General features: G+C 41.6%; 2 protein-coding genes, 1 long non-coding RNA gene and 2 pseudogenes across 8 annotated transcripts; 2 read left to right on the plus strand and 3 right to left on the minus strand.

Annotated features, from left to right (window-relative positions):
• Positions 1-980, plus strand: part of LOC134320376 (dynein axonemal heavy chain 8-like) — a 57,939-nt pseudogene extending 56,959 nt beyond the window's left edge.
• On the minus strand, positions 409-4,040 carry LOC134320377 (SAYSvFN domain-containing protein 1-like). Its single transcript, XM_063001737.1, has 2 exons — positions 4,023-4,040; positions 409-2,408 (listed from the first exon to the last, which is right to left on the minus strand). The coding sequence occupies exons 1-2, from the start codon at positions 4,038-4,040 to the stop codon at positions 2,073-2,075; spliced, it is 354 nt and encodes a 117-aa protein (XP_062857807.1). The 3' UTR covers positions 409-2,072.
• A 7,798-nt stretch (positions 4,041-11,838) lies between these two features.
• Positions 11,839-12,825, minus strand: LOC134320318 (uncharacterized). Its single transcript, XR_010013682.1, has 3 exons — positions 12,724-12,825; positions 12,032-12,187; positions 11,839-11,925 (listed from the first exon to the last, which is right to left on the minus strand). It is a non-coding gene; the product is annotated as an uncharacterized LOC134320318 (long non-coding RNA).
• Positions 12,826-23,934: 11,109 nt separating this feature from the next.
• LOC134320295 (uncharacterized) lies at positions 23,935-30,931 on the minus strand. 6 transcript variants are annotated; one of them, XR_010013668.1, is made up of 6 exons: positions 30,779-30,931; positions 29,701-30,331; positions 28,955-29,620; positions 28,665-28,874; positions 24,758-25,013; positions 23,935-24,359 (listed from the first exon to the last, which is right to left on the minus strand). XR_010013668.1 is itself a non-coding variant. In XM_063001636.1 (4 exons), the coding sequence occupies exons 2-4, from the start codon at positions 30,329-30,331 to the stop codon at positions 28,747-28,749; spliced, it is 1,425 nt and encodes a 474-aa protein (XP_062857706.1). In that variant the 5' UTR covers positions 30,779-30,931; the 3' UTR covers positions 26,925-28,746. The 6 variants fall into 6 exon arrangements, 1 of the variants encoding a protein (XP_062857706.1); XR_010013667.1 differs by having other exon boundaries at positions 23,935-24,524; XR_010013666.1 differs by having other exon boundaries at positions 23,935-24,634.
• A 15,841-nt stretch (positions 30,932-46,772) lies between these two features.
• Positions 46,773-54,700, plus strand: LOC134320379 (G-protein coupled receptor family C group 6 member A-like; annotated as a pseudogene).
• Positions 54,701-72,089: the final 17,389 nt, after the last annotated feature.

Consider the following 72,089-nt stretch of genomic DNA (forward strand, 5'->3'; position numbering starts at 1 on the left):
TCCGTACCATGGTTAGTATTTATTATTGTGTGTGACCGCTGCAGGTTTCCTCACAGCGATGATGCAGGAGGTGACGAGGGCACACCGAGGCTGGGCGCTGGACACCGTCACTCTACACAACGAGGTGTTAAAGCAAACCAAGGAGGAGATCACCACCGCACCCACGGTAAGAGCGCCACACAGAGGGCAGAACACTCAACACCAAATGATGTACATACTGTACATTGCTGTATTTTCATTTTAATTATTTACTATTTATCTGTGCTATTTCTCTATTTTCTGTATATATACAAAATTCTGTCTAGTACATTACCTGTATAATCTTGTCTGTATATTGTAGAGAGATAACAACAGCTGGAAACGAATTCCTCGTGTGTGTAAACATACTTTATATAAAGCAGATTCTGATTTAGGTGGTAAATTCTTTATTCCACAGGGTCACGCAGGGCTGAACGTGAGTCCACAGCACAGCCTGCTCCTAATTTCAACACTGTCCATGCTTATATTTATTCATGTATTTATGTTTGTGGTGTAGGAGGGCGTGTACGTGTACGGCCTCTATCTGGACGGAGCCGGCTGGGACCGCAAGAACTGCTGTCTCGTCGAGGCCACGCCCAAAGTGCTGTTCACCCCTCTCCCCGTGGTGCACATATTCGCCATCAACTCCACCGCCCCGAAAGACCCCAGACTGTACGTCTGCCCCGTCTACAAGAAACCCCGGCGCACCGACCTCACCTACATCACCGGAATCGTGCTGCGTACGGTGCAGCCCCCCGACCACTGGATCCTGCGCGGTGTCGCCCTGCTGTGTGATATCAAATAATCGCACCAACACACACACACACTGACCCACACACGCGTTCCGTTTCTTTGTTCTTTATTCAATTCAGTTCATGGAAAAATATTTTAATTGTTATTAAAAGGTTCAGGTTCTTGTTCAGCATTAAAAATAAAAAAAATATGAGTTTATCTTCACTAAACTGTGTTTGATCTTTGGTACAAGTTCTGTCACCACAACTGCAGTTTTTCTGCATTTATAAACAAGATTAATTATATTATTATCAATTTATAGTCTGAGACCCACGACTTTTACTTTATTAAATTCACTTAAATGACTTTCTGAACTGTAAGTAGCTGATCTGTATTCAGCTGGTATGGTCAAAAGTATTCGGACGCCCGACCATTAGCTTGTCGGACGTCCCATTTAAAAAAAAAACCAGACTGATCCTCTGTGTGATCTCTCAGCTAGAACAGCAGCCGCTCCTCTGAGAAGCTTCTCACAAGGCTTTAAAGTGTGTCTGTGGGAATTTGTGCTCATTCTGTAGTACAACAGAGCATTAGTAAGGCTGGGTACTGATGATGATGATGTTCTGGTTTATCCTACAAACTGTTCAAACTGAACGTGAAATAGGAATTTAGAACCTGTAAAAAACATAAACTTGCCATTTACAAAATCCTGTCCAAAAGTATGTGGACGTCCTTCCTAATTAAGCTCATGTGTTTTAGTAATTATGCTAAAGAATTTGCATGCTTACACACTTTCTACATCTACATACTTTATGGCCCTTGTTTGGCACGACTACAGTTTTAAATTGTTTTTACCGCCTGGTCAGGGTCATGGTGATCAAAAACCTTCTCATCCAGCATCAGTGCCCGACGTCACATGCTCTTTTGACTGAACAGGCACAAATTCCCTCAGACACGCCATAAATTCTTGTTTTAAAAAAAGGTTCTTATTGGACAGTGGTAGCCTAGTGGGTAGAGCTTTGGGCTATCAGTCAGAAAATTGCCCTTGAGCAAGGCCCTTAACCCCGTCTGCTCCGGTGCCATACAATGACTGACCCTGCGCTCTGACCCCAGCTTTCAAACTAGCTGGGATATACAAAGAAAGAATTTCATAGTTTCATGTGTAGATAAATATATAAAATAAAAAACATTCTTCTTTTTTCATCAGTAATTTATATAAATGTACCGACGTCCTCGTTCAGCCCCCGAGGCTCCAGCTGAAGTCTGACCGTTGCACTCGGACCTGGATGTTCCGAATTCCAGCGGTTCCGTCAGGGTCTCGTGCGTTACGTCCGTGCCCCGGTGTTTAGGAGTCTGTAGCCCATCTCGCCCTCCAGCTGTTCGGCGGTGAGCGTCCCCAGGATGGGCTGGCAGTCGGGGTTGAAGACGGAGTAGGCGCTCATCTCTCCGGGTCTCCTGAGCGTGGGGCTGCGCAGACCCTCGTACAGCCAGTAGAACAGAGAGATGAGGAAGAAGGGAAGCCCGAAGTCCAGCTCACAGAAGAGACCCAGCAGAACCAGCCACAGCAGCACCTTCAGCAGGGTCAGGTTAGTGACGGCCAAACGGTCCACGCCCAGCCAGCGGCCCACCGCGCTGTCCAGCAACCAGTCCGAGCTGTCCTGCTACAGGGCAGAGCAAAATACAATCAAACTACAGCACTCTCAACAGCACTCTCAACAACACTCTCAACAGCACTCTCAACAGCACTCTCAACAACACTCTCAACAGCACTCTCAACAACACTCTCAACAACACTCTCAACATCACTCTCAACAACACTCTCAACAGCACTCTCAACAACACTCAACAGCACTCTCAACAACACTCTCAACAACACTCTCAACATCACTCTCAACAGCACTCTCAACAACACACTCAACAGCACTCTCAACAACACTCTCAACAGCACTCTCAACATCACTCTCAACAACACTCTCAACAGCACTCTCAACAACACTCAACAGCACTCTCAACAACACTCTCAACAACACTCAACAGCACTCTCAACAACACTCTCAACAGCACTCTCAACAACAGCACTCAACAACACTCTCAACAGCAGGGAGGGACCCTACCAAGGAAACATGGTAAAACTTCCCATATTGAGTTTATGTTATGTTCCGAAAATCCTAACATCATGATCAGATTACTAAACTGCATCTAAACAGATGATATAACTTGTAATAACCTAATTATTCAGTTTATTAACACAATAATGCTTTTTACTGCAAGTTTCCGTATTTCACTTTATCGCGAGTCGGATCAAAAGTTTATATAAAGAACCGACTCAGTGAGCCGAGTCAAATGATCGACTCTAACATCCGACAGAAAACAGCTTTCTCAAAGATCCTGTTCTTCTAAATACATGAATACAGATCATCAGTACATGCAGATTCTGTACACTTACTGACGACGACTAGAAGGTGGAAATGAGGAAACTGGAATGTTTAACAATGAAATGCTCATTACAAGCTTACATGAGTCGAATCGCAATGATTTGACTCACTCCACATGCGCAGTAACGTTGGCGCGAACAGGACACGTGGCTTAAACCGCGAATCTCTATTGGTTAACGCCGCTTTGCGCCAAAACGTCTGTTCAAAAATACAAGTACTGCATGACAGAAGCGCCAGTTCTGTTATTATTGTGGAGGAAATAAGGCTTATATATCGCTCCGTTTAATTACATCTTTATCTAACCTGCACAGGTAAGAGTCCACATTTACTCTACATAAATGCCCTGGACCCCTTTCCTACTGCTTTAGTAAAAGTGCACACCGTTACTATAAGTCCTCTGATTACAACTGTAGTAAATTTCTCCCTCCAAGCTGGCTATGTTCCACCTTCATTAAAAACTGCCATAATTAGACCACTTCTAAAAAAACCAGCACTTGATCCTGAAGTTTTGGCAAATTATAGGCCTATCTCCAATCTTCCTTTTCTCTCTAAGGTATTGGAAAAAGTAGTTGACACTTATCTCCAGGATCACCTTAAACACAACAACCTTTTTGAAAAATTTCAGTCTGGTTTCCGCTCTGCTCATAGCACAGAAACGGCCTTGGTTAAAGTTACCAATGACCTTCTGATGATGGCTGACGCTGGCTCACCTTCTCTGCTTGTCCTCCTGGATTTATCGGCAGCATTTGACACCATTGACCATGGTATGCTCTTACGCCGGTTATACCACACCATTGGACTCACTGATGCTGCCCTGGCTTGGTTTCAGTCCTATCTTACCGACAGAACAGAGTACATCTCTATTGGAAATGCAAGGTCCCAGTCATATGCTGTGACATGCGGAGTCCCCCAGGGGTCAGTCCTGGGCCCCGTCCTTTTCACCCTATACATGCTTCCCCTTGGCCAAATTATAAAACGCTATGGAGTTTCATTTCACTGCTACGCTGATGATATACAACTTTACATGAAAATTGACACAAATTCCCTCCATTCTGCTGCTCCCTCATCATCATCTTCATCAGCATCTCTTTCAATACTCTCTGCCTGCCTGGAGGAGATAAGTTTGTGGATGAAACACAACTTTCTTCAGCTAAATAGTGCAAAAACTGAAGTGATGTTGGTTGGCACCTCACTCCAGACCCAGTCATCCCCTATAACCAGTATTACACTGGCTGGTCATACTATTTCTCCCTCTTCAACGGTTATCAATCTTGCCATAAAATTCGACCCTCAACTCACTTTTGAAGCCAATATTAAACATCTATGCAAGACCTCCTTTCATCATCTCAGAAACATTGCCAAACTTCGTCCTACCATCACCGTCTCAGATGCTGAAAAGCTGGTTCACGCATTTGTTTCCTCCAGGCTGGATTACTGCAATGCACTTCTCATCGGGATTTCTACCAAGAGTCTCCAGAGATTGCAGTATATCCAGAATAGTGCTGCACGGATCCTGCTGAGAGTACGGAAACACGAGCACATTACACCTATCCTTCTTTCACTCCACTGGCTCCCTGTCTCTGCAAGGATAGAATATAAAATTTCTCTCCTTACATATCAGTGCATCTATGGAAATGCACCGCCCTACATAAAAGAACTTCTTACCCCTAAAATTTCATCCCTCCTTTCTGCAAAATCAAATCTTCTCCACATTCCCAGAACTAAACTAAGTACCATGGGTGATCGGGCTTTCTGTTCTGCTGCTCCTCGTCTATGGAATGCCCTTCCTGACCATCTGAGGGCACCACAGACGATTGAGAGTTTTAAAAAGGGTCTAAAAACTTAACTTTTTAACAGATGTTATGACTGTTAAATTAACGCTGATTTTATGATGTATGTCTCATAATGCTATGTTTATATTTGTTTTATATTTCATGTTTTATATTACTGTTTTTCTGTAGCACTTTGAGATTTGTTTTCAAATGTAAAGTGCGTTATAAATAAAATGTATTATTATTATTATTATTACATTCTGGCTTTAAAAGGAATAAATGGTGTAAAGTTTGTGCTCCTCTATTTGATTATGAGTTGATTTTCTAAGTGAAAGTAAGTGAACATGTCTTCTACAGGAAACTCTCATCTGCACATTTATTTTAAAGCTGTTTATATCTAATTATTACAAATAGTGACATGTATTATTTTACTTTATGTCACTAATGTATTATATGTGCATGCACACTGTAAAAAAAAAACTGGGTGCCAAACAAATGCCAGCCACTGTGGGACAGCTCGGTGTGACTGGGCATTACTGCTGGCAGGGACACAGGGAAGAATGTGGGTATTATTTCAGACTGGTAGTGAACTCATGCTCTCTCTGGCCCTAGAGCACGAGATTTAGCTTCCCTTAAGAGCTTTAACTTCACACTTTAATAATATCGTTTACAAATGTTAGTCATGGCCGTGCATTAGGCTCTCATCCCACATGTTAACAGAGCGTGGGCATGAATTATGCATATTGATAAGGTCACCAGCAGCTCTCTGTAGGGTTGTTTGTTCTAACACACTGTTTGTTTGCTGTACAGGCGCCATGGCAGAACTCAGTGCAAAGCATTTTCTGAAGAAACACCAGGCGGAACTTATCAAAAGGACAAGAAATCCATTAGGTCTGGCTGATGTTCTGCGTGGGAAGGGCATTATTAAAGCTGAAATGTATTCTAACATCAAAAGACAGACAACCAGCCAGAAACAAATGAGAGAATTATACGAGCACCTGAACAGCGAGAAAGCCTATCAGTGTGTTTATGATTGGCTAAAAGAGAACGAGTCTGATTTAATGAAAGAACTGGGTAAGCCTGACTTTTGAGTTTTGTTTTTAAATCATAATAATAGAACTCTATTAATTGCTTCTGTGATTTTGTTCCAGCTGACGACTGTGTTTTAGATAAATACCTCTTCCCCTTACCAAGTCCTAATGGTCATTAGTTGATGGTAACCAGTAACCAATGGGCATATATAGTGATCCTTCAGAATAACACATCACTGAGTGTGAGGTCAATAAGTTTTCATGCTTTACTGAATCAAAAACCAGCCCAACATAACAAATATGGCAGTAAAACAGTAACATCAAAAGAATTTGGTCACTTTTAGCTTTAAAACTAATAATTATTAGACAAAAAAGAACATACTTGTTATGAATTGTTGCTACACCTGCCGGTTTGGAGATGGGGGGGGGGATTCATCTGATCCCAGGGGTGCAAAGTTAAGCATTTTACTGGTGTAGGTTGATAACAAGTTCTGTAGAGAACTTATTCACTAAAGGAGCCGAATATTAACTGCTGGCTGTAAGAAATGACAGAATTGATCATGATCATTGGTTTGTTGGTTGATTTATTAACATTTCTAACAGAAATGAGGTTGACAATGCCGAACCAGAGAGTAAGTCACAGTAAAACTCTGACCTATAGGGCTGAGGTCCCCAATCTTTTTTGCACCATGGACCGGTTTTATTTAAGACATAATGTCACGGACTGGCAGGGTGGGAGGATTTAAAATAAAATAACTATGTAACTGTGTAATAACTAACTCACAATAATGGAAAATCAGCTTTTTTCAATGCAACAAGATGTAGCTCCCACCTAGTGGTGATAGGAGGCAATAGCGCCTGAAGTGTGTTGAAAATTGGCGCAGTGTTTTCATTGCTATTGTAGCGTCTCTAATTATTTTTTCTTTCTGTGCGGCCCAGTAATAAATGACCCACAGACTGGTAGCGGTCTGCGGCCCAGTGGCTGGGGACCACTGCTGTAGGGCACTATTAGGCCACAAGTTTGTGGACACTCGACCATGAGATTATTGGACTGCCTATAGGCACTGATGTTGAACAAGAGGGCCTCAGTGTTCCAGTGCATCTCAAAGGTGTTCAGTGGGGTTAGGGACAGAGCTGTGTACAGGCCACTGGAGTCTGTACACAGCAAACACAGAAATTCTGGAACAGTCTTTTCTAGGGGTGGGTTTATAAAATTGATTTTTCGATTCGAATCAATCTTTATTTGAACGATCCGATATCGATTCATATAAACTCGAGATCGATCTTTTAAATACGCCCCTTTTTTACGGTGCACACGGAAATCTGTTACCCCCTTTAATCTCGCGTGACCAGCCAGTGTTTTTTTGCGCAACGAGATCTGACCTGCACATCAGTTCAGCATGGCAGAAGCTCAAGTTATGCCTGGTTCACACTACATGATTCTAGCCCTGATTTTCGCTCGGTGACGGGTCGGTGCTGGATTCGGGAGGAACTCGGTGTTCGCTCTGCGATCAAAACTCGGCTCTCAATCAATGTGAGAAACAGCGAGGGGAAACACAGGGGCGAGGTTGTAAACAGGTGGTTCAGGAGCGCAATATAGTTTCTATCAGAATACATCAGCACACGCGAGTTTTACAGTATTTCTGACCTGATCGTTCTCTACAAAACAAAATATTTATTAACCTCCAACTCACTATAGAACAAGCCATGCTGCTCGTGTTGCCAAATCCACTCAGATTCATTTATTTCATCGGCGCACAAACTTTCATCTCTCGCTACTTGTTGATGTGCATGTTTGGACGTGGTATCATTAAACCTTTCATCACTTCTCACGTGTGTTTTCGTGACAGAACGTAGTTTTGGAGAGCAGAGAAGCTCACCTGTGATTCCCCCTGGTGATAGATGGTGTAGTGTAAAACCCCCCATCGCCGATCAGTCGTGTAGTGTGAACATTACAGCGACCAGGTGTTAATCAGAGTGTCGTGTCGTGTAAACTTGGCATAAGCTGTTCAACAGCCAGGTGTATGTTTACATTACATTTACAATGTTGTAGCGTGTCAGACATATAAAATAATAATAAAAAATGAATGTTACTGTTTTCTGTTTTGGAGTAATTATTTATGTAAACAAAATACACAAATATTTTTATTAATGAAAATATTATGTTCTTTGTACAATTATCACATTCGTTCTCTGAACATCTGTACATATTTAAACAAAACCTGTTAATGTAACTCAAATATGCCTAAATGTGTTGAATCGAAATCGAATCGAATCGAATCGGGACCTTGTGAATCGAATCGAATCGATCCAGGAAATTAGTGGCGATACCCAGCCCTACTCTTTTCCAGACATCATTTATTTCATATAACTGATTTGGCTGAAACACTTAAAGTAAATCATTAAAATACCTTTATACATTTAGTCATTTTTAGGTATATTAAGGTCTTGCTTGATGATTTGAAGGTATTTGTGATTTTTCTGTGTGTGTGTTATTTTTTCTTACATGTTTACACAGGGAAGAGGTTTAGGAGTCAAACAGAGGACGGCGTGGATGAACCAGATAACCGTCTCAATAATTCTCCAAGTAAGTAAAAACTAAATTCTTACTAACCCACTAAAATCTATTAATGCTTTAATGTCGTCATCCCATCCAGGGTATTCCTGCCTTGCACCCAGTCTTTTCTGGTGAAACCAGACCATCCGCGACCCTGACCAGGACGACAATAAAAAAATTCAAAACTACGGCAATCATTTATTAATCTGTAATTGAGCAACACAGACGGGTCACGTTTAATACATGACAGTAAAAAGAAGAATGTGTGATGTGTTACTTCCCTTAAATCTTTATTTAACTGATAAAAGTACAAAGAAAAGATTCTTAATGTTTCACTGATCAACCTCATTCTAGTTTGTAAATAGAAACACGTTTAGAATTTGATGCTGTAACTCCAAAAAAGTCAGGACGGGGGTGTGTTCCCTACCAAGTCCCATCAGCATTTTTATTAATGAGACTTTTTAATGCGTCTGGAACTGAGGACACTGATTGTTGCAGTGTTTCTTGTGGATCTGGACTGCAGGCAGGCTGGTCAAGCACACACACACTCTGTGTCTAGGAAGCCGCACTGTTGTAGTGCAGGCAGAATGAGGCCTGGTATCACCGTGCTAAAATAACTACAGACTTCCCAAGAAAAGATGCCTTGATGGTAACTTGTATCTTTGTTAAGTCCCAAAACCCTTCTCCACTTCAACATTCTGTAACTTTTATTGGAATGTGTTATAGGCATCAAATTCAGGGTTTGGGTTTCAATAATTCGGTCAAAGAAAAGAAACCATTGCAGAAAATTATTTAAAGTGTAGTACTGTCATGATATGTGTGCTGTGACAAATTATCTGCCCCTTGTCTTATATTACACTTTTTTAAGAGGTGCAAAAAAACTAAAAGTTGCAAATATGCAAAAATAAAATAAACCAGTAAGGACACAAATTCCTTTTTACGATAATGTGTTCCCTACCAGTGTTTGCAAAGCTTTGACCTTCAACTGCAGTAGCCAGTGTACAAATGAAAATCTGATACACTGTGTAAACAACTACATTATCTACATTTCAACAGATCTCAAGACCTTATCCACCATGGCCAAACTGGAAGACTGGGTCTCTGATCCTGAAAACAGCCAGAAACTGATTGATGACCTGGAGAAGAAGCTCAAACAGGGTGAAATTGAGGCTTTGAAAGATTCTCTGAAGGATAAGAAGCTGAAAAAGAGTCTGTGTCTCACTGCTAAAGAGATTAACGAGATCAGACGTAATCTAAATAATAATAATAATAAATAAGCGGTTTTAAAGCGTCTGTGGTTTTTAATACGTCGCAAAACTAAACTGCGCCGCAGATCCGAAACTCCAGAGTGAAAATTCATCCCAAGTAAATTATTCACGCCGCCGAAATCTAAAACAGGAGAAAAATTATTCTGGGACGCCGAATTTTTCATCTTCAGCATCACCTCACAGAAAGAGAGAAGAAATCTCCTTGTTTTTACGCTCACTGTCCATTTTATCAGCTCCACTTACCATATAGAAGCACTTTGTAGTTCTACAATTACTGACTGTAGTCCTTTCACCCTGTTCTTCAGTGGTCAGGACCCCCACAGAGCAGGTATTATTTAGTTGGTGGATCATTCTCAGCACTGCAGTGATACTGACATGGTGCTGGTGTGTTAGTGTGTGTTGTGCTGGTATGAGTGGATCAGACACAGCAGCGCTGCTGGAGTTTTTAAACACCTCACTGTCACTGATGGACTGAGAATAGTCCATCAACCAAATATATCCAGCCAACAGCGCCCCGTGTGCAGCGTCCTGTGACCGCTGATGAAGGTCTAGAAGATGACCGACTCAAACAGCAGCAATAGATGAGCGATCGTCTCTGACTTTACATCTACATGGTGGACCAACTAGTGTCTAATAGAGTGGACAGTGAGTGGACACGGTATTTAAAAACTCCAGCAGCGCTGCTGTGTCTGATCCGCTCCTACCAGCACAACACACACTAACACACCAGCACCATGTCAGTGTCACTGCAGTGCTGAGATCCTGCTGAGATCATCCACCACCTAAATAATACCTGCTCTGTGGGGGTCCTGGATCATCAACAGCATGAAAGCAGGTTTAAAAAGTATGCAGAGGAACAGATGGACTACAGTCAGTAATTGTAGAACTACAAAGTGCTTCTATATGGTAAGTGGAGCCAGGAAGAAACCAGGAGGTGGTTTTAATGTTATGGCTGATCGGTGTATATTAGGAATTGTGATCCTGATCTGTCCAGGCATCTGAAGAACGAATCTGAATCGTTTCCACCCAACAAACACACAGAGCTGTAATAAACATATTCAGGATGTTATTTATGATCCAGTGAGTCTGAGTTACACCAGTACAGCTATGAACCCCAGTGAAACGTAAAATAAATACAACATTTTAATATTCATTTATATTTATAAAATAACACAAGGAATAAACGACCTGAAGGAACAAAATAACACAGAAGCCCTGCACAAATACTCCTCTTATTACCAAAGAGTGTGTGATGCAGGGTTCAAACCCAGGCTACCTGTACCCGGGAGCTGAGTGGCACCCACACTACCTACTGTGCCAGTAAAAAAATATATAGAAGTACCAGTAAGGTAGAATTGTGGTAAAATCTATGTGAAATATCACATTTAATGTATACAAACGAATCAAAGATAAAGTAGAATATTATTAAACTGTTGTTCTAGGTAAAAACAAGATATAATAAAGATTATTTAACAAATAAATAAATAATTGTTTTAAATTTCATGTGGAATATAAACAAAAATTTTCAGAACAAAAAAGAACAGGTTCTTACTATATAACAGGCTGCCCCGCCCATCTGAGACATACCGGCTCTCAGAAAAACAGGATCAATCAAAATCTAAAGATGAGATTTAATAAGTGACTCAACACCCCAATCCATCTAAATTACATAAATAAATAACATAAAGTAATAATAAAATCAGCCTACACATTTTTGTGAATGATCGCACTGGGCCCCAAAATGGATTTCAACTGCAATATTCTCATCAGAATTATTATTCTATTTACTGTATTTTATTACCCATATTCATTTACATGCTAACAAGTCACTGGCAATAAATTGCCAAAGAGCAGGCATATTTTGCTTTTTCACCATAGTAAAAATCCATACTGTCACAGCCCCATCATTACAATATTGATATCTGACTTGGCTGATATAGAATTTCAATAAATAGACATTGTAAAGTTTACAAAATATTAAAGATAATATCTGGGCATCTGAACCTCAAAAATAGTACTCACCACATACTCTCTAAAGAGGTTTTCTGGATCCTCGTTGAGGTACACACAAATTGCCTTGATGATACATTCTCGTCCTAAATCAACATCATCATTCTATTCAAAGGGAATAAGCAGAGCAAGTTGTTTGCTTAAAGTCTTTTTCCTTTTAATCAAATGCTACATCAACAAAGCAGTACTTTTTTCAAGGAAGCATTCTTACTTGAGCCATGGGTGCTATGATGCTCTCTAGGTGTTTGCCTATTTGTCCTCCTCTTTTTTTAAACAGAACCATCAGTTTCTCAGAGTGCACATCTAACTGAGAGAGAAATCTGGACTGAAGGGGCATGGTGGTAATCCGCTTAAATTCAGCATTTATCTAAAAACAAGAATGATTAGACATAAATGTGCTGTGAAGCAGGAATTTGGAAAGAAATACAATGAAAACGTTTGTCACCCGTTTATTTACTATAAGCAAGAGGAAGCTTAAGTTTAATTTGTACAGCAGTTCCAAAGTTCACAAATAATTAGTATTATGACCTCTGGAGCTTGGCCTGGGGGTAGTGTACGACGGGGAGTTCCTGGTGGCTATAGGCAGCCCACATAACCTGGTCAAGCTCAGCCCAAAAAGGCAACATGGGAGGATCTTGTGGACCCACTACCCAAAAAATCCAAAGTAAGGGTGTGGTGCAGTGTTTGTTGGCCACATGTTTGTTGGGCACATAAGCGGACTACATAATGACGATAATTTGTCTAAAACTAAGGGGGGCCGTCAAGCAGCCAGCAGATAATTTTACAAAAATATGCCAAATGTTTAGCTTTGTGGCAAAGCTCAACAGTTAGGCTTCATACAAACAGCTTTTGTTTTAGCTTGTTCATAACATCTCTGTGTGTAGAATGTTATAAATTACATACCTCGCTTACGTCAAAGAGTGCTGGCCATCTTGCCTGAAAGTCTTGTATCATTGGTGTATCACGAACCACTTCATGTCTCCTGTATGCAAATGTCTTTTCCATTTTCATTCTCAGTACTTCCCTGTTGTTCTTCTTCTTAACATCTGAAAGAAGCTCAACTATCACACTCTCAAGGCTCTTAACAGATTCTCCAGCAGGATAGGAGGGACAGTAGTTCACTTCAGACCTCCTAGGTTTTTTATGCCAAAAGCAGCACTTGATTTGCCCTCTGGTTTGTGCTTAAGAGAGTTTATTGTCACCTCTGGACACCCAAGCTTTCTCAAGTGAGTGCGGTAGATTGCCAGTTTATTCTTCAAGCTAGCTTTCCATCCAGCAAATCCAGTGAGGGAGCCTTTCTCAGTCAGGCAAGGATGCTTTGAGATGAGGGCCTCTCCAACAGTGTTAAACTCTTTATCAGTGACATAAACGTAACTATTTCTTGCACCAGGCCGTCAGGAATGTTTGACTTCAGTTTTGGATCTGGAATAAGCAATGTACCATTTTCCTTGTAAGCTGCATTGCCCTGATGAAGTGTTAACTCTGCATCATAACAAAACTTAGGAACATGAAAGATTTTAGGCCAAAATGACCGAGAGCTTGATGACGATGACTGGTGAAGAGAGTATATCTGTGTCAACACTAGACAGAGATGAGGATTCATCAACCGAGCGATGGGCAGTAGCTGAGGTAAAAGAGATATTAGCACAGTGGGGAGCTGAAGCGTCACTTATGGGAATTACTCTGATTGTCCCTCTATCCTGTACTTCATCAATTGAAGTAAGGTTCATAAACTCATTTCCAAATAGTGCATCCATAAATTGAAGCCTAAAATTAAAGTGAACTTCACACTGTCTTTGTACCTCATCAACAAGTTCTTTAATAGATTCAGGAAGTCCATTTTGGAAAGTTATCCTCTGACTGCTGTTGTCACCCAGGATAACTCTGATTAGGTTAAAGCATAATTACTTATTATTTTAGGTTAATCAGATTTTTTATTTTATTTATTTATTTTTATTGTATTGAAACAACCATGTATTGAATAGGATGTCAGGTTTCTCATTTTTAAACTGATTCTAGCCCAGGCTTTTATTTTGTAGTCAAATCATAAAACATCATCAACTACTCCACTTATCCTTTTAGGGTCATGGTGGCAATAGGGCAAGCAAAAAACCCAGATGTTTCTGCCAGGGGCCCCTTCCCCCACACTGTGCCCAACAAACACTGCACCACACCCTTAATCTGGATCTTGCGGGTAGTGGGTCCACAACATCCTCCCACGTTGCCTTTTTGGGTTGAGCTCGGCCAGGGTTAAATGGGCTGCCTAGCCACCAGAAACTCGTTGTTGGACACTACCCCCATGCCAAGCTCCAGGGGTAGGTCCTGGTAACCCTTTCCTGGGCAGGGCACACAGTGTGCTCTCCTTTGGGTTCATAAGGGCGAAATATGGATCGTGTTTGTTTGGATCTTCACTCCAGACCTGTTCACCTTGGGAGACCCTACTGGGAGCTCTTGGCAACCTAGCCCTGGAGTTCATTAGATCACACAAGCCAACAAAATTGCATATATGTACAAAACAGAACACTTTTAATGACAACTTTGGGGAGGGTTAACCAACCTTTAATAATGATATGCCTTTTTAAGGTCACCATACGGCTTGATCCAACCATGTAACAGGCCAGTGGATATGTGTCAGTGAGTTCACTGAGTGCCACAAGTTTTATTTCTCTGGACGGGGACAAGCTTAGTTCAAAGGCTCTGTAGTGTTCACTGTACCACCCACACAGAACTTTTACAATAAAAAACAGACTCTCATGTATTACACACATCTGAATAATTTCAGCAAACTCTGGTAATCCACCTGCTGATCCATGGACAACTATCATGCCATTGCTGTAGGCTATGCCACTACTTGATGCATTCTTGGCAAGATGAACTTCAGACATGCTAGGGCATTTTAGCCTAATAGCCTCAGCCACTTCCTCCTTCAGTACATCAACTGGAACTGTGGATACATTAGATACATTTAGGCTAGATGTACCATAGGATGGTGAGTTTATGTGAAAAGCAATCATCATTTGATGTTTTGAAGCCAAAGTAAGAGGTATATTCTTAAAGCAACTGGTGTGTTGCACAATGTTCTTAAAGAAGCCATGCTTGGCTTCAAATCGCATTGTCCAAACTGCAACTACTGGTCCAAAACATCTTATCATCTGAAGGATAGTGCTCAAGATAGTGGTGCTTCGGTAGAATTCGGACATCAGGGAACAGCTCTTGGTACTGTCGTGGCGAAAATACTTTTCCGTGATAATAACCAAACCAGACCAGTTTGCCTTAGGAATTAAGAATACCCTTTATTCTTAAGAACGTAACGCCGGCAGGAAGGCTTCAGAACAGATCTGACAAAACCTTCCTCGAGATGTTAACACTTGTGTCTTTTATACTTTCAACATCAAATACATACAGTTCGTATCCCATTGACTAATTCCCCATGCATTGTTCAAGAGAATCAAGAGACCCCCCCAGGGTGAAACAGATGTATAAACTTCAAAAACGAGCCCAGTTGTAAATTCCAGACCCCCCATGAGTGAATCCTGTCCCTGGTGTTACCTTCCAGTCGTAAACTTCAGTTGTAAACCATTTGTTAGCTCCTAAATTACCCCATACACATCATAAACCTTACAACAATTAAAATCACACAAGTTAATACATATATACATATATACACAAATTATTATATACATAAAATCCAGCACAATTTTTTTTTTAAGGTAACTAAATATTACTGAGTTTGTTCAGGAAATAAGAAATACAATGTACAGATGTAAATCGTAGTAGTCATCTTTAACTGCTTAGATCAGGTGTGTGAATTTTCCTGCAGTGTGAACAATGAATCCAGGAATCTCTCTCAGCTACTCGAACCGCAGTCTAAGCAGTTAGCAGCACTTGAAATAATCCTGTCCATCTTTCCATGTTCTACCCGGTTCATCTGAGATAATTCACAATTCACCACTACCCATCGGTTTCAGGCTATGTAGAAGTCCCTCAGCTGGTTTGGGTAAAGAATCCTTCACCTTCCTGTGAACAAAATTCAGAATAGAAAGCAAAGTGACAGTAACCAAGCATTACATTTTCCTTTTGGCCTGTGTTTAATTGTTCAGAATTATTTGATCCTATGCCTGTGTAGGGGTCATCCAAATAGAATTTCAAAAGGCCTAAAGCCATGTTTCGGTGTTTATCTCATCCTCATCTGCATGAGAATTATTGAAAAGGCCTTTGTCCTCTGTTTGTTAGTTTCAGCACTTAGTCTATTTTATTTTATTTTATTATTATTACTATTATATCTATATATATATTTTTTTTTAACAGTGCCCATTTCCCTAACCACAGCTCCTCTAATAGCTGGGTGATAAACACAGTGGTATCTCAGTTCAGAAGGTTTATCAAAGACAGGATGTCCTGCACTAAGAGCCTTTGTTGCATTTGGCAAATTTAGTTTTGCATAAATTGTTTAATTGGTGTTTCCCTCCCCCTTTTTTCTCTCTGACACATGGTCCTACACATGGGTCAATTTGGTATAGTACAGTAAAGTAATTTAGGAAGGCATGTTTTCCCTCTGAATGTATTTCTCCTGTTGGAAAACACAAAATTGAATGTTAGTTAAATCAAAATCCGGTGTGATCTGGACCTATAAACTAATAGTTTGTTAGTAAGCAGTGGCGGTGTGCAGCTGCTTTGTCAGCACTGTCAACTCTGGCATTGTCCTGTGAAATTGGGACAAAAAACATTAACATTTACAAACAGTCATTTGTTTGGGCCATAGAACTGCATCCACAAGTTATGCAACAAGGTAATGGTGGGCATTTTTCAAAACTAGTCAAAAACCTCTCTCTCATCAAATACAATTGTGTTCAATTCCTATGAAACACGTAGTTCATAAACACGTAAGCAGTTTTGCTTTCACTTTCTATAAGCTGTCATTAAAACCTGTAGTTCAGCAGCTTGAGCCAATAAATTGGATAGGAGGGACAAATGATATAAAAATATCACGTGTTAAAATTTCAGCTAAGCCCACTTGTTTCCTGTCTGTTGCAGCATCCGTGGAAGCAATTCTATCCACAAACAGCTCCAATTCAGTATTCTAATCAGGCCTAGAAGAAATAAGATTAGAATAATACAGTCACAAGGTTCACCATCTCCTGCAATTAGTGAAAAGAGCGTGGGATTAAGCACATTAAGGCATATGAGAATAATGTTTATTTTAGGGACTACAATGTAGTTTTTTATTCAATCACTGTTAAGTTGATAAGTGAAAAGTTCTCCTTTTAGTTAAAACAAAAACATCATTCAGCACCAACAGGGTTTAGATATGAGTAACCCTCATGATCACATGGTATAACTACAGCCTTTTCTGCAGCAGACAAAAAGAAAGTTAAAACTACTAAGTTATCACCATGAAATTGTACAAGGACAAAAACCATGGTCCACCTTTCTTGAACAACTTTTTTAGCTTCAGGTGTCCTTTGAATATGACTATGGGCTTTTAGGTCCAATGTCACATAACAGAGCCTCAAGAACATAAAAATAAAAAATATGGCACCAAAAAGAGCACAATGGCACCAAAAAGAGCACATACTCAGAAAAGTATGTCAAGTATGTAAATATCATTTTACCCTGAAAAAAAAATCATCATCCAAAAAATTTTTTTTTTTAAAGGTGTCTGAATTTTCCATTAAAACTAAATGCAACTCAAAATTAACTATGCTTGTGCCAAGGAATGTTAAAGAAGGCCTTAGCTAGATCAAAAACCATTTGCTATCATTTGACACCTGGCTGAGAATAGTTCACAGATTTTGGGATCCCAGATGCTCCAGAGATAACAAAATTTACTGCCTGTTTATTGCACTTAGGGATAAGTTTCTCTGGGGCATCATTTTTTTATTTTTTTTATTTGAAAACAATGTTAGCATTTAGCAACGAATGAAGAATGATCTGTAATCTAATTTTGGTTTGATTTGCACCGGTGCAGCCCCTTTTTCCAAATTTACATAATATTTATCTTTCCACTGACCTATCTTTGGTGTAATCAAAAAATGTGGCTAGTGGAATCACAGTCATTAAACACAAAACTGGCCAAACTTATTCCAAACGCGGTCAAAAACAATTATCCATGCATCGCTTCAATTTTACTGAAAAAACAGTACTGACTTCCATTCAGAAAAGGAAAAATAAAAATCTCCATCAAAAATTAGATGTACACTGGTCAATAAACCAGGAGCGCTCAAAAACTTAATCTGGTCCTTTATGCAAATAAGCAGTACAATGCAAAACATTTAAGTCTAATCCCACCAGCTAAAATTCTTTCCCTAACCAAAAAGTTTAATGATTATTTGTTTGTGTCAAAACATCAGCTACCAACTTCCATTCAGAACAATTAAGTGGACAATTTTGGCAAAATTTTCCCAGCTTTAGAAGAGATCAGACCCTGTCTTTTACAGAAATAGTGATACCTCCAGGCATTGTTTCCAATTTAATTCCAAAAGGCACACATAAGATAGCTCCCCATAAGATTCATAGGACAGATCGCAGAAATTAGGAACTGATGTTTTTAAACTCTTTGTTACTAAAACATATATGAGTAGAATGTTATGTTTTATGAATACATTAGTAGGTTGCTCCTAAGTTTATTAAAAATCTGAAATCTCTATACATGCTATTAGCTATCCAGTAGATACCTAGGTGTATGTATCATATTGGTATAATCACAATAAAATATTGGGTGGGTGTATGACTACTCATCTGTTGATCAGGTTGCCTCTTTCTCTGGACTCCAGCCCTCAGTTGTTGTAACCAGGTATAGTTTGTGCACAGTCTTTGGCAAAATGTCCAGTTAATCCACATTTGAAAACAGGCCATGTTGTCAATAAACGTTTGTAAGTCCATCCTGTATTGTTTTGCAATGTGACCTGTTCTGCCACAGGTGTAACACACAGCACTTGCAAATGATGATTTTCCTATTCCTCTGTCTCTGTTGCTTGGTTCAGTTCATTTAAGAAGTTTTTTTTTGTTTGTTTTTTTGTTTTTTCAGCAGTCCAATATCAATACTATGGACCTTTTCCAGTCGTTCAGGATAATTCTGCACAGTCTCTTTGTCCTCCTGTATGCAAGCTGTTATCTTTACTGGAAACACAGTTCTTATTCCTCCCAGTAGTCCTCTGACCACATCTCTGTACGTTCCATCATTGTCATACTCCAGTCTACGTCACTCATCCTCTTGAGCCTTTTCCTCAGGATGGTTATATGTGTCATTTCATCCCTGATATCAGCAATAGTCCATAGTCTGTTGATCAAAATCATATTTGCTGGACCAAAACTCCGTATACAGCAACTGAAGAATCACATTCACCTTTCCCATTTTGTCTGCCCCCACTGGTGAGTTTGTCATCTGCTTCCAAAACTGCAGGCCAGAACGTGTTGCTTGTGATGATAACAGCTGAATGTTAACGGGGAGGTGAAGTTTGGTTCTGTGGCTCCTCAGGATAGAATGCTGGGGGAGCTGACACTATTGCTTCTCCTGTATTTCCTCCATTTGCTGCTGGTTTCTTTTCCTGGTTCTTTCTCCTTCTGGCAGGGCAGGAGTCCAGATGAGATTTAACCTGTAACTTTTACTTAACACATAACTTGGTTAAGTTTGTCCCTACACTTTCTCTGTTCCTTCTTCTCATTTTCACTTTTTTTATACCGTCTTTTCTTTTCCCTACTTGCACATTCCTTTTATTTTAACTTAATTTGAACTCTTTTAGTTGTCTTTTACTAAAACCACCTTTTTCTTAAAAACCCATTTTCTCTGCCCACCTTGCAAAATGTAAAACAACATTTTTTTCATAGTTTTTACATAAATATAACACTAATGTGTGTACAGAATCTTAATTTAAACATGTATTTGTTTTTCCACAAACTTTTAAATTCCTTTTACTTTTACCCATTGTACTTCTTAAGTTCACCTGGACAGTTTATTTAAAATTTTATGAAAAATGTTAGTACAAGAACACACAATTACAACACAAACAACAAAGGCAACACTAGTATCTAACTCCTCCTACATCTTACTTCATCAAACATATGTTGCCACATACAACACAGACACACAAACACACCAGTTCAATAAACTGTTCAATTAAGTCACTCCCCTTCTCTTTTATATTTTGATTGATAGTATTAGTAATTAGTAATATTAATTATAGAATATTAATAATAGAGTAATCATTTAGCGCTATTATAAATAATATTAACATCACACCTTTATCATTAGTATCTGGACAGTACCGTAATTTCTATGCATTAAGCTAATACCTATGTATTTATATATTCCGGAATCTTCAGGTTCCTATAAACCTGGGAACCTCGTCTTAGAATCTTCGAATTCTTAAGTGAATTCGGAACCCTACACAAATTCTAGTTTGCACAGTCCAGAGAATAAATTATTCCAAAACCTTGTCTTAAAATCTTCGAATTCGTAACAAATTCGGATACCTTATTAAATTATTCCAAAACCTTGTCTTGGAATCTTCAAATTCGTAGTGAATTCGGTATCTGAAATAAAATAAAACAAATAAAAATATTCTAAAACCCTTGTCTTAGAATCTTCAAATTCGTAGTGAATTCGGTATCTGAAATAAAATAAAAAGTAACAAATAAAAATATTCTAAGACCTTTTTGTTGTCTCAGTTTCAACAAAAAATTGAACATTAGAACCTTAAAGAAAGTAAGACTCACTTCAGGGCTGTTGGAAAAAAGTACATAACAATGATGTGCATCTAAAAAAATAGAAATTATCTATATTCTTGCAATTCTTTTAGCACATTTTTTAAGATGAATAGCATCAGTCATGCTGTGGAACAAGTAAACCAACAAATGCATTTGAATAATAATGCTCACCACTAAAGAGCCTTTGACACAGCACTCAGAGCAAAGTTGGAGGATACCTATAAAGTACAAAATAAATTATATTATTTCATTTAAAATAATTTTAAACTTTTTTTTTTTTAAACTAACTACTTCATAGAAATCAAGTAAATCTAACATCTAATCCACATTTCAATTTAGAGAAACACATTTGTGGTCTGTTTATATAAATTTCAAACATATACTTTTAAGTGTTAAATCATTACATTTACATTAAAATCTCAGTTCAACCACCAAGATTTTGTTCAAAATGAAAAAAAAAATTTACTCATCACAATTGCACAACCTTTGGAACAGCACTCAAGAGGCCAAACAATGGCACTAGATGAAAAAAACGTCTAAACGTCAAAAAGAATGTTATTTGTAAAGTAAAATAAACCATAGGAATATACAGTGAGACTCCATAAAGGCTTTTATAATGAGAAAACTGACCAACACCGTCTAAAGAATTATAATATTATTTAACTAATGAAGTTATCTCATATATATAAAGTCTATTTACACAAGCGTTAGCTTGTTTTACAATAGTAACGTTTTAAAAAAAAACTACCATTTATTACGGATTTTAAAAGAGAAGTTCTGTCACATACATTTTCAAAATCTAAAACACATTCCGTGCAGCATTACCGCATAATAAAGGTTTCATGGCTAAATTGGACCAGTCTGGTGGCCAATCTTCATTAATTGCACATTGCACCAGTAAGAGCAGAGTGTGAAGGTTCAATTAGCAGGGTAAGAGCACAGTTTTGCTCAAAATATTGCAATGCACACAACATTATGGGTGACATACCAGAGTTCAAAAGAGGACAAATTGTTGGTGCACGTCTTGCTGGCGCATCTGTGACCAAGACAGCAAGTCTTTGTGATGTATCAAGAGCCACGGTATCCAGGGTAATGTCAGCATACCACCAAGAAGGACAAACCACATCCAACAGGATTAACTGTGGACGCAAGAGGAAGCTGTCTGAAAGGGATGTTCGGGTGCTAACCCGGATTGTATCCAAAAAACATAAAACCACGGCTGCCCAAATCACGGCAGAATTAAATGTGCACCTCAACTCTCCTGTTTCCACCAGAACTGTCCGTCGGGAGCTCCACAGGGTCAATATACACGGCTGGGCTGATATAGCCAAACCTTTGGTCACTCGTGCCGATGCCAAACGTCGGTTTCAATGGTGCAAGGAGCGCAAATCTTGGGCTGTGGACAATGTGAAATATGTATTGTTCTCTGATGAGTCCACCTTTACTGTTTTTCCCACATCCGGGAGAGTTACGGTGTGGAGAAGCCCCAAAGAAGCGTACCACCCAGACTGTTGCATGCCCAGAGTGAAGCATGGGGGTGGATCAGTGATGGTTTGGGCTGCCATATCATGGCATTCCCTTGGCCCAATACTTGTGCTAGATGGGCGCGTCACTGCCAAGGACTACCGAACCATTCTGGAGGACCATGTGCATCCAATGGCGGTGCCGTGTATCAGGATGACAATGCACCAATACACACAGCAAGACTGGTGAAAGATTGGTTTGATGAACATGAAAGTGAAGTTGAACATCTCCCATGGCCTGCACAGTCACCAGATCTAAATATTATTGAGCCACTTTGGGGTGTTTTGGAGAAGCGAGTCAGGAAACGTTTTCCTCCACCAGCATCACGTAGTGACCTGGCCACTATCCTGCAAGAAGAATGGCTTAAAATCCCTCTGACCACTGTGCAGGACTTGTATATGTCATTTCCAAGACCAATTGACTCTGTATTGGCCGCAAAAGGAGGCCCTACACCATACTAATAAATTATTGTGGTCTAAAACCAAGTGTTTCAGTTATTTTGTCCAACCCCTGTAGTTATGGCTATATTGGCCCAATCCAATGTGCAATACTTGTCACTTATCACTTCACTTTATATTTAATATTTAATCTATATTTAATCTGGACCGTGTACTGTATACTTGGAACTGCACCTTCCTGCACTTTTACTTTTAATTCCATTCCATTTGGTTATTTTGTTCAATCCATCCTCATCATTTATAACTGCTCTGTAGCTATGCAGCAGTGGCGATTTCTCTAAGACTGCAAGGGAAGCTCAGCTTCCCCTAAAATGTCCAAAATTAAATGGTCAAATATGTACAGTTGTGTTAACATTTCATTGACTACAAATGCGTTAGAATACGTATATCTCGAGGATGAGTTCGTTCAGAATCAGCTAATTATCACAAATCGACTCGATTTTCTTAACTTAACTCATACATTCCCGTATAGATGCATTTGCCCACAGAAGCTGAGCGTCTCTTCACTTCTATGGGACTGCGTTGAGGTTTTTTTTTCATTGCTTCGAAACTCGCCGGTCATTGGATAAATGCCTCGATTTTGTCCCGCCCCCGGACGCTGAGCGTCTCTGGGGGTGAATGGAGCTGTGGGCGGGTGTGGACGCTGAGCTTCTGCAAGATGATTGGAGGATCAGTCGAAACGCTGAATCCCGTTTTGATTGACAGCTAGTTTGAGCGCTACACCGTCACTTCTCAAACTCAAACTCAGAAGAGGCTTTATTGGCATGACAAATAGGGACATTCGTATTGCCAAAGCAATACACTTCATTAGTCACTTAATCACTAGGAGCTTCAGTCCCATCGCGGATTTTGCAAGTGAAGTCGAAAGACAAACTGCTGTAACCCATTTCAGGCCATTTTCTTGTAAAAGGAACAGAGGGCAGAATTTATGTGTAAATAAATTGACAAATTTTATGATGTAAGCCGACAATGAGCTTCCCCTCTTTGAAAGACCAGCAGCCGCCACTGCTATGCAGTATATGTAAAACTCAGGTTACATTCAATCTGTCAAAGTGTTTGTACTTTTTTCGAATTTATATTGTTGTATTTTTTCTTTATAGTGTGTATTTGATTTGATTTGATGTACAATGCTACTGGGACTCTAATTTCCTTCGGGATCAATAAAGTATCTGTCTGTCTATCTATCTATCTATCTATCTATCTATCTATCTATCTATCTATCTATCTATCTATCTATCTATCTATCTATCTATCTATCTATCTATCTATCTATCTATCTATCTATCTATCTATCTATCTATCTATCTAATACCTGCTCTGTGGGGGTCCTGACCATTGAAGAACAGCATGAAAGGGGGTAACAAAACATGTAGAAACAAATAAACTACAGTCAGTAATTTTAGAACTACAAAGTGCTTCTATATGGTAAGTGGAGCTGATAACATGGACAGTGAGTGTAGAAACCAGGAGGTGATTTTAATATATTTATTCTGTTTGCTTTATCCTGGTCAGGGTTGTGGTGGGTCCGATTAATTGAGCAAAAGGCAGAAAACACACACACACACACACACCTCTTTACTAGAAAATCTTTTCATTCTTTTATGTTTTAGTTTCTTTGTGTTTATTTGACTTTTTCCAGCTTCTGTTTTTTTTATAAGAATTAAAACCTAAAAGAAACCTGAAGAATCTCAGTATGAATGAAAGTCTCTGTTGTGAATGTTGGTTCGGATCCACTGCTGAGCTTCTGCTGAGCTTCTTCACGGTTCGATTCGATTCTCTAGATCAGAGGTCACTAACAGGCGGACCACGGTCCGGGTCCGGACCCAGAAGCTGTCCCATACGGACCCGGACCTATAGCCAAAACAGAAAGTTAGGATTTGAAACCTGACGGAGCGCTTCTATTTTAACCGGCGCAGCTTTTGTAGTCTTTACGGTAGCGGTTTAGCGGATGAGAACCAATCACTTGACACCACTCAGCCAATCAAGTCTGTGCATTCCAGCCGGTAAACACTGCGACTGCAGTGCAGACAGTTGAGAGAGTTAGAGGCGAGTTACATGTGAAAAGACGGTGGAAATTAAAAGAAAGATAGCGAATGTAGAAAAAATTAAGGGAGAGATACAGACAACTGTGCAGGAGAAAGTTGAGAAAAAGACGAGTGAGACAGGAGACAAATGGCGCTCTCCAAAAAAGAAACGTGTACAGCGAAATTACAGCATTTAATGATGGAGAGACTCATTTCTGTTCTTACTTCCCACTGGAACACAATTTATTGTCCGGTCCGGGTCCTCTCTGTGTGTGCATGTTCTCCCCGTGTCCGCATGGGTTTCCTTCGGTGCTCCGGTTTCCTCCCACAGTCCAAAAACATGCAAGTGAGGTGTATTGGAGATACTAAATTGTCCATGACTGTGTTCGATATAACCTTGTGACCTGATGAATCTCGTGTAATGAGTAACTACCGTTCCTGTCATGAATGTATCCAAAGTGTAAAACATGACGTTAAAATCCTAATAAATAAACAGACATTTGATTTGACAGTTATTGATAACATGCAGATGTTGATACAACTACTAGGCTACATTATACTATATTGTATATATGTTATAGTGGTTAAGGTACTGGACTAATAAACAGAAGGTTGCCGGTTCAAGCCCCGCCACCACCAAGTTGCCACTGTTGGGTCCCTGAGCAAGGCCCTTAACACTCAATTGCTCATTGTGTTCCGCTCATTGTGTAAGTCGCTTTGGATAAAAGCGTCTGCTAAATGCTGAAAATGTAAATGTAAATATCAATATATTTACATTATATATATATATATAGTTAAACATTTCGGACCTTCGCTTCAAGAAATTTTCTCTAACTGGACCCCTTTAAATTTTAGTTGAATACCCCTGCTCTAGATGATTGTGTGTAAAATCTCATCACAAACACGATTCCTACAACCAGCATTCATCTGACACCAGCTTTATTGATGGAGAAGAAGGGAAAGGGAAGAGAAGGAAGCAGCCGGCCGGAGATATTCACGTTCTCAGCTAGATCCACATCTCGTTTCAGAACCTGGGTAAGGAGCGGGCGTCACGTCTTCGGCTTTATTTGCTACGGAGCTCTGTTCTGCCCCCAAGAGGAAATGATTTAATTTTCCAGATCTAAGAGTTCCACAGGGTAGAAGACATGCTGAGCAGGTACATCAAGAATATGACGATGCTGAGATAACTGATGATGCTCTGTATGGGGTGGTGAAGCCAGAATCCTGGTACTAGAGGAGCCCAACATCTCTCAAGATGAAGCTCAGCTCACAAAGTCCCAGAATTCCTTCAGAAATCCAACACGAGGTGTTGAAGCCAGAATCCTGGTACTGGAGGAGCCCAACATCTAAGATGATCAAGCTCAGCTCACAAAGTCCCAGAATTCCTTCAGAAATCCAACACTTGAGGTGTTGAAGCCAGAATCCTGGTACTGGAGGAGCCCAACATCTAAGATGATCAAGCTCAGCTCACAAAGTCCCAGAATTCCTTCAGAAATCCAACACTTGAGGTGTTGAAGCCAGAATCCTGGTACTGGAGGAGCCCAACATGTAAGAAGATGAAGCTCAGCTCACAAAGTCCCAGAATTCCTTCAGAAATCCAACACTTGAGGTGTTGAAGCCAGAATCCTGGTACTGGAGGAGCCCAACATCTAAGATGATCAAGCTCAGCTCACAAAGTTCCAGAATTCCTTCAGAAATCCAACACTTGAGGTGTTGAAGCCAGAATCCTGGTACTGGAGGAGCCCAACATCTAAGATGATCAAGCTCAGCTCACAAAGTCCCAGAATTCCTTCAGAAATCCAACACTTGAAGTGTTGAAGCCAGAATCCTGGTACTGGAGGAGCCCAACATCTCTCAAGATGAAGCTCAGCTCACAAAGTCCCAGAATTCTTTCAGAAATCCAACACTTGAGGTGTTGAAGCCAGAATCCTGGTACTGGAGGAGCCCAACATCTAAGATGATCAAGCTCAGCTCACAAAGTCCCAGAATTCCTTCAGAAAGCCAACACTTGAGGTGTTGAAGCCAGAATCCTGGTACTGGAGGAGCCCAACATCTAAGATGATCAAGCTCAGCTCACAAAGTGCCAGAATTCCTTCAGAAATCCAACACTTGAGGTGTTGAAGCCAGAATCCTGGTACTGGAGGAGCCCAACATCTAAGATGATCAAGCTCAGCTCACAAAGTCCCAGAATTCCTTCAGAAAGCCAACACTTGAGGTGTTGAAGCCAGAATCCTGGTACTGGAGGAGCCCAACATCTAAGATGATCAAGCTCAGCTCACAAAGTCCCAGAATTCCTTCAGAAATCCAACACTTGAGGTGTTGAAGCCAGAATCCTGGTACTGGAGGAGCCCAACATCTAAGATGATCAAGCTCAGCTCACAAAGTCCCAGAATTCCTTCAGAAATCCAACACTTGAGGTGTTTAAGCCAGAATCCTGGTACTGGAGGAGCCCAACATCTAAGAAGATGAAGCTCAGCTTACAAAGTCCCAGAATTCCTTCAGAAATCCCACACTTGAGGTGTTGAAGCCAGAATCCTGGTACTGGAGGAGCCCAACATCTAAGAAGATGAAGCTCAGCTCACAAAGTCCCAGAATTCCTTCAGAAATCCAACACTTGAGGTGTTGAAGCCAGAATCCTGGTACTGGGGGAGCCCAACATCTAAGATGATCAAGCTCAGCTCACAAAGTCCCAGAATTCCTTCTGAAATCCAACACCACCACCACGAGCAACCAACAGTTCTCAGAAGCACCCGGAACTAGAGATGTACCGATCAGGGTTTTTGGCACCGATTTCGATCTCTAATCTTCTTTGAGGGTGATAGGCCGATAGCCGATTCGGATTGGGGGGGGGGGTTGACGGGGGGTTTACTTTTTAAACTAAAGCAATTTATTTTTTCACCCACAGGAGACATATTTCATTAGTCTAACTGACCACACACGCAGGTTTAATGTTATCCAGTTCAGTCTGAAAAAAACTTGAAATAGGGAAACAGTGAAGATAAACCGGTGCCAAATGCTGCCACGTGTGTGTGTGTGTGTGTGTGTCTTTAAGAGAGACGATCTGTTCGCAGTATTGATATAAGTGATTCACGAGTCGATTCATTTTATGCGAAGCGTTTCTCTTCTCAGTTATCTCTCCGTGTTAATTAATTAATTAATTAATGTCGTGGTTTTAAATAAACACCAGCTACTACAGAACATTCTGTGTGACTCTCTTACATTAAAAAGCTTCATTAAACCGCTATTACCACAGAGCGGTAACCGAGTCAGAGTCGTTCTGTCTGTGGAGCTAAAAGTTTTCTGTCAGTCACTGCAAATGATCCTGAACTAACCAACTTAGTAACTAATAAACTTTTGCCTCCGATTGGCTCTGTAACGTTTTCTGCTCTCATCTACATCAAAAGCAAGAACCGCTTACGATTTACCAAAGTGAACCACGAGTTCATATAATGTGCTCATAGAATTGACTTAGATGGGGTCGGGTTGAATTATCTTTTTAAAGTAAATATTTCAATCGGCAAAATTCCATCGTATGTATGATGCACAACGTTAATTATGTTATTTTAGGTTGTAAAGTGCGATGTTTGTTGAATGGTGATACGATGGTTGGAGCTTTGTAGCTCAATGTCTGGATCAATCCACTGAGCTGTTAAGCTTAACATGGAGATGATGTTTGTATATCACACGATCGGATCTGCTGAATTTAGGAAATATCGGCCGATCGCATATTTTGATAAAAAATCGGCCGATTTCGATACATAGCCGATCGATCCTCCCATCTCTACCAGGAACCACAGACTCTGGTATCATGAGGACTTCTGGTACCAAGATGGAACCAAGTCTGTGGAACAGCGATCGTATCCTGCACAGAGAAGTTTAAGACAACCCCGACCCTAAGAGCACCGGAGAACATTCCGGTACACCGGAGCTCTCAACCACGAAGCTCTCAGCCAAGAAGCAAGAGGGAGCAAGAGGGAACAAGATGGACCGGTCCAGGTCTGTAGGGACCAACATGGGGCAGAACGCAGCAGTGCCAGGCGGATGGTAAAGGGAACGGCATTTTCACGTCGATAAAAGCTGAAGTCCTGAAGGTGAAAAAGCTGGTTTAAGTTCTGAATCTTCTGCTCCTCACCAAAATGATCTTACATGGAGAATTGTCTGAGAATGTGCTATATAGCTGAGGAGGGAATATCATTTGGGGGATTGTGGGGAAATTAGAGGGGGGAAACTTTGTTTGATCTCTTGTTGCAGATCCTCTTCATGGTCTGCCAGGATCTTCTGAAGAATCCCAGGATCTGGTCCTTCTTCTTCTTCTTCTTTTTCTTCATCTTTTCTGCGGTGCCTTTGGATGAGAGAAGAAGAATGAAACACGGTTTGGTGATGATGGTTTGATGAAGAACTGGATGTAGAGCCGTTACTCACAGATTGCTTCTTTAGCTGGAGCTTCAGCGGGCAGCTTCTTTACCGGCTGAACCAGGATCTTCCTGCAGGTTGGATCGATTTCTGGTATCGGGTCAGTCATGGTGGATTTCTCACTCTTCTCCTTTTGACCAAAAGTATCCTTGATCTCGTCCAGGACAGAGTTGGTCTGCTGACAGGAGGCCACATTAAGCTCCTTTGACATGATGCTGATGGTGGACTCAGGGCCCCTGACCTTCTGGTCCTTATTTTGAGGGACGTTGGTCACCTCGATCTTATCCAGGACGGAGTCGGTCAGCTGACAGGAGGCCACATTAAGCTCTTCTGACATGATGCTGATGGTGGACTCAGCGCCCCCAACCTTCTCGTCCTTATTTTGGGGGACGTTGGTCACCTCATCCTCATCCAGGACAGAGTCGGTCAGCGGGGAGGAGGCCACATTAAGCTCCTCTGACATGACGCTGATGCTGGACTTAGTGACCCCAACCTTCTCTTCCACACTATTGGGCAGGTGGACGTAGGTGCTCCCCAGTGAGTCCTGGACCTGCTTGGTAACGATCTCCATGTTTGATCTCTTGTTGAAGATCCTCTTCGTGGTCTGCCAGGATCTTCTGAAGAATCCCAGGATCTGGTCCTTCTTCTTCTTCTTCTTCATCTTTTCTGCAGTGCCTTTGGATGAGAGAAGAAGAATGAAACACGGTTTGGTGATGATGGTTTGATGAAGAACTGGATGTGGAGCCGTTACTCACAGATTGCTTCTTTAGCTGGAGCTTCAGCGGGCAGCTTCTTTACCGGCTGAACCAGGATCTTCCTGCAGGTTGGATCGATTTCTGGTATCGGGTCAGTCATGGTGGATTTCTCACTCTTCTCCTTTTGACCAAAAGTGTCCTTGATCTCGTCCAGGACAGAGTTGGTCCGCTGACAGGAGGCCACATTAAGCTCCTTTGACATGATGCTGATGGTGGACTCAGCACCCCCGACCTTCTCGTCCTTATTTTGGGGGACGTTGGTCACCTTGATCTTATCCAGGACGGAGTCGGTCAGCTGACAGGAGGCCACATTAAGCTCCTTTGACATGATGCTGATGGTGGACTCAGCGTCCCCAACCTTCTCGTCCTTAATTTGGGGGACGTTGGTCACCTCGTCCTCATCCAGGACGGAGTCGGTCAGCAGGGAGGAGGCCACATTAAGCTCCTCTGACATGACGCTGATGGTGGACTTAGTGACCCCAACCTTCTCGTCCACACTATCGGACAGACGGACGTTGGCGCTCCCCGGCGAGTCCTGGACCTGCTTCATGAATTCTCTGTTAATGTAGATGGTGATGATCTCCATGTCGTCGTCCTCAGGCGTCGGTGTGGATTCTCTCTGGATCTCCATCTGATTCACCCAGGAGAAGAAATTTAATTCAGTTCTTTTATTAAAAATTCATTTCAAATCATTTCTGTTATTAATGCTGCAAAATTCTTTTGAACTGATTAAATATCGAGTCTGAAATGAATTCACAACACTGGTGATGTTGTGGATCAGTTTTTATTATTTATTCTTTTTTATTTCATATACAAATACTAAAACGTCCTGAAACGTCTCATTTATTACATTCAGATAAGAGCTGAAACTGTCAAATGTTCATTAGATCAGATGAAATGAGATATTAGATTATTTTAGATCAGATATTTTAAGATTACATGAGATCAGATTAAATAAAATGAGATGAAATGAGATATTAGATTATTTTAGATGAAATATGATGAGATTATATGAGATCAGATGAAATGAGATATTAGATTAGACATTAAATAAAATCAGATGGTTGTTTGTTCTCACCTCTCTCTCTCTCTCTCTCTCTCTCTCTCTCTCTCTCTGTTGCTTGTTGCTTCTCTGGGTGCAGAAGTAAAATGATGAACTCTCTCCCTCCTCCTGAAGGACCTGCAGCACCGCGATCAGGAATCATGTGACGTCACAGTAGGTGAAGCAGCCGCTCAGCGCAGGTGTGTCGCGTCACCGCACCGCTGCCAAGTCACGTGATGAGTTTAAAATAACGGTTTAAAAGTATTATGTATTATTGTAATAATTGGTTTTAAAGCGGCTTAAATCATCATGAAGTTTTAAACTAAGATCAGTAACTGGTTCCAGTGATCATTCAGCTCTGTACATCTCACACCTCAACACTGAGTGTAGGTTTAAACTCCTGCATGTCACGTTTTATAAAGCTTCTGTGGAATTTAGTTAAAGTTGCAAATGCTGCGAATTCTGAGAATGTACAGAGTAAAATGCACTGTTTATGTTTTATCTAAAACTATTTTATATTATAATTCAATAAACAAAATAAAACTAAAGGATATTTGAGCAAATCTTAGATCAGAACCGTCCTGCAGAAATCTCACACAGAGACGTGATTCCTCCCACTCTTATAAATGCAACTGACTTTATTTTAACAAAAAAGTGACATATTGCAGCTTTTAAACGAACAAATAAATAAATAAACAGCGTAAACATCAGTGAGTCTGTTCAGGAGGTTTAAAGCTGCAGTGTGGAACTCTTCAGGATTTGGAGAGTTGGAGACCCCCTGTGGAAGAAAAGCGCAACTGCAAGTGATTGATGGAGGAAAAAATGCTGCATCTAGATTTCTTTTATTTTTCATTTATTTATTCACTGTCTGTTTCACCAGTGCTTAATCCTGGTCAGGGTCGCAGTGGGTCCAATTCATTGGGTGAAATGTAGGAAACTTTTACCTGTTGTTTACTGCTGAAAAGAAAACAGCTCTGTTGTGATCAGATTGTTTAAGTATAATTAATTTAATTTTTAATATAAAATCTTTTAACACTTTAATGTTCCAGGTTTATAAGAGTTCTTTCCTGTGTTAAACCCTCACCGATGCTGCAGTCAGTTCCTCACAACAACCGCTTTTATTCACCTCCATTAAATCCCTCCGTCTGAACGAAGTGGGGTGACGGTAAAATATAAACATGGATCTAATAGCACTAGCACTATTGCTGATTGTAATGTTTAACCTGTAGCGTCAGCTGTTCCGTCATCCGGTAACCATCGGTGACCTGGGTATAAAATGTATTAAATAATGAACGAGTTCCACACTGCAGCTTTAACCTCGAACATCTTCACATCGTCTCACGTCACGTCCAGTTTTATGTTTAATTTTCTTTCAGCTTTTCACAATGATAAAACGCTGATGACAAAAATCTAGTAAAAATGGTGACGTTTGGTTTACAAACTTCGGTTTTTTTTTGTAAGGCAGGAGCCACGTTACTCATTTTACAGGTTGGAATATAAAAACAGGTACTTTCATTGCATCCATAATACAGGTTAATATATATACAGTGTATCACAAAAGTGAGTACACCCCTCACATTTCTGCAAATATTTCATTATATCTTTTCATGGGACAACACTATAGACATGAAACTTGGATATAACTTAGAGTAGTCAGTGTACAGCTTGTATAGCAGTGTAGATTTACTGTCTTCTGAAAATAACTCAACACACAGCCATTAATGTCTAAATAGCTGGCAACATAAGTGAGTACACCCCACAGTGAACATGTCCAAATTGTGCCCAAATGTGTCGTTGTCCCTCCCTGGTGTCATGTGTCAAGGTCCCAGGTGTAAATGGGGAGCAGGGCTGTTAAATTTGGTGTTTTGGGTACAATTCTCTCATACTGGCCACTGGATATTCAACATGGCACCTCATGGCAAAGAACTCTCTGAGGATGTGAGAAATAGAATTGTTGCTCTCCACAAAGATGGCCTGGGCTATAAGAAGATTGCTAACACCCTGAAACTGAGCTACAGCATGGTGGCCAAGGTCATACAGCGGTTTTCCAGGACAGGTTCCACTCGGAACAGGCTTCGCCAGGGTCGACCAAAGAAGTTGAGTCCACGTGTTTGGCGTCATATCCAGAGGTTGGCTTTAAAAAATAGACACATGAGTGCTGCCACCATTGCTGCAGAGGTTGAAGACGTGGGAGGTCAGCCTGTCAGTGCTCAGACCATACGCCGCACACTGCATCAACTCGGTCTGCATGGTCGTCATCCCAGAAGGAAGCTGACGCACAAGAAAGCCCGCAAACAGTTTGCTGAAAACAAGCAGTCCAAGAACATGGATTACTGGAATGCCCTGTGGTCTGACGAGACCAAGATAAACTTGTTTGGCTCAGATGGTGTCCAGCATGTGTGGCGGCGCCCTGGTGAGAAGTACCAAGACAACTGTATCTTGCCTACAGTCAAGCATGGTGGTGGTAGCATCATGGTCTTGGGCTGCATGAGTGTTGCTGGCACTGGGGAGCTGCAGTTCATTGAGGGAAACATGAATTCCAACATGTACTGTGACATTCTGAAACAGAGCATGATCCCCTCCCTTCGAAAACTGGGCCTCATGGCAGTTTTCCAACAGGATAACGACCCCAAACACAACCTCCAAGATGACAACTGCCTTGCTGAGGAAGCTGAAGGTAAAGGTGATGGACTAAACCCAATTGAGCACCTGTGGCGCATCCTCAAGTGGAAGGTGTCATATACGGTAGTAAAAAATGTGTTTGCGCTTGTACGATGTTATTTACGGCAGTAGAGAGCCGAGGGCTGGGAGGGGAGATAAACACAAGGAGAGGGTTACCGAGACGGTGTGTGTGTATGCTGTTGCATGGCTGAAGCTCATTAATAAAAGTTAACCTGAGCAAAGTAAAGCCTCCGATCCTTTCCTTTACATGGTGTCAGAAGTGAAAAAGTAATGGCGAAATTCAACCCTCCGACAAACTTTTCTTTCGACAAGCCGAGTGAGTGGCCGGATTGGAAGCAGCGTTTCGTGAGATTCAGAACCGCTACTAAGCTGGACAAGGAGGATGGCGCTGTGCAAGTGAGTAGCCTGATATACGCTATGGGAAGCGAGTCTGAAAATGTCTACCGTTCGTTCGCATTTGACGAAGAGGGACACAGAAATGACTTTGACAGAGTGCTTGCAAAATTCGATGAGTACTTTGTGCCCAGGAGGAATGTAATACACGAACGCGCGTGTTTCCATCAGCGAGTGCAAAGACCCGGTGAGAAAGCCGAAACTTTTATAAGAGCTCTGTATGAACTGTCTGAACATTGCGACTTTGGCGCTAGTAGAGACGAGAATATTCGCGACCGAATTGTGGTGGGAATACTCGATAAAGATGTCTCACGGAGACTGCAGCTAATGAAGGACCTGACACTAGCACTGACCATCGAGACAGTCAGGCAGTCGGAGGAGGTTACTTCACAAGTCAGCATGCAGGGAGAAGCAACAGGAGTAATACATGAGGTCACGCACAAGAGCAGCAAATACACCAAGCACCAAGGTAAGCCAAAAAGTTGATATGATGGACAGTGTGGGAAATGTGGCAAAAGAAGGCACAGTAAAGATGAAAACTGCCCAGCGAGAAAATCCAAATGCAATGCATGCAGTAAAATTGGACATTGGGGTAGAGTGTGTCGAAACAGGAAAGCTGTGAGAGAGGTGACTGAACTAGAAGCGCAGTCATATTTTCTAGGGGCCGTGAGTAAGGCAGAGGGTTCATCAGAACAATGGGCTGTCAAGCTGCTGGTGGGCTCCACACCGGTAGAATTTAAAATCGACACTGGCGCTGATGTGAGCATCATTAGCGAGGAGGCCTACCACTCACTCATCCCCAGAAGACCACTAGAGCCTGCAAATATTCCATTGGATAGTCCAGGTGGTGAGCTGCAGTGCATAGGGCGAGTTCAGAGCACTGTGACCTATAAAGGAGAAACACACCCAATCACAGCATATGTCATCCGCGGGCACACTGTAAGCAACCTGCTTAGCAGACCACTGTCAGTGAAAATGAATCTGGTAAAAAGAGTAAATCAATTAGTGTGCAACAGAGGACATTCACAAGCATTCGGTGAGCATGGGACATTAAAGACTGAACCTGTAAAAATACAGCTGAAAGACAATGCTCAGCCATATGCAGTACATGCAGCACGGCGTGTACCTTTCCCCATGTTGCAAAAGGTCAAAGAGGAGCTCCAGAGGATGGAGAGAAATGGCATTATTGCGAGAGTGACGCAGCCCACTGACTGGTGTGCACCTATAGTGCCAGTCTTAAAGAAGAGCACAGGTAAAGTCCGTATTTGTGTTGATCTCAAGAAACTGAACGAGGCTGTAAAAAGAGAACAGTATATACTGCCTACTACAGAAGAGATCACAGCAAAACTAAGTGGAGCCACTGTATTCTCCTCACTTGATGCTGCCAGTGGTTTCTTCCAGATACCGCTGCACCCAGACAGCTGTAAACTAACCACTTTCATAACACCATTCGGAAGATTCAATTTCAAGCGTCTTCCATTCGGGATTACCAGCGCTCCAGAAATCTTCCAAAGAAAGATGAAAGAGACACTACAGGGGCTGTAGGGCGTTGAAGTCTTTATGGATGACATTCTAGTTTATGGAACTACAACAGAAGAGCGCGATCGTTGCCTGGAGATGGTGATGCAGCGCATTGAGACAGCTGGCATGAAACTCAACCGTGAGAAGTGCTCTATCAGGCAGAACCAGCTACGGTTCCTCGGACATCTAATTGACCAGTCCGGTATCCGCCCAGACCCCGACAAGGTGGAAGCCATTCGGCAGCTACCGCCACCTGCAGACGTGCAGGAGTTGAAAAGAATACTGGGAATGGTGAATTATCTAGGAAGATACATTCCCAACCTCTCAACTGTAGGACAACCACTATATGAGCTTCTAAAAAGAAACAAGAACACATGGACATGGGATCATGCACAACAAACAGCTTTTGAAAACATAAAAGAACTGCTGACGACTGCACCAGTACTTGCCTACTATGACGTAAACAAGCCCACTGCTATGCCAGCAGATGCAAGTAGTTATGGACTGGGAGGAGTTCTCCTTCAGCTCCATGGAGAGCAGTGGAAACCTGTGGCATTTTGCTCCAGACGCCTAACTGAAGCAGAAACGCGCTACGCTCAAATAGAGAAGGAGAGTTTGGCTGGCGTGTGGGCATGTGAGAGGTTCGACAGATACCTCAATGGACTGGAGAAGTTTAAACTTGTGACAGACCACAAGCCATTAGTACCCCTTATCAACAACCGCAGCCTGGACAATGTACCTTTACGTTGTCAGCGTCTTCTCATGAGGCTTATGAGATTTAACCCCATTGCAGAATATGCTCCAGGAAAAATCTGGTCATCGCTGACACCTTGTCACGCAGTCCGCTGGCTGCCATGGGGGTAGAATCCAAAACGCACAGTGAGGTAGCATGTTACGTGGCTAGTGTAATAGGGGGAATCCCTGCTTCTCCAAGCAAAATGGAGGAAATTAGAGCAGCTACATCCTTTGATGCTGAATTGCTGTCTGTCATGAAACTTATAAGAACTGGATGGCCTGAGCACTTAAGCAGCGTACCTGAGAGTGCAAGAGAGTACATCCAAGTGAAATCTGAACTGTCAGTTTACGATGGCCTTGTCCTCAGAGGGAGTAGAATTGTTGTGCCACGGCTGATGAGGAGCGAAATTCTCCAGAAAATCCATGAAGGGCACCAGGGACTAGTGAAATGTCGAGAGAGAGCAAATTCATCTGTGTGGTGGCCCAAGATTAGCAAGGAAATAAGCGAGCTTGTGACATCATGCCAGGTGTGCCGTGAACTGAAAAGAACACAACAAAAGGAACCTCTCATCTCTACAGCACTTCCTGAACGACCCTGGAAGAGAATTGCAATGGACTTGTGTGAGTACAAACACCATCAGTACCTGGTAATTTCAGACTATTACTCCAGATTTATTGAAATTTTACACTTGCCAACAACAACAAGTTTACAAGTGATAAATAAACTGAAAACAGTTTTTGCTAGATTTGGTATCCCAGATGAGGTAGTGAGCGATAATGGACCACAGTTCTCATGTGCTGAATTTCAGGACTTTGCTAGACAGCTTGACTTTAAGCACTGTACTTCGAGTCCCCACCATCCACAAGGTAATGGACATGCTGAGAGAGCTGTGCAAACGGCAAATAAAATTCTCAAACAAAATGATCCTGTGATGGCTCTGATGAGCTACAGGTCCACTCCATGTTCCTCCACTGGTTTCAGCCCAGCTGAGTTGCTGATGGGGAGGAAAATCAGAACTACACTACCTACCTTGGAGAAGAATCTACTACCAAAATGGCCAAATAGAACTGCAGTGAAGGTAAAGGACAGTAAGGAGAAGGCTAAACAGGCTTACTACTTCAACCGCCGTCATGGAGCCAAGCCCTTACCTGCACTGCAACCAGGAGGTGCTGTGTTCTGTAGGTTGGATCATGAAAGGTCGTGGTCTTTACCAGCAGTGGTCTCGAGTGAGAGCACAACCCCAAGATCTTTTGTTGTCAGGACGCAGCAGGGAGCGGAGCTGCGGCGGAATCGCCGTCATCTTCAGTTAGGGCCAGTTTCTAAACCTGCCCAAGTAACAGCTGACCAAAACAAAGAGACAGGTATTCTTTCTGATGTAGTCACTACGTCTGTGACTGTTCCTACTAGTCAGAGTCTGGACAAACCCGCAAACGCTTTGTCTACTCCGACTGTGACTAGGTCTGGTAGAGTGTGTAGGCCAGTAAACAGGCTTGACCTGTAAAACTAACATGGATCTTATTTTTTTTTGAGGGGGTGGCAGTGAATATATATAGAAAAAAAATATCTGTATATGAAAATGGTGAAAAGTTAACTGTAAAGTTAGAAATGGGAATAAGTTGTATTGTTGTCAGTAATGTTGATTTGTGACGTAATTGTGTTGGTGATAATGCAGTACTATGTTAAAGTACGTGAGATACTTAAATATGTTGTTACTAAACATTAAAAAAATAAATAAATAAATAAAAGGGGGAAGATGTCATATACGGTAGTAAAAAATGTGTTTGCGCTTGTACGATGTTATTTACGGCAGTAGAGAGCCGAGGGCTGGGAGGGGAGATAAACACAAGGAGAGGGTTACCGAGACGGTGTGTGTGTATGCTGTTGCATGGCTGAAGCTCATTAATAAAAGTTAACCTGAGCAAAGTAAAGCCTCCGATCCTTTCCTTTACAGAAGGTGGAGGAGTTCAAGGTGGGCTGGGAGGGGAGATAAACACAAGGAGAGGGTTACCGAGACGGTGTGTGTGTATGCTGTTGCATGGCTGAAGCTCATTAATAAAAGTTAACCTGAGCAAAGTAAAGCCTCCGATCCTTTCCTTTACAGAAGGTGGAGGAGTTCAAGGTGTCTAACATCCACCAGCTCCGTGATGTCATCATGGAGGAGTGGAATAGGATTCCAGTAGCAACCAGTGCAGCTCTGGTGAATTCCATGCCCAGGAGGGTTAAGGCAGTGCTGGATAATAATGGTGGTCACACAAAATATTGACACTTTGGGCACAATTTGGACATGTTCACTGTGGGGTGTACTCACTTATGTTGCCAGCCATTTAGACATTAATAGCTGTGTGTTGAGTTATTTTCAGAAGACAGTAAATCTACACTGCTATACAAGTTGTACACTGACTACTCTAAGTTATATCCAAGTTTTGTTTCTATAGTGTTGTCCCATGAAAAGATATAATAAAATATTTGCAGAAATGTGAGGGGTGTACTCACTGTTGTGATACACTGTAGATTAAAATATACACATAAATATGTGATATAAGTGGAAAAAATCGTGTGGACGTATATACTCTTATACTGACTAAATGAGATTGATCTAAATAGATTTAAAAAAAAACATAAAATAAATATAATTTGTTGTTTTTTTCTTTTTTGAGTGCATGAATTATATTATTATTATTATTTTTAACTCCAGTCCTGAAGGATCTGCACAGCTTCATGCTTTACAGACCTGAACATCAGGACGTCTGATCCAGCGTGATGATGCGTCCTGGTGTTCAGGCCGAGCTGGGGTTGGACTGGAGTTAAAAAAACAGACTCAGGCTTCGTACACGAGGACATTTTGTTATTTGCACCCCTGTCTGTTCAATCACTCATCGTTTATTTTATTTTCAGTAACTGTTCCATCCTGGTCAGGGTCATGACGGGTCCGGAACTACCTGGAATCACTGGATGGACAGCAGGTATAAACCCGGGACCCTTTAACCCCTTAATGCTAACAAGCTGATGCTCAGGCGTCCACAAATTTTAATTTTTTTATTTATTTCTGCTTTTTGTCCATTTTTCTCCTGATTTAGCATAGTCTTCCACTGCTGGGGATCCCGAATGCGTTCGAGGAGGGTATATTTGCCTGCTTCATGCTCCTTCCAGTGGCCAATTGGTGTCTGCTGTAGGCAATGCCAATTGTGCCCACTAGATGGCGCCCAGCTGACCAGTAGCAGAGCTGAGTTCAGAATCTCACCTGGGCGCCCTGTCCACATACTTCTGACCACGATGCTTGAACTGGTTTGTACCGGATGACAAAATGTCCTCGTGTACTCGCCCCTCGGCCCATAATTCAGTTCACGTCATGACCCGACGCGCGACGACGTAGCGCTCCGGCGTCGCGGCGGTTCCATCGCAGTCTGAGACAGAGAAATTAGCTCCGTTTCCTCCGCTACAGATTCTCTATTAACTCACTTTAGATTATTTATAGATTCATTCTAGATTCATTCTAGATTCTCTGTAGATTCTCTATAGATTCACTATAGACTCACTGTTGATTCATTACAGACTCACTGTTGATTCATTATTGATTCGTTATTGATTCATTATAGATTTACTATTGATTCACTGTTGATTCACTATATATTCATTACAGATTTATTGTTTATTCATTATTGATTCTCTATAGATTCACTGTTGATTCATTACAGATTTATTATAGATTCACTGTTGATTCATTATAGATTCTCTATAGATTCACTGTTGATTCATTATAGATTCATTATAGATTCACTGTTGATTCATTATAGATTCTCTATAGATTCACTGTTGATTCGTTATAGATTCATTATAGATTCATTATAGATTCACTGTTGATTCATTATAGATTCTCTATAGATTCACTGTTGATTCGTTATAGATTCATTATAGATTCATTATAGATTCACTGTTGATTCATTATTGTTTCATTATAGATTCATTATAGATTCACTAAAGATTCATTATTGATTCGTTATTGATTCACTAAAGATTCACTGTTGATGCATTATAGATTCATTATAGATTCACTATTGATTCACTGTTAATTCACTATAGAATCATTACAGATTTATTGTTGATTCATTATTGATTCTCTATAGATTCACTGTTGATTCATTATAGATTCATTATAGATTCACTGTTGATTCACTATAGACTCACTGTTGATGCATTACAGACTCACTGTTGATTCATTATAGATTCACTGTTGAATCCTTATAGATTCATTATAGATCCACTGTAGATTCACTAAAGATTCACTGTTGATTCATTAAAGATTCATTATAGATTCACTGTTAATTCATTATTGATTTATTATAGATTCACTGTAGATTCACTAAAGATTCACTGTTGATTCAGAATCAGAATCAGAATATCTCATTATACCAGGTATAACGAAATTAAGGTGCCACACTCTCAAGTGTTTACAAACAATAACCAAAGAGAAAAACTAGAATTTACAAAATATCAAAAATGTAAAAATTTACAGACTTTACAATGACAATAGACAATAGACAATAGAATAATAGATTTCTGTTTGGTAGCAGGCTGGTGAAAAATTGCACATAACCATTTGTAAAAAATTCTAAAAATTGCACATTACCCTTGTAAACATAGTGAAATTGCCCGGAAATTTACCCCTGTAAACACTGTCCGAAAATTGCACAGTCCCGTGTGTTCCAAAAACAACCCTACAAAGAAATATTCAAGGTTCGTACCGCGGTGGGGTAGAAGCTATTTCTGAGCCGGTTTGTCCTTGTCTTAAAAGTCCTATACCGTCTGCCTGACGGTAACAACTGAAACAGATGGTGGCCGGGGTGAGATTTGTCCATTACAATTTTGTTAGCTCACAATCCTCTGTAGTTCTTTTTTGTGTGCTGCAGCGCTACTGGAGAACCACGTGAGTGAGGATGCTCTCTATGGTAGAACGGTAGAAGGACACCAGCAGTCTCTGATCGATGTTATTTCTCCTGAGTGTCCTCAGAAAGTAGAGTCTCTGCTGTGCCTTCTTCATCAGTTCTGTGATGTTCACACCCCAGGTTAGGTCCTCCTCGATATTAATGCCCAGGAAGCGAAAGTATGTGACCCTTTCCACACAGACCCCATTTATGGTTATGGGTTGAATGACACTTCTCACCTTCCTAAAATCAATAACCAGCTCTTTTGCCTTTGCCATGTTCAGAAGCAGATTGTTGTCCTTACACCACAACGACAACCGCTCCACTTCGTCCTGGTTGGCAGTCTCATTGTCTCCAGAGATAAGCCCTACAATGGTGGTGTCGCCGGCAAATTTAATGATGGTATTGCTGGTGTGAGCAGTGGTGCAGTCGTAAGTATACAGGGTGTAGAGCAGGGGACTCGGCACACAGCCCTGTGGAGAGCCTGAGCTGAGGCTGATGGATGTAGAGGTGTGAGGTCCCACTCTAACACAAGGTGTGATAAGGCAAACCCAGGGACAAACACCATATTAAAGTCCATAGTTTTGGAATGGGATGTCTAACAAGTTTGTCAAACAGAAAGTTATGAACTAAAATCTAACTTTACATGTGTAATGCATATATTGCAGACAGCTCCACCCCGTGTGCAGAATTAGATTCAATTATTTCAGTTTTCTTGATGTATTTTATATTGATGGTGGACGCTGGCGCATTTGGCTGCCGCTACCGTTACCGTATTTTATCGTATTTTACTGAATTTTTATCGTTTTTCGTTTTCATCTTTTTACACACCTTGTGGCTCTATTTCTTTTATGTTACTTTTGATATTTTTATTTGTTCTTTTGATACTTTTTGTTCTTTCTACTGCACATCGCGTCTGCGGCCGGTGGTGAACGGTGGATGAGTTTTCCTGGGATCGGCACAATGTTGAACTATTCCGTTGACCAGCTGAGGAAGTTCAACAATTGCACTACTCCATCGTGTATTTCAGTCATCAAACAGCTTGGACTCCTTCGCCGGCCTCGTTATATTCACAGGGGCTCCCGGAGAAAGCTTGTTTATTTTCGAAACGGTAACGCTATTCCATCCTTCTGGTCAGCCGTGCGCACTGCTGCTCCGCAAACACATCTTCAGAGCACTGCTGCCTTGCACACTAGTAGCGGTGTAGTCTCCATGACAATGCTGTCCACGGAGTGGGATGGGAAACACGGAGTAGACTTTGCAAATCTCCGTTCTCTTCCTCGTTCCTCACAGCCAACTACACAACAATATTACTTGAAAATGGCATTGCTTAATGTTCATTCACTAAACACAAAAAGTACTGTACTCAGTGAATTTATATCTGACAGTGAACTAGACTTTTTCTGTCTCACTGAAACTTGGCATAAACCCTTGGATTATTTTACGTTAAATCAGACCACGCCAATGGGATACTCGTATATTGATGAACCTCGTATGGAAGGGCGAGGTGGTGGTGTTGCTGCAGTCTATAGGGATGATATTAAAATAACCACTTTGTCTTTTCCTGCTGCTCTTTCTTTTGAACACCTGGCTTTCAAGTTTTCAGGGCCTACTCCTCTGGTCACTGCTGTGGTTTATCGTCCGCCAAAGCCAAACGCTTCCTTTCTCTCTGACTTTTCAGATTTTTTAACCCAGCTTAGTGCCCTCTCATCCTCTGTACTGCTTATGGGTGATTTTAACATCCATATTGATGACAACAACTGTAAATTTGCCAGGGAATTTTTGGAAGTTACAGTGTTTTAATTTCACACAACATATACATTTTCTAACTCATAAAGAAGGTCATACTCTTGACCTTGTATGCTCTACTGGTGTCCTAGTTCATCAGCCGTCCAGCCATGACCTTACTGTCTCTGATCATTTGACAATCATCATGGACATTGAGGTCACTAAACCCATCACTAGAGCTAAACATAAAATATCCTTCAGGAATCTTCAATATATCTCTCCCTCTGCTTTCTCAGATTCTCTTGTTAAAAAGATGTCTGTCTGTCCTGTACTGTCTAGTAATTCATCTGACCTTGTCGATTACTATAATGACATACTCGCCTCATGTCTTGATGAGCTGGCTCCTTTGAGAACCAAATTTGTTTCATTTAGTCATTCTGCACCATGGTACATAATTGAGCTTCACCAAATGAAATCCCATAAACGCCAGCTTGAAAGACTTTATAAGAAAACCGGTCTAACAGTACATTATCAGATTTATTCTGATTATCTTCAACATTACAAAGACGCTCTTACGGCAGCCCGATCCACTTACTATTCCGAACTCATACATGCTGGATCAACAAATCCTAAGACTCTCTTTTCCACAATAAATAAACTTCTCAAACCAGTTGACAATACTACCAATTCCTTTACAGTTGACAAGTGTAACTCTTACCTCTAATTTTTTCAAACAAAAGTTGAGAATATCCACAATTTTCTGACAGTTTCCCCTGTCATCTCTGTTTCTCCGCCTGTCTCACCTCAATTTATTACCCAGCCTCTGTCTCAGTTCTCACCTGTGTCTCATTTGGACCTATCTGAGATCTTGACAGGGATGCGAAGCTCCACTTGTGTTTTGGATCCTGCTCCATCAAAACTTGTTAAGGGTTGTTTTCCAGATATCTCCTCACTTATCACAGAGATAATCAATTCCTCTCTTAGTTCTGGCTCAGTCCCTCAATCACTCAAATTGGCTGCTGTTACTCCCATACTTAAAAAACCTGGACTTGACTCTAACATTATGAGTAACTTTCGGCCCATTTCCAATCTTCCATTTCTGTCGAAAATACTGGAACGTGTTGTTGCCTCACAGCTCAAAGATCACCTAAATTCCAATAATCTATTTGAATCATTTCAGTCTGGTTTCCGCCCCCAGCACAGCACTGAGTCAGCCCTCCTCAAAGTCACAAATGACCTTCTTCTTTCCTCAGACTCTGGACAAATTAATATTCTCGTCCTCCTTGATCTTACTGCAGCTTTTGACACCATTAATCACTCCATTCTTCTGTCCCGCCTTGAATCCTCTGTCAACATCACTGGTACTGCCCTTTTGTGGTTAAGGTCATATCTCGTAAACAGACAACAGTTTGTTAATATCAACAATTGTAGTTCTGCCATTGCTCCACTGTCCCAAGGCGTTCCCCAAGGCTCAGTGTTAGGTCCCCTTTTGTTTATTCTTTATATGCTCCCTCTTGGTGACATCATACGTCGGCATGGTTTACATTTCCACTGCTATGCTGATGATATTCAGCTTTACATCTCCTCCAAATCCATTAATACTGAGCTTCACTCCACTCTGACAAATTGCATCACTGAAATGAAATTGTGGATGAAAGCTAATTTCCTCAAATTAAACTGTGAAAAATCTGATATGATCATCGTAGGTCCTACATCCCTGGCAAAAACCACAAAAAAATTTCAAATTACCATTGATAATGACACTTTGTCTCCGTCTTCTAACATCCGAAATCTTGGTGTAATTTTTGATAGCAACCTCTCTTTTGACCTCCATGTAAATCACATCACCAAAATTGCTTTCTTTCATCTAAAAAACATAGCACGTCTACGTCCATCACTCTCCTTTTCTGCCGCCGAAACCTTGATTCATGCTTTTATTACATCCAGAATTGATTATTGCAATAGCATCCTTTATGGTACATCTAACAAAATCCTAAAAAAACTTCAGTATATCCAGAATTCAGCTGCTCGCCTCCTTACTCATACTCGCTCCCGTGATCATATTACACCTGTTCTACAAAAACTTCATTGGCTTCCCGTTGCTCAACGCATTTGTGACCCCTATATAAAGAAATTCATACATGGTCACAATAATTCTTTTTTTTATGCTTGTAATTATTAGGGTCACTCATTCTTCAAATCTAAAAGAAAAAAACCCTTGTAAGTTCATTCCAGCTATGGCCGCTAGAGGGCACTCTTGTACAGGAGAACATGTTCTAGCTAACCGGGAAGTTGCTCTCTCTGGCTCATTCCAGAAGAGACACTAAACGAAGCACAACTGCTGTTCTCCTGTGTCTTTATTTCTCCTGTTTTCACAGGATATATCTGCTACAACATCTTGTATCCTAGATGTGTAACAGATTCATGGGGGCTCGTCCGGGATCGCTTGTCCAGTCTGGTTGAGCAGATCCAGTGATTCCTGAGTGACAGTGAGGCGCGAGGTCCGTGCAAGGAGCTGGAGCTCCAAGTGGGCAGCTAGAGAGGCGAAGGTGACCAAACGAAAGGGGAATCCTAGCCAGGAGCGTGTGCCACAGTGAGCCAAGCATCCAAAAGCGTGCATCATGTCTGACACAGAAAGGAAGGGACTGGTCTGGGCCATCAAGAAAAGCCTGCACAAGTTAACCACCGATGAAGTCTTCCAGATTGCCAAAAGCATCACTCCGGTACCTGAACTAGATCAGTCTATTTTGAGCCAAGATGATGAGGAAACGTGCTTTGAATATGTGTTTGAATATCTGAATTGTACTACCTTGCTAGCACTTGAGGATAGGGGTATGGCACAGTTACTGTTTTTGCAGGATGTGATTGAGGAGTTTATTCAGAAGCGTAACCTAAGTACACCCGTTGTAGGTGGGGACACAGACATTGAGGTAGCTGCCACACCTCCAGCCATCCCACTTAAAATTGCAGGCACTGGTCCCAGCACAAACAAAGCTAATAATAATCAACCAACATTCAGTGAAGAGGGATTAGGACACATGACACACACAGTGGATAGACTCCCCTCAAATAGGCATCACAGTACATCCTCTGGTAACACTGAAAGGGCACACTCACCTCTGATTAGGGCTGACAGTATGATACCACTAAAAGATCTCCCCTTATTACAACGGAGAGAATTCAAGATTCAAGGTGGTCAGATTGGAGACCATTCTGCTGACATTAGCTACAACAACTTGTGGAAACAAATAGAAGAGGGTGTGAAAGAAAACTTCGGCAGCAGTGAAATTATCCGAGGTGTATTGCGAATTATCAAACCTGGTCATTTCAAAGATATGCTGATCAACAAGGAAGACATGTCTCTTGAAGAGTTGAAAAGCTTCTTGCAGTCCCATCTTGGCGAGAGGAACAGCACTGAACTATTCCAAGAGTTAATGTGTGCAAAGCAATTAGATGGTGAAACCCCCCAACAGTTTCTCTACAGTATGATAGGACTGAAACAAAAGGTGATGTTCGCATCCAGGCAGGCTGGCTCGGATATTAGGTATGATGCCCATACTGTCCAGAACGTATTTCTTCACACAGTCTTCCAAGGTTTCAACACTAAATGCAGTGACATAAGGAGAGAATTAAGGTCCCTTCTTTCCGATGATACAGTCACTGATGAAGTGCTCTTGAGACAAGTAATTAAACTCACAAGTGATGAAAGTGAACGACAACGCAGGTTGGGACACCAACCTCGTCAAAGGCCACCTACTGCCTATAGTGCACAGCTATCTCCTGACTGTGAAAACCAAGAAAAGACATTAGAACCCAAGAGCCAAGTCAAAACACTACAGCAATTAACAGCACATATTGAAGCACTTACCACTGTTGTTGATTCGCTGAGACAATCTAAAGTGAATGAACATGCATATTCATGTAGTGTTAATCAGCCCCACACGCTAAAAAGGAGTCGACCTTACAGATGCCCAGAGTGTGTGCGAAAGGGCCTAACGAACTGCACTCATTGCTTCCTGTGTGGTGAAGAAGAGCATAAAGTCATAGGATGCATGAGGAAACCAAAGCCTTCGGGAAACGAGGTTCGGTCACGGCAGAGGGACAACCTGTGACCGGCTTAAGGAAGCAGTCCCACTCTGATGTCGAAACACGTAATACTACGCCGACACTGATGCCAGCTACTTGTGAGGGACCACCAAATAATGAAAAAATGGCTCAGCTAATTGGTAGTAAATGTCTGCTCAAGTGTTACATAAATGGATATTCTGTAACAGTCCTCCTCGACACTGGAGCTCAAGTAGCATTCTTGATCACTCATGGAGAGCCAAGTACTTACCTGATTTGCCTATCCGATCTCTAAGTGAGCTGATGGGGACCAAAGCTCTTAATGTCCATGCAGTAAACGGAGAAATTCTCCCCTTTGATGGTTGGGTAGAAGCAAGGGTGAACCTGCCAGGGAATGATGATCCAGATTTGTCCATTCAAGTGCCTTTCTTAGTGAGCCACATGAGCCTTGAAAGACCAGTACTAGGGTTCAATGTTATTGAAGAACTTATTGAAGGGCAAGAAAGTGGACCACGTATACCGCTTACGCTGGCCAACCTTTTGAGCGGGGCAATGGAGATTAGAGAGGAGGAGGCTAGTGTCATTGTAAATTTCATCCAGTCAAGGACTACTGACTTAGAACAAGCTCCGGCAAAGGTGGGGCCCCAGGACATTGTTGTCCTTCCAGGCGAAGTTACACGCATAAAGTGCAATATCCCTGTTGACTTTAGTCCACATGAACCAGTAGTGCTGTTTAAGACAGACAACAATAGCACACCATTAGAGCAACTGATTGTGGCTGAAGGGCTCGTGGAAGTCAGTCGTACTAGTAGTCCATATGTCGAAGTGCCCATTAATAATTATACCAAGCACAATATCATGCTTCCACGGAAGACAGTAATTGGTACCATCCATGCCATTTCCAAAGTAATTGAAACTGACCAGGCTGCCCACCACACTGTAAATCAGTTTGGCGTTACACCTGAGGTGAGAGTTGAGGAAACCCATCGGGCAGAATTATGGCACCCTCCTGTCAACTTAAGCCACTTAGAAGAAAGTCAGCAGGAAGTTGTTAGAAGGATGCTTTATGAAGAATCCACAGTGTTCGCTCGTGATGAGAATGACATTGGTTGTATTCCTAGTCTCCAGATGTCAATCTCACTTAAAGATGATATCCCAGTTCAGAAGTCCTATTCTGCTATCCCAAAGCCACTCTACAAAGAAGTCAAGGAGTACATTCAAGACTTACTGGTTAAGGGATGGATTGTGAGATCTAAATCTCCTTATTCTGCTCCAGTAGTATGTGTACGCAAGAAAGATGGTACACTAAGGCTGTGTATTGACTACCGGTTGCTAAACCAGAAGACCATTTCAGATAGGCATCCCCTACCCAGGATCCAGGATCTCCTTGACACTCTTGGAGGCTATAGTTGGTTCTCAATCCTGGACCAAGGGAAGGCCTATTATCAAGGCTTCATAGCTGATGGATCACAACATCTCACAGCTTTCATTACCCCTTGGGGATTGTATGAATGGGTGCGTATCCCATTCGGTTTATCAAATGCTCCTGCAGCCTTTCAAAGAAGCATGGAGGAAATGTTGAACTCACTGCGTGATGAACATTGTATCCCATACCTTGATGATGTGCTGTGTTATTCCAAATCATTTGAGGATCATGTGGAAGGTGTAAGGAAAGTCCTAAAAGCCCTCCGGGAACAGGGAGTCAAACTCAGGCCTACCAAATGTGAGTTCTTCAAGAGCGAGGTCCGCTACGTGGGGCACCTAGTTTCAGCAGATGGTGTAAGAATCGATCCAAAGGATCTGGAGGCGGTACTTTCACTTAGGGATAAGGCCCCAGCAACTGTTGGAGAGGTACGGAAATTACTGGGGTTCTTGAGCTATTATAGAAGCTACATACAAGACTTCTCCAGAGTTGCCAAACCCATCTATGAGCTTTTGCAAGCAAAGCCACCAGCTGCAGGGGTAAATAAAATGAGTAAGACCAGAGGGAAAGGAACTCAGTTACCCTCTAAAGACCCGGTCAAGTGGGCAGAGGAGCACCAAAATGCCCTAGAGAAGTTAATTGACATTCTGACTAACCCCCCTGTCCTCGCTTACCCAAATTTTGAGTTGCCCTTTGTACTTAATACTGATGCTTCTGAGCAGGGACTTGGAGCTGTACTTTATCAGTGCCAAAATGGAAAATTGAGGGTCCAGAACACTTACACCTGCAGAAAAGAACTATCACTTTCACTCAGGAAAATTAGAATTCCTTGCACTGAAGTGGGCGGTGTGTGATAAATTCAGGGACTATCTTTACTATGCCCCTCACTTTACCATATACACTGATAACAATCCCTTGACCTACATTATGCGAACAGCTAAGCTAAATGCAGTTGGTCACAGATGGGTGGGAGAACTTTCCGAGTTCAGATTTGACATCAAATACCGGCCAGGTGCCGTCAATGTTGATGCGGATACATTGTCTCGCTGGCCATTAGACATCGACAAGTATGTGGCAGATTGTGTAGAAGAGCTGTCTCCTGAAGCCATACATGCAACATGGGAAGGCAGTCAAGTGGCCAAAAGTAAAGACATAGCCTGGATGGCCACTTTGGATACGTCAACAGAGCAGAGTGTTCAGAGTCCCTTGTTGGCTGTTAGCCATGATGAAATGGAAAAAGCACAAAGAGAAGATCCTGCTATTGGGGAAGTACTAAAATTGAAAGAGACACACCAAATACTTACAAATGAAGCCAAACAGAGAGTAAATGGTTCCAGTCGAAAGCTTCTGTATGAGTGGGGAAAACTGGTCCTTGATAAAGGGCTGCTCTATCGTAAAACCAGTCAGCACTGCCAACTTGTTCTACCCACCAAGTACAGAAGCATGGCATTAAGGTACCTCCATGATGACATGGGCCATGTGGGTGTGGAAAGAGTCCTTTCCTTAGCTCGTGAAAGATTCTTCTGGCCTTACATGAAAAAGGACATTGAGACTCACGTGACAAGAAGATGTCCATGCATCAAACAGAAGAAACCAGTGACTCATGTTAGAGCCCCAATGGGTAGGATTTCCACCAGCCTGCCCCTTGAGCTTGTCTCAGTCGACTACCTCCACTTGGAGCAAAGTAAAGGCGGGTTTGAATATATACTTGTCGTGATAGATCATTTCACAAGATTTGCTCACGCGTATGCCACCAAAAACAAGTCAGCGAAGACCGCAGCAGAAAAGCTATTCAATGATTTTATTCTCCGCTTTGGATTCCCTTTAAAATTGCATCACGACCAGGGCCGTGAGTTCGAGAACGAGCTTTTTAAGACCTTAAGGCAGCTCTCTGGGGTAGGACACTCCCGTACATCACCAGGGCGTGGGGCCCTGGCCCAAAACATTTTGCGATGCCTATCAACATTTATGATACAATATATTTTTATTTCCGAGGGCCCTCCATTTTAAGGATCCTCTGACTATTAGGGACTTTGACCCCAGGGCCTCTTGGGGGCCCTAACCATGCTTTTGGGGCCCCTAGCCATGCTTTTGGGGGCCCTAGCCATGCTTTTGGGCCCCTTATGAAAATGGATGAGGCGTTGTGGCACTGCTCTGACTTCGACTTCTGGCTATTAGGGGTCCTAGGAAAGAGGGGGGCATATTTTTAGAGGGCCCTGGTTATGAGAGCCCCTACCAGAGGGCCCTAGAGAAGAGCAGGGCATACCATTAGAGGGCCCTTGATCACGAGGGCCCCTACTATGGGGCCCATGACTTCCATAGAAGTCGTTTATCATGGCTCCTTGACTTTCTAGGGACCTACAAATTGCCAGGCAAGCTACCATATTTCATAAGAGACGTTTTGTTGCAAATATGCGATTCAGGCCCTTACTTAATGTTTCTGAATTTATATTGTTTCAAAATTATTATGTTCAATTTCTCTTAAGCGCAGAGACACAAATTAATTTAGCAATTTTGCAATTATTTAAATTTAAGACAAGCAATTTCAAGCAGTTTGAATGCATACACACACTTAACTGAGCTATTTGATGTTCTTTTCATGCCTGACAATATGTCCAACAGTGAGCTCACTTTAAAGGTTAACTCACTCGCTGCAGCATATCCTTCAGATCTGAACATGAGCCTGGCAGATGAATTGATACAATACAAATCATTCATAAGGGGCCCAGACTATCCTTAATCCGTCCTTGCTTACAGTCAGAGAGTTCCGGTGTATGCCATCGTTAACGCCATCAGGGAACTCCTCAACTGCAGCGACACTTCCTGTTCTGGAGACGCAGACTTTCTTCCTTGGAAGGTAAATGTTGTTTATTTATGTCGGTAAAAACTTAAATTCAGCCCCTTTTTGGGGCAGCTAACTGCACCACCAAGCAAACTGTATTAAAACAGAGCCTAATGCTGTTCACTCTCTCTAGTTCTTATAACACTTCCAGGGTAACACCTCCACCACCAAAGCCAAGTCCACTGAAAAGTGTGGTTTACGCTTAACGTTTTCTTATTAGGTGCTGAGGTGGTTCAGCAGTAAAGTGCTGAAGATTATGATGAGAGAAATGTAGTCGTTGAATCGTTTCTAAATCGAGATGCAAAAAGGGAAACAGTTAACAACATCGAAGCTGTTTAACAAACTCATTATTAAAATAAAACTCAAGTACTCAAGTAACAAATGACTCTTTATAATGTTTAGCTGTTAAGCATTCTACGCCAGATAAAATTTAGCATGGACAACCAGACACTTTCCTTTAACGACAAGGGGGAATTCGAAAACGGATACAACCTCGTCATGTGGAAGAAGAGTGGTGACGACAGGGTGCTTGACGTGGTAGGAAGATTCCTCATCAGAAATGGGAAAGTGGAGGTCAATGAGAGCAAAATCCAACGGTCCAACAACACGGTGAGACTGAGTTCAGTGCTTCAGACCTGTACGACATGAACTGTGTGTTAAATATGCCAGGATACAGATCTATACAAAGTTATGACAGTTAAAATTAAAGTTCGTTCGTTCCTATTTTTATGAATGGCAGTCATAGAAAGAAAAGGAAAATTAAAAAGCAAAAATGATGAAAGTCAGAATGTAACATGATATACAAATCACTCCTGAGTATGTAAACTTTTGACTTTAATTGTAGGTTCAGACCTCTTTGAGTATTTTAACTAAACCTTTTTTTAAATCTTAGGTGCCCATCTCAAAGTGTTTAAAGACCTGCGAGCCTGTAGAATTTAGGATATTAGAACTTTCGACCTGCTGCTATGAATGTAAAAAGTGTGATGCTGGATTTTACTACGTGTCAGGTGAGTATGGATGGATGTAGAATCATTTCCTCTAAAACAGAAGGATCCGGTTCTTACGCAGATCTGCCGGCTGGAGTATTTTTTTTAGTGCAGTTATGTGCTCCATGACGTGAAAAATATAAATAAACCAAAAACAAACAAAACAGAAAGCAGTGATTTATTTATTTTTAATATATTTTTCACCATGCACTGCTTTATCCTGTGAGCTGGTGTGGTGTGATGGTAACCACGCTGCTGGTAGCAGTACTGCCTCAGCTCAGGGGGTTTAAATCCAGGGCATGGTTTACAAATACATGGTGCATGGTGGCTCATGAACCTGGATGTTGTGAGGACGCACATCAGTGCACCTTCAGTGCTGATCCCAAGCCCGGAAAAGGGTATCAATAATGTGGACAAATGATCCCTGTAAAAAACAGGTGATGGAGCATTAACAAAAGCCTCAGTCATAAGTAAGGATGGGTCGAGGGTTGTCATTTTTTGGGAAGCTTCATCAGGCAAGGATTTTAGATTTGATTAGATTAGATTCAACTTTATTAACATTACACATGTACAAGTACAAGGCAACGAAATGCAGTTTAGCATCTAACCAGAAGTGCAATAAGCAGCAAGTGCAGGATGTACAGTATCTACGATATACATTATTTACAAAATACGGGCAGTGGTATGAACAATATATACAGGTGAATATATTATTGAATGTACTGTAAACATGATGTATAGATGGGAGTGCTATAGACATAATATACAGATTGAAATTAAGGTGATACAGATTAAGGTGCAATGAACATAATAGACAGATGTATACGATATAGGTGGAAATTATGAACAAATGAGAAAAGGTTTGTAGCGCAACCTTTACCAGGAGGAGAGATGTGGCGGGTTAACGAGGGGCAGAGTTCAGTATGGAGACAGCTCTGGGGAAAAAGCTGTTCCTCAATCTGCTGGTCTTGGTCTTGTCTAGGGCAAGAGGGCAAACAGTCTGTGTGCAGGATGGGAGGAGTCCTTAAGAATGCTGCGAGCTCGACGCAGACAGCGTTTCCTCTGTACTTTACAGTCTGTCACATTTGTTCAGTCATTCAGAAAACCATGAACGATCTCTGTGGATAAAAGGTAAGATTAAAAAACGATGCTGAAAAAACCAGTACCTGTCTGTGCACTCTCACAAACCCAAATACAAATAGAAGGGTTGCTTCAGGAGGGCATCCAGATTTGCTGTAGAGACCTCTATATAAGCGATCAGCTGAAAGAAAAAAAATGAAAAGGAGGTTAACAAATCATCAATCAACATTTTTCACTTTCTCAACTTTACTGGATTTGAATTTGTAATAAATTTAAACCAGAGTCTTTGTTCCTTTATAAGCATCCCTGTTGGAAATGTCAAAATACGTCCTCTGCTCTGTACAGAACCTGTTTTTTATCAGTCATTCGGTCTTTGACATGTACATTCCTGTCATTTTGCACTTTTACATCAATTGTTTGTCTTTGGTCATTTTATTAAGAACACTCGTCTGGTCTGTACCTTCACTGCCGTTCTCCTAATGTAGCTTTTCCACCTTTTTTCTCTTCACAGATGAAGTAAAGTGTCAAAAGTGTCCAGAGGGAACTTATTCTCTATCAGGTTCTGTAGTGGGAGATTCAGTATTTGGAGTGGTCCTCAGCGTACTCCATTGTGGTGTTGATTGGAACAGTGATAGGAATCCTGCTACTGGTATCATCGCTGATCTATTTCGTTCTACACAGGAACAATTCCATAATCGAGGACAACGTAGTCTTGTCTTGTATTATGATGTTTGGCCTGATGGTGAGTTTCGGAGGTCTGATTCTCTTTTTAGGCTGGCCCAGCGACCACCACTGCAGGGCCCAGCAGGCCATGTATGGTCTGGCCTTCACCCTCTGTGTGTCGTGCATTCTCACGAAAGCTTTTGTGTCGTTCTTAGCCATCATGTCTATCAGCCCTGAGAGGCAGCGCTTCTTCAGTAAGTTTAACAAGCGTTATATCATCATCGCTCTACTGACTGGTGCTCAAGTTCTTGTTTTTTTCTTCTGGTTCATATTCGGTTCTCCAAAGGTTGAAGAGAAGGAGTTATCTGAGTCAGTTATCAAAATCCGTCAGTGCACTCAGGGCTCTCTGGTCGGAGCGATGCATGTCTACATTGCGGCTCTAGCCATGTCGTGCTTCTTCTTAGCCTTCAAAGGAAGAGTGGACAATACTGAGCCGATAGTCTTCAGCATGCTCTTTCATTTGTTCGTCTGGCTTTGTTCAATTCCACTCTTCATCACCCAAACGGATCAGCGTACCCTCATCCAGGTCTCTGCCATGATGGTCTCCAACTATGGAGTCATCGTCTGCCACGTCCTCCCAAAGTGGCATAAAATAATCTCGAAAAAGATCGATGACGCGAAGCCAAAACCCGAAGATGACATGAGCGAAACATCTGAGGACTCAGGACTTAGTCCTGAAGAAGAGTTACCTTCACCCAGCGCATCATCACAAACCCAACTTTGGCATGAAGACTTCAATGACCAAATGGGGTAAAAGGCTGCAAGAAGCAGGAATCAGCTCACAAAATGACTTTTAATTACTTCTGATCAGTTTTGGTAATCATACTGGCGGTACTTGCTCTACAAGTTCATTCACTACACAGAATGTCATCTGGAGGAATTTTATCCAGGCTGTTTAAAAAACGGCCTAAAATAGTACCAAATCCTGCAGAAAAGATAAAGCGCCAACATTTAATGAAAAAACTAAATGACAGAAGTGTAGAAAGCTAATCCCTGTTTCAGTGTTAAGGTTAAGAGAAGGTTTTAGGATGTTTTCATTGAAGAAAAATAAAAGCCAGAATGTTTGTAGTTTTTACTAAGATGGTTATAACAAAATTTAATCATTTTCCTAACCGCTTATCCAATCAGGGTCGCAGGGAGTGCTGGAGCCTATCCCAGCTCTTCAATGGGCGCAAGGCACACAGTAACACCCTGGACGGGACTCAGTCCATCACAGGGCACACACACACACACATTCACCTACAAGGCAATTCAGTGTCTACAATGAACCTGACTGCATGTTTTTGGACTGTGGGAGGAAACCGGAGCTCCCGGAGGAAACCCACACAGACACTGGGAGAACATGCAAACTCCACACAGAAAGGACCCGGACCGCCCCACCTGGGAATCGAACCCAGGACCTTCTTGCTATGAGGTGACAGTGCTACCCACTGAGCCACCGTGCCGCCTGGTAATAACAAAATTAGCCAAATAATTTTTTACCTAATAATCTTATTATACATGTATGTACAGTATGCTCTATATTTCACTGATGAAGTATATTTTACATGAAATGCTGAATGGTGAGAATGGTATGAGTGTATTTGTATTTTTTACTGTTTTATTAAAACATTTTACTACATTTTACACTGTATGTTTCTTCTGTATGCTTTGAGAACTGGAGAAAAGCTGTAAATGTTTAACAATATTCAATATTCAAGTGTTTATATAAATTTGTTAATGAGCCATTTTTACTGGCACACACTGGGATAAAAGGCTGATGAAGCACTGAGGTGGTTCATGTTGGGGTCACAAACATTAAGACCTTAAAATCAGATCACTGGCCAAAATGTTATGACGTGTAACATCTATAATCTCAGACATACGATCTTTACAGGTTGTACACAGATTGTATAAACGTATCTCAGGGGCTCAAAAAAAGAGCAAAACAACTTTAAATCTTTCAGCTCAATCACATTAAGAGCGCCGAGCTCAAGCTGCTCTGCAGGTAAACAGAATATAAATAACCTAACACTCACATAACAACTCTTACAAGAACAACATTTCAGTCTGTGTTTCATCTTCAGACTCGTTCAAACAAATACAGTAAATTCAGAAAGTATTCAGACCCCTTGACGTTTACAGGCTCTGTGATGTGAATTTGATTTTGCAAGAATATAATTTATCATTTTTTACTGTTTTTAAGTGAAAACGTTTTGAGTTTTCCGAGATGTAATTTAAAATAAAAAACCCTGTAATCTCTCCCAAAGATTACACCCAAACTCACGTGTGCAAAGCTTGTTGAGACATATCCAAGTGCAACTTGCAGGTGTAATTGCTACCAAAGGGCTTCTACAAAGTATTGGGTCTGAATACTTTTGTGAATAAGAGACTTCAGTTTTCGTTTTGTTAGCTTTTTTTAAATTCTCCAAACACCAAACAGCAAGTTTCGAGACATTCGAGAGGTCTGAATTTATTTTCTGAATTTATTGTACATATCGTCGCTGTCTGTTGAAAAACACGTATCTCCAAAAACCCAACTTTTCAGGAACTTTTTCCTCTGACAGTAACGGTGCAAACAAACCACAGATACGCAATTTAGATACAATAGGGCTCATTTACCACTGCACATAACTTATCTAAGATGTTTCTAGTCTGAAAAAGACTGAGTTCACGCAAAACATAAAGTGAACTAGTTAGTTTTTGGTAAGTTAGCTGGCTAAGGTTAGCTGGCTAGTCAATATGCAAGCTAATCTTCAAGTAAACATGTAATAAGAACCACTCATATGAACGCGAGCTCACACACGATTGTGACAAATAAAAGCGTATTTTAGAGACCAAAGTGCTCATTTTAAAAAGAAACAGAAGTTTCATTCTTACCTTAAAGGCTTGAACTACTCGGACGCAGCAAACAAGTTCCAAATCTTTCAACTCAACTCAAACTCAGCTTTATTAGTTACATATTAGTTACAATATAATCACAAAATAAAGCAAAAATAAAAATAAAGAAAACAAATAAAAGCAGTACCAAGGGGGGGGGGGGGGGGGGTCGGGGAGGAGATACACGGTTTTGATGGACAGGTCTAGCAGCCAATGGAAATACTCGTTAAAGAGATTGAATGATTTTTCATCTTTTTATTGGTCATTTTGATATTCGCTGCTAAGGACAGACAGAGATTTATACCCATGTAAAAAAACTCCGCCAAGGACGGTCCCAAGCCCGGCTGCAAAAGGAGGAGGGTTGGGCGTGGGGCTAGCTACCCCACCCTGTAAAAAAAAACCCTAGCTACAGAAACGCCAACAAGAATACTAACAGACACCACGGACCTGGGAGAAGATGGACCTCCAGCTGGAAGGCGTATGACGTCGGACGGTGAAAGCCAGAGTCATCTAGAAGCCGTCGGGCCGAAGACCATCGTCTCCACCAGGACCACCACTACCATCGCTACATGGAACGTCCGGACCATGTATGAGACTGGAAAGACAGCGCAAGTGGCCGCAGAGATGAGGAAGTTTAACCTCACCGTCTTAGGAATCAGCGAGTCAAGGTGGACTGGCTCCGGGCAGAAGCGACTGACTTCCGGCGAGTTACTGTTGTACTCGGGACACGAGCAGGAAGAAGCCGCACACACCCATGGAGTGGCCCTGATGCTTTCCAAGTCGGCACAGAGAGCGCTCATTGGGTGGGAGGCGCACGGACCACGGATCATGACAGCCTCCTTCCATACAAAGAGGAAGAGGATCAATATGGACATAATCCAGTGCTACGCCCCGACGAACAACAGTGAAGAGGAGGAGAAGGAGAACTTTTACAACAGACTGTCAACCACCATACAAGACAGACCAAAGAGGAACATCGTCATCGTAATGGGTGACTTCAACGCCAAGATCGGCAACGACAACCGAGGGTACGAGGAGATCATGGGGCAGCAAGGGCTGGGCGAGATGAACGAAAACGGGGAGAGATTTGCCGATCTATGCGCCGCAAGTAACCTGGTCATCGGAGGAAGTGTTTTTCATCACAGGAGGATACACAAGGCGACTTGGGTGTCACCAGACCTGTCGACGGAAAACCAGATCGACCACGTGTGCATCGGGAAGAAGTTTCGCCGCTCTCTTCAAGACGTACGCGTCAAACGAGGAGCAGACGTTGCTTCCGACCATCATCTCCTTGTGGCTAGATTGAAGCTGAAACTGAAGAAGAACTGGACAGGGGGGTCCAGCCAACGACAGCGCTATAACATCGCTACGCTGAAAAACAGCAAGAAGAAAGACGAGTTCAAGGTCACCCTCTCCAACAAGTTCCAGGTCCTAGAAGAGCTGCTTGAAGATGAGACGATAGAACAGAAGTGGCAGAAAGTGAAAGAAGCGGTGACTTCAACATGCCAAGAAGTTCTGGGCTTCAAATCTTACACACACAAGGAATGGATCTCAGCAGAGACGCTACAGAAGATAGAAGAAAGAAGAGAAAAGAAAGCAATGGTGAACAACAGCAGAACAAGAGCAACAAAAGTAAAAGCACAAGAAGAATATACAGAAGCTAATAGAATTGTCAAGCAAAGCATCAGAGTAGACAAGCGGAGTTACATAGAGTCACTGGCAATAGAAACAGAAGAAGCAGCGCATCAGAACAGCACCAAGGACCTGTATCCCATCATCAGGAAACTATCTGGAAAGTTTGCCAAGCCAGAGAGGCCAGTAAAGAACAGGAATGGAGAGGCGATAGCAGACGAAGAAGGACAGAAGAAGAGGTGGATCGAGCACTTTCAGGAGTTACTTAACAGGCCAGCTCCTGCAAACCCACCGGAGATACCGCCAGCCGAAAGCGACCTGCCAATCAGGTGCTGTGCACCCACGAAGGAAGAGATCCGAAGCGCCTTCAAGCAATTGAAGAACGGCAAGTCTGCAGGACCTGACAGCATCCCGGCAGAAGCGCTAAAGGCGGACGTCGAGACCAGTGTGGAGCTCCTCCACCCACTCTTCTGTAAAATCTGGGAAGATGAAGAAGAACCAACTGAGTGGAAAGAAGGCTACCTCATTAAACTCCCCAAGAAAGGTGACCTCAGTTCTTGCTCCAATTACCGAGGGATAACGCTGTTGTCCATCCCAGGGAAGGTGTTTAACCGCATCCTGCTTAACAGAATGGAAGACGCTGTTGACCCGCAGCTTCGTGACCAACAAGCCGGCTTCCGTAAGGAAAGATCGTGCACGGACCAGATCGCAACCCTGCGCATCATTCTGGAGCAGTCCCTAGAATGGAACTCGCCTCTCTACGTCAACTTCATCGACTACAAGAAGGCGTTTGACAGCGTCAACAGGCAGACCCTCTGGAGACTACTGAGACACTACGGAGTGCCAGAGAAGATTACCAACATCATCAGGAAGTCATATGAAGGAATGACCTGCAGAATAGTGCATGGCAGACAGCTCACCAACGCCTTCGAAGTAAGAACTGGAGTGAGGCAAGGCTGCTTACTCTCGCCCTTCCTGTTTCTGCTGGCCATAGACTGGATCATGAAGACATCTACAGACCAGAAGCGTAACGGCATTCAGTGGACACTTTGGAAGCAGTTGGACGATCTAGACTTTGCCGATGATCTGGCTCTCCTCTCCCATACCCAACAACAGATGCAGGAAAAGACCAGCATCATTGCGGACAACTCAGCTAGATTGGGCCTTAGCATCAACAGAGGGAAGAGCAAGGTGTTCAAGATCAATGCATCTAACGAGACACCCATCGCAGTCCAGGGTGAGGCGCTGGAAGAGGTGGATAGTTTCACCTATCTCGGCAGCATCCTGGACAACCATGGAGGAACAGATGCAGACGTCAGAACCCGCATCGGTAAAGCACGAACAGCCTTCCATCAGCTGAAGAACATCTGGGGATCCAGCGAGATCAGCATCACCACCAAGATCAGGCTCTTCAACACCTTAGTAAAGCCAGTACTACTCTACGGAGCAGAGACCTGGAGAACCACCGCCATCACCATGAAGAAAATCCAGGTCTTTATTAACACCTGCCTCAGGAAGATCTTAAAGATCCGCTGGCCCGACAAGATCAGCAATGTAGAACTGTGGCAACGAACAAAGCAGCAGCCTGTTGACCAAGACATCCTTCAGAGACGCTGGCGATGGATTGGCCACACCCTCCGCAAACCTACATCAAACATCACCAAACAATCCCTCACCTGGAACCCTCAAGGGAAGAGGAAGAGAGGACGGCCTAGAAATACCTGGCGCCGAGACCTGGATGCAGACGCCAACCAGATGGGCAAGACGTGGGGACAGCTGGAGAGACTCGCCCGGAACCGTGATGCCTGGAGAGAGCTTGTCGGCGGCCTATGTCCCAGACGGGACCACAGGCGGAAATGAAATGAAATGAAAAAAAGTGAAAACTGCTTTATGTTTTTCATCAGACAGCAACGATATGCTATATAGTGGAAGCCAAAAGACCAGTAGTGAAAATGCTTTTATTTTTATTAATGGGATTTTACTGAATTGAAATTTAATAATCAGTTTAAAAATTAAATAAAAAAGTAAATGGCTGATTTGTATAGCTGTGTGTCATCTGCATAACAGTGGAAATTTTTTATAGATACTAATAATAGATAATAATCCAGGTATGCCTTCTGTATCAGGTACTAAATAACCATGATGATTTTTATTTAATCAGGAATAATCGCCGAGGCACCTGACTTCTGTGAAGAGATTAAACGGAGCTCTTACGTGGGCACCTTATTCCCTTATAGTGACCATCTGCGAGAAGCGAGGATCACCAATCCTGCTTTATCCTCTTAGTCACTTGACTAGTGGAAGAAGGCACGGCACAGATGAGAAACTTCTGGTTATACTGATTTGTTTTTGAAGGAAAGATTTTGCAGGGAATAATAAGGAGCCAAGACAGGAGTCATAGGATGAAACTGAGAATCTAAGAAGATGACTGTGGAATATCTGTGATAAGTAAGGTTTGCTTTAACTCAATCTAATTTAAAAAAGCTACGGATCATTTTCATTTGGTTCATAAAAAATGGGATGCTCACCTTTGAAAGGTCAGCTCTGTACTGGAGTCTACAACCACAGCCAGAAAGATCTGCAGCTTCAAAGCAGCAGTGACTTCTCGTCTAACAGGACAGAAGTACAGAGCTGGACCGAGACAGGTGAAGTTCTCACTGGACCAGCGGTTTCAGAAGAAGAAAGCAGTGCTGCACCACTCCAAGGTAAAATATCTGCACCCAGTGACGTGTTATGTGAAACTACTACAACTGCTGATGAAAGTGTTGATGTACCAGAGACAAACTCACAGGAGGAATTACTGACCGAGGAAACAACAGACATGAAGGATAAAAACGGCAGCAAAACAGCCAGGAGGAAAAGAGGCAAAGAAAAAGTGTCGGTTTTCTTAAAAGAGCAGCAATTGATCAACAAACAGCTTACAAGTACCTGAAACCCAATTCCCCCAAATACGAGTCCCTGCTAGGACTCTTGGACAAGACAACCCAAACCCAACTGTCTATACAACCTTTGGTGGATTTACTAGTATTACAGTATGAGGAGATCATCCAGACCTTAGAGGAAATGACGACTCAGGGGGAACAATTGCTGGACCTTCGCAAAGACATGGCCGACTGGCCGACGGCACAAAAGGATCGACAGATAGACCCAGACATCCGAGAAGATGATGTGAATTCAGATGAAACCCCTCCAGACCTACCGCAGATGCTCCAACACTTCATTGACGAAATGAAGCAAGTTGGAGATTCACTGAAAGGACTTGGTGACGCCGCCATAGAGGAAGCAGCTGAATATTTTGGCTCAGTCTCACAACTGCTGGGGGAAAAACTGGCAGGCCAAGAGAACAGCTGAGGAACAATTGAATCAAGTGTTGGCTAGTGTGGAAGCTGCCAGCTTAGGGAAGTCCAGTCCAGAAGACTCCTCTCTGCACAGCGAGGACAGCGGCATCGGTGCAGACAACGACTGCCAGATCGGTTCAGCACGAGTTCGCGTCCATCGCAAAAGCTCTGGGTCTGGAGCCAAACCTGGTTCTTCCACTGGACATCCTGAGAATCCTGAAGATTCACCTGATCAGCTTAGAGAAGATAAAGGGGATAAAAATGATGAAGATTTTGCTGATGATGATCATGCTGACAACACGCCTGATGTGAAAGAGGAAGTACAAGATGAAGTGGAAATGAATAGTAATTTGGAAGCCAAAAATATGTCGATTCAGTCTCAGAAAGACCTCAAAGCGCAGCTTCAGTTCAGCCTACAAAATAACTGGCCAGACAATAGTACTGTTGATCAGACTTATCGAAAAGATAGAAACATCAGACGACCCCAAACTGTAAATAACCCCCCTGTACCTTGTCCAGGTAAACCTATGTATCCTGGTTTGAGAGGCACATGGAGGTCACAGTCTGCTGATTGCTTATACAGTAAAATAGACTACATGGTGCAAAGGCAGGACAGATGTCAGAGCATCAAAAAAAACAAGACGGCACAAAGTCCACAATATGGAAACAGGGTAACAGTTAAACCTAACCTAGTTCCTCGCTTGCCTCCTGTATTTGTACCTGAACCACCTGGGAAAAATGCTGTCAAACGACTTATCTGCACCTTCAGCCAGGGGGTACAGGACACGTCCAACCACAAGCCCAGCAACAGGTCTGCAAGATTTAGAAGCAGAAGGGTCTTTCCTGCCTGCATTAACTAACTACAGGGCAAGTGTTTCCACCACTGACCACAACAATTATCCTCCTGAAAAGGAGTTCTCGGTACAGCCTGAGGAAGTGGACGCTGACAGTCTTCCACCTCCTCCACCCGAGGTACTAATGGACAGCTCCTTTAACAGCAATGATGATTGCAATCCAAGACAGGATCGTGGTAGAATTCAGGGACTACGAGTGTCACTACAAACGGTACCTTTGCTTCCCAGCCAGGACAATAATTCAGAGGGATCTCTGACTGACTGCCACATTTGCTTCAGATAAACAGGAAGCTGACAGACTTTTCCAGCATTCCCATAAATTCAGCCCAGGAGATCAGAGTAGTTACACTACTCCACCGGCCTCCAGGGCCCAAATTCCACCCTCAAGTTACTCTGTACGCCACAGAGATCCAAGTCTACCCACTGTATCTTCATCTTCAACCTGTCCTGTTCAGTGTGAAACCTTCACAGCTCCACCATCTTCATGTGTCCAAAGCTGGACCAGAAAAAGCAGTGATGATGAAAACGGATTTTTGTTGGCCTCTAATTCATCATCATTTGGTAGCGCTCAGACCCAGCTGAAGACTCAGTCGTCCTCCCAGGCTCTGACACCTTCCTGTAGGTCCACATTACCACGACCGTGGGGAGAGGTATCCAGAGGGAGACTGCAGAGTTCCTGCTCTGGCCAGACCTTTACAGGAAGTTGTTTTTTAGCCTACAGACCAACTCCCAGGCAGCGACCATCTTTATCCAGTGTCTCAGAACCACACAATGAAGGCAGTGATGATAATACGTCAGCCAGTGAGAGGTAAACGTGTCCCAACACATAAAACACCATGTAAACGATGTGCTATAACTTTCTTTAACGTAACAGGACATGCTGCAGGATTGAAAAATGTTCTAATCAGGTCAGATAAATATCATGGTGAGGAATGTGTGTTCTGTTTTTGTGGTGAATCTTCATGCCATCAAGATGATCTGCAATCACTATAAAGGATCTTTATGTGAAAATGTGTGTCAACCCATCTGCAATACACTATATGGTCAAAAGCATGTGGACACCCCATCCTAATTATATTTATGGGACCATCCAACTACAGGCCTTGATCAGGGGCAGTTGTGGGGCTTGACTGGCAACCTGATTACTAACCCAGTACCTTAACTACTGAGTTACCACCACCCTAGGTATTATTGAGTCCTGGTGTAGCCATACCAATCACTCTAAGTGTGGTTTAATGTGTGTGGTGTGGAAGAACTCCAGTTGAATGCACATCCTGTCCCAAACCACACTCCACACCTTTTTTAGAATTTGGAATTCTGACACACTTCATGACCCTGTTGAAAGCCCTTCTAGAAAAGAGGAGTGAAGAAGAGCCCTTGGTTTTGTACCGAGAGGTTCAACAAACGTTTGTCCATATAGTGTGTGACAGTGAGGTAAATTAGAGGTAGACGTGTAAGAACCTCATGAACCTCAATAGTGCTTTTTTAGTCAACTATTAATAAAGACACTGCGCTCCAGGTGAGAAGATTCGTGAGTGTTTATGTAAGAACCAAGACGCTTCCACATTAGCTGCTGAACCGTTCTGAACTCGTGACCAGGATGCAGCGTGGAGCTGCAACACTAGCGCATTCACCTAGTCTGATTGGGAGGATTAAGTTTAATCCCCCTAGATTAAGATTTACCTGATCATGACTGAACAACAGCTTAGACGCCTGCCCTGCTGCCTTACATACAATTCCCCTGCATTCTCCAAACCCAAAGCTGAATAATAATAATAATAATAATAATAATAATAATAATAATCCTTTCAATGAGTTTTACTATTAGCTTCACTGCATTTGAAAATCTTGGCCTTAGCAGATACTTCAGAGCCAAAATAATGCAGCATGGTGTGCCACAAGGTTCTGTTCTAGGGCCCTTTTAATCTTCTAAAATATGTAACAGAGTGTGTAACTATTTAAATAAATAAGAGTTATTCTAAACAGTTTATTCAGACTGAGCAGCTCAGAAAAACTGAGTTTTGGATAGATAAAAATAAATAAAATACATTTAAAAATGATTTTTGATTGTTTACTTATTCTGTCATAATTCTTTTGGCTGCTCCGGTATATTAGGGGTCAACACAGCATCTGTATCTGGTCTTTACATAGCTTGGCACAGCTTTTATTCTGATACAACCCTCCTGTTTCTGTCTGGGCTTGGAACCAGCACTTACAAGTGCACCTCCTAGTGCTGTTTTGACCATCCAAACCCTGGATCCCCAGATCTCAACAGTAAAGGACAAATGTACCACTGTGCCAACCGAGCGCCGCTTTATTCTGTCATTATAAGATCACTGATTTAATTCTTGACCTTAATGCTTGTTTTGTAAAACCAAAACTTCACTTAAGGACTCAGCCGTAACCCTCAACACTACTTTCATAATTCTGATATAAACTTTTCTCTTAAATCTCATCTGTTCGGTGAGTAAAGCTTATAATAAAATAATCAGTGAATGTCGGTAAGTTTGTAATGATTCACCTCTGTTGGATCTGATCACAATGGTTGCTCTTTTATCTTTGCTCTTTTCTAGAAGAGACTTGGAGCAGGACAGTGTTTACAGCGCAGCAGGTCGAACCCGAGCCCAGCCAGATTAAAGATAATCAGGATTAAGTCCTTTTTTAACCTCTCCATCATTCTGAGGGGCGATTTTAAAAAATACGTCCAGATGCTGAAATAGGAGACACTTTGTTGTCAGGTGATCATGTGTTTATAATGGTGTAATTATTTGTGTTTGGATGCAAATTTGTTAGCGTTTTTATGTTAATTAAATGTAATACAGGTCACTTATTACGAAATACTTGCTGCTATTTAATACAAGATTATAAAAGGTCCTTGTTTTTGATTGGCTGACAGGTGTATTAAGTAATAATAGGACAGATCTAGGATAGAGCCAGTAAATAGTTTAAACATGACCAGTTTTCCATTAATATTATTAGATATTTTACAAAAAAAAAAAAAAAAAAAAAAAAAAAAAAAAAAAATATATATATATATATATATATATATATATATATATATATATATATATATATATATATATATATATATATCTTATATATATATATATATATATATATATCTTATATATATATAAGAGCTGAAAATAAATAGGCCAACTGCCGTTAGCACTGAAAGGAAACGTGCTTATATGTGTGTTGCCCTCTCTTCTTGTGAACCACAATGGGACCAGATCATACATAGCAAACAGGCCCATCCTTCTCATTGAGTAAGTGAATTTTGTTTGTTTTGTGTTTTAGTATACATTTATAGAAATATATATTTTTATGTTGCCTGGGTCGCGTTAAAACATCATGGACAAGATGTGGGTCACCAGAAAAAAGTTTGAAAAACCCTGCTGTATTGAATGCAGTGTAGTGGTTCATTTTGTATGTTCTTAGTTCCACCTAGTGGGGAATAAAAATGGCTGCACTGAGAAAAATCTAAAGTTGTGCATGAAATCCTCTTTTCTTCATGGGATCATAGAGTCAGAGTGAGCATCTCAGTGTCAGTGTAGCAATCCTCTTAAACCCAAGACCTAAGAGTCCAGTAGCCCAAGAGTCCAGTAGCCATGAATTGAGTATTGGGGGGACCAACTCTACTGGGGGTCCCTGATGTTCTAAACATTTCTGCCAAATCAACGACTAATGCTAGAAAGTTCAACAGGTTTATTTGTCATTTTTATGTCAGTATATGTCCCTCACATTTGAGAATTGGGGTGTTCCCCTAATATATATTGTGATTATTACAGCTCTTGGGGTACCGTATTTTTTGATGTTGGTTAATTTATTGTCAGCTACATACAGATAATTTAGTGTTTGGTGGTTAAAGTTTGGGTTTTAAAACGTTTAAGTTTGATATCTGTGTTTTGGACATGTCTTCTACAGGAAACTCTCATCTGCACATTTATTTTAAAGCTGTTTATATCTAATTATTACAAATAGTGACATGTATTATTTTACTTTATGTCACTAATGTATTATATGTGCATGCACACTGTAAAAAAAAAAAACTGGGTGCCAAACAAATGCCAGCCACTGTGGGACAGCTCGGTGTGACTGGGCATTACTGCTGGCAGGGACACAGGGAAGAATGTGGGTATTATTTCAGACTGGTAGTGAACTCATGCTCTCTCTGGCCCTAGAGCACGAGATTTAGCTTCCCTTAAGAGCTTTAACTTCACACTTTAATAATATCGTTCACAAATGTTAGTCATGGCCGTGCATTAGGCTCTCATCCCACATGTTAACAGAGCGTGGGCATGAATTATGCATATTGATAAGGTCACCAGCAGCTCTCTGTAGGGTTGTTTGTTCTAACACACTGTTTGTTTGCTGTACAGGCGCCATGGCAGAACTCGGTGCAAAGCATTTTCTGAAGAAACACCAGGCGGAACTTATCAAAAGGACAAGAAATCCATTAGGTCTGGCTGATGTTCTGCGTGGGAAGGGCATTATTAAAGCTGAAATGTATTCTAACATCAAAAGACAGACAACCAGCCAGAAACAAATGAGAGAATTATACGAGCACCTGAACAGCGAGAAAGCCTATCAGTGTGTTTATGATTGGCTAAAAGAGAACGAGTCTGATTTAATGAAAGAACTGGGTAAGCCTGACTTTTGAGTTTTGTTTTTAAATCATAATAATAGAACTCTATTAATTGCTTCTGTGATTTTGTTCCAGCTGACGACTGTGTTTTAGATAAATACCTCTTCCCCTTACCAAGTCCTAATGGTCATTAGTTGATGGTAACCAGTAACCAATGGGCATATATAGTGATCCTTCAGAATAACACATCACTGAGTGTGAGGTCAATAAGTTTTCATGCTTTACTGAATCAAAAACCAGCCCAACATAACAAACATGGCAGTAAAACAGTAACATCAAAAGAATTTGGTCACTTTTAGCTTTAAAACTAATAATTATTAGACAAAAAAGAACATACTTGTTATGAATTGTTGCTACACCTGCCGGTTTGGAGATGGGGGGGGGATTCATCTGATCCCAGGGGTGCAAAGTTAAGCATTTTACTGGTGTAGCTTGATAACAAGTTCTGTAGAGAACTTATTCACTAAAGGAGCCGAATATTAACTGCTGGCTGTAAGAAATGACAGAATTGATCATGATCATTGGTTTGTTGGTTGATTTATTAACATTTCTAACAGAAATGAGGTTGACAATGCCGAACCAGAGAGTAAGTCACAGTAAAACTCTGACCTATAGGGCTGAGGTCCCCAATCTTTTTTGCACCATGGACCGGTTTTATTTAAGACATAATGTCACGGACTGGCAGGGTGGGAGGATTTAAAATAAAATAACTATGTAACTGTGTAATAACTAACTCACAATAATGGAAAATCAGCTTTTTTCAATGCAACAAGACGCAGCTCCCACCTAGTGGTGATAGGAGGCAATAGCGCCTGAAGTGTGTTGAAAATTGGCGCAGTGTTTTCATTGCTATTGTAGCGTCTCTAATTATTTTTTCTTTCTGTGCGGCCCAGTAATAAATGACCCACAGACTGGTAGCGGTCTTTTTTTTGCGCAACGAGATCTGATCTGCACATCAGTTCAGCATGGCAGAAGCTCAAGTTATGCCTGGTTCACACTACATGATTCTAGCCCTGATTTTCGCTCGGTGACGGGTCGGTGCTGGATTCGGGAGGAACTCGGTGTTCGCTCTGCGATCAAAACTCGGCTCTCAATCAATGTGAGAAACAGCGAGGGGAAACACAGGGGCGAGGTTGTAAACAGGTGGTTCAGGAGCGGAATATAGTTTCTATCAGAATACATCAGCACACGCGAGTTTTACAGTATTTCTGACCTGATCGTTCTCTACAAAACAAAATATTTATTAACCTCCAACTCACTATAGAACAAGCCATGCTGCTCGTGTTGCCAAATCCACTCAGATTCATTTATTTCATCGGCGCACAAACTTTCATCTCTCGCTACTTGTTGATGTGCATGTTTGGACGTGGTATCATTAAACCTTTCATCACTTCTCACGTGTGTTTTCGTGACAGAACGTAGTTTTGGAGAGCAGAGAAGCTCACCTGTGATTCCCCCTGGTGATAGATGGTGTAGTGTAAAAACCCCCATCGCCGATCAGTCGTGTAGTGTGAACATTACAGCGACCAGGTGTTAATCAGAGTGTCGTGTCGTGTAAACTTGGCATAAGCTGTTCAACAGCCAGGTGTATGTTTACATTACATTTACAATGTTGTAGCGTGTCAGACATATAAAATAATAATAAAAAATGAATGTTACTGTTTTCTGTTTTGGAGTAATTATTTATGTAAACAAAATACACAAATATTTTTAATAATGAAAATATTATGTTCTTTGTACAATTAGCACATTCGTTCTCTGAACATCTGTACATATTTAAACAAAACCTGTTAATGTAACTCAAATATGCCTAAATGTGTTGAATCGAAATCGAATCGAATCGGGACCTTGTGAATCGAATCGAATCGAATCGATCCAGGAAATTAGTGGCGATACCCAGCCCTACTCTTTTCCAGACATTATTTATTTCATATAACTGATTTGGCTGAAACACTTAAAGTAAATCATTAAAATACCTTTATACATTTAGTCATTTTTAGGTATATTAAGGTCTTGCTTGATGATTTGAAGGTATTTGTGATTTTTCTGTGTGTGTGTTATTTTTCCTTATATGTTTACACAGGGAAGAGGTTTAGGAGTCAAACAGAGGACGGCGTGGATGAACCAGATAACCGTCTCAATAATTCTCCAAGTAAGTAAAAACTAAATTCTTACTAGCCCACTAAAATCTATTAATGCTTTAATGTCGTCATCCCATCCAGGGTATTCCTGCCTTGCACCCAGTCTTTCCTGGTGAAACCAGACCATCCGCGACCCTGACCAGGACGACAATAAAAAAATTCAAAACTACGGCAATCATTTATTAATCTGTAATTGAGCAACACAGACGGGTCACGTTTAATACATGACAGTAAAAAGAAGAATGTGTGATGTGTTACTTCCCTTAAATCTTTATTTAACTGATAAAAGTACAAAGAAAAGATTCTTAATGTTTCACTGATCAACCTCATTCTAGTTTGTAAATAGAAACACGTTTAGAATTTGATGCTGTAACTCCAAAAAAGTCAGGACGGGGGTGTGTTCCCTACCAAGTCCCATCAGCATTTTTATTAATGAGACTTTTTAATGCGTCTGGAACTGAGGACACTGATTGTTGCAGTGTTTCTTGTGGATCTGGACTGCAGGCAGGCTGGTCAAGCACACACACACTCTGTGTCTAGGAAGCCGCACTGTTGTAGTGCAGGCAGAATGAGGCCTGGTATCACCGTGCTTAAATAACTACGAACTTCCAAAGAAAAGATGCCTTGATGGTAACTTGTATCTTTGTTAAGTCCCAAAACCCTTCTCCACTTCAACATTCTGTAACTTTTATTGGAATGTGTTATACGCATCAAATTCAGGGTTTGGGTTTCAATAATTCGGTCAAAGAAAAGAAACCATTGCAGAAAATTATTTAAAGTGTAGTACTGTCATGATATGTGTGCTGTGACAAATTATCTGCCCCTTGTCTTATATTACACTTTTTTAAGAGGTGCAAAAAAACTAAAAGTTGCAAATATGCAAAAATAAAATAAACCAGTAAGGACACAAATTCCTTTTTACGATAATGTGTTCCCTACCAGTGTTTGCAAAGCTTTGACCTTCAACTGCAGTAGCCAGTGTACAAATGAAAATCTGATACACTGTGTAAACAACTACATTATCTACATTTCAACAGATCTCAAGACCTTATCCACCATGGCCAAACTGGAAGACTGGGTCTCTGATCCTGAAAACAGCCAGAAACTGATTGATGACCTGGAGAAGAAGCTCAAACAGGGTGAAATTGAGGCTTTGAAAGATTCTCTGAAGGATAAGAAGCTGAAAAAGAGTCTGTGTCTCACTGCTAAAGAGATTAACGAGATCAGTCGTAAAAAAGAACTAAAGTTGTTTCTCGAACAGAGAAAAAGCTACATTTCCTAAATCGATGTTAGGGTTGTTTTTTGAAAAGGACAAAGACCACGTTACAGCTGCAAAAGTATCGATGTTGGTAGAAAATGATGATGATTAAGAGTTCATGCAGATAAATGCAGAAGAGTCAGGCAGCAGTAGATATGGATCGTCATTTAGCTTGACTGACCGCTCACTGTCACAAACTAATGATCAGTTACAGGTTGTGACAAGCCTTCATACCATCAGTCACCCAATAGTCACTGGCGTTCCATGTAGTGAGAAGAAAACTAGCGACAGTGAGTCCAAAAACGCTGATCTGGGCTGTGTATCGCCAGCAGAGGAGCTTGGTTCTCGATCATTACAGACATGTGAACCAACAGTGGTCCAGGAGAAAGATAAACTTCTACCAACAGAGGACCTGCAGGAGGTACAGTTTAAGAATACACCTCAAATATCAGATGTTCCGAGATCTGAGAAAAATTTTTATGATGGTCATCAGAATAAGTGTTTTGGTACCTCTCTACATGCAGTAGTGGACGAGCCAATGAAAAACAAGGGGCTGCAAGATCTTAAGATCAAAGCAAGAAGTGGTTCTGATGTCCCAAAGCATCCATATGTTCTTCATGGTGATCAGAATAAGTGTTACGGTACCTCTCTACATGCAGTAGTGGATAAGCCGATGCAAAATGAGGGGCTGCTAGAACTCCAGTGTAAGGAAAGATGTGGTTCTGATGTCCTAAATCATCCAGATGTTTTTGATATCCTTCAGGACCAGAATGAGCATTATGTTACCTCTCATCCTGCAGCAGCAGGTGACCTGATGCAAAACGGGGGACTGCAAGATCTTCAGTTCAAAGAAAGAAATGGTTCAGATGTCCTAAAGCATCCAGATGTTCTTGATGGTGATCAGAATGAGAATTACGCTACCTCTCCACATGCAGTAGTGGACGAGCCAATGGAAAATGAGGGGCTGCAGGATCTTAAGATCAAAGAAAGAAATGGTTCTGATGTCCCAAAGCATCCATATGTTCTTGATGGTGAACAGAATGAGCATTACGGTACCCCTCTACCTGCTGTAGCAAACAACCTGATGCAAAACGAGGGACTGCAAGATCTTCAGTTCAAAGAGAGAAGAGGTTCTGATGTCATAAAGCATCCAGATGTTCTTGATGGTGATCAGAATGAGCATTACGATACCTCTCCACATGCAGTAGTGGACGAGCCAATGCAAAACAAGGGGCTGCAAAAACTTCAGTGTAAAGAAAGAAATGGTTCTGATGTCATAAAGCATCCAGATGTTCTTGACAGTCATCAGGACCAGAATGAGAATTATTGTACCTCTCTACCTGCTGTAGCAGATGACCCAATAAAAAACGAGGGGCTGCAAGATCTTCAGTTTAAAGAAAGAAAGGTTGATATCTTAAATCATCCAGATGTTCTTGTTGATAATCAGAATAAGCATTACGGTACCCCTCTACCTGCTGTAGTGGATAAGCCAATGCAAAACAAGGAACAAAAAGAT

The sequence above is a fragment of the Trichomycterus rosablanca genome, chromosome 9, assembly GCF_030014385.1.
Source record: "Trichomycterus rosablanca isolate fTriRos1 chromosome 9, fTriRos1.hap1, whole genome shotgun sequence".
NCBI classification, from domain to species: domain Eukaryota; kingdom Metazoa; phylum Chordata; class Actinopteri; order Siluriformes; family Trichomycteridae; genus Trichomycterus; species Trichomycterus rosablanca.

Coding starts and splice junctions, on each gene's coding strand:
- LOC134320295 (XM_063001636.1), bottom strand. CDS start 30,331: ATGGAGATCCAGAGAGAATCCACACCGACGCCTGAGGACGACGACATG. Junction 29,621..29,700: donor TCCAGCTAAAGAAGCAATCT/GTGAGTAACGGC, acceptor TCTCATCCAAAG/GCACTGCAGAAAAGATGAAG. Junction 28,875..28,954: donor TCCAGCTAAAGAAGCAATCT/GTGAGTAACGGC, acceptor TCTCATCCAAAG/GCACCGCAGAAAAGATGAAG.